At 45.2% G+C, this 60,948-nt stretch overlaps 2 protein-coding genes across 5 annotated transcripts in view; one reads left to right on the top strand and one right to left on the bottom strand.

Moving 5' to 3' along the window:
• Positions 1-675: 675 nt before the first annotated feature.
• LOC111858670 (neural proliferation differentiation and control protein 1) lies at positions 676-41,761 on the top strand. Its single transcript, XM_023840624.2, has 9 exons — positions 676-1,040; positions 18,348-18,494; positions 34,964-35,053; positions 36,142-36,291; positions 37,590-37,656; positions 38,113-38,197; positions 38,285-38,364; positions 38,666-38,765; positions 39,032-41,761. The coding sequence occupies exons 1-9, from the start codon at positions 938-940 to the stop codon at positions 39,101-39,103; spliced, it is 894 nt and encodes a 297-aa protein (XP_023696392.1). The 5' UTR covers positions 676-937; the 3' UTR covers positions 39,104-41,761.
• Positions 41,762-60,636: 18,875 nt separating this feature from the next.
• The window catches only part of LOC140583232 (alpha-(1,3)-fucosyltransferase 7-like), a 2,805-nt gene continuing 2,493 nt past the window's right edge, over positions 60,637-60,948 (bottom strand). For all 4 annotated transcript variants that reach the window (XM_072707824.1, XM_072707826.1, XM_072707825.1 and 1 more), the window contains exon 2: positions 60,637-60,948. This exon is cut by the window's right edge. In XM_072707824.1, coding sequence (XP_072563925.1) covers positions 60,870-60,948 — 79 coding nt within the window. In that variant the 3' untranslated portion in view covers positions 60,637-60,869.

Genomic DNA, 60,948 nt, shown 5'->3' with positions numbered 1-60,948 from the left:
GGTGACTCAGCAGTCAAAAAGACGTCACGTGAATAGAAATTTTAATTCTGGAAACATTTCATAACTGATATATACAGGTCGGGTCTGGCAAAGGGGTGACTAGTTTACACATATGACCTCACATTAACCTGAGTTTGGCTTCTGAAAAAGCAGAAAATATTCAGTTTTTTCAATTTCAATCTTTGACAATCACATCTTCCGGGAAAATCGGTGTAGATTAGACAAATACAATTTTACGAGTGTTTTTTTTTAAGACGTGGATTGCCAAAGTGAATACTACTACTAGGCTACTACTACTACTAGCCTACTACTACTACTACTACTAGGCTACTACTAGTAATAATAATACATTTTAGAATGCACAGTTGGAAAATGGATGGATGGATAATTGTCACTGTGTAAACGACATCCAACCTTGTGACAGCAATGTCATAGCCTAGGATCCAGACCGTAGTTGATGAGTATCCACGTTGTGCATATCTGGCTGTGAGTATAATATGTCAGTTCTCTTTGGGGCCTGAACATACAGACATGCGGTTTGGCATAGACCTACTTTAAAATAATATATCAGTACTGTGTTCATTGTTCTGTTAGTGGTTGATCGTTTCCCTGACGCCTCATTAAGTTCCGCCTCCCAGCAGTAGCTGCGTTGCGTCAGCAGCGCACCGCCCGACGAGCGGCCGATGAATGGGGGCTGTGACGACACGGCCTGACGCTCGTCCTTCAGTCCAGCGGACAGCTCTGCGCACCGCGCTTCCCTTTCCAAATCCGGGAAGAAAGGCTGCCGTGCACCAAAACAAGGGCATCCCAAGCGCATCATTTCGACTCTCCTTCTTTGGTGACAGCTAAAGATTTTCTACGTTTGGGGAGTGAGGTGGGGGGGAGGCAGGGGAATGATCAGCCCCTACTCCCCGCATCCGAGTCCTAAGCCGTAAGGATGCTGTCCCCGAATAGCGCTGCCGAGAGCCGGCCCCGACGCTCCTTCCTCCCGGGGCTTCTTCTCTGCGCCGCCCTGGTCGTCATTAGCGGTAGTATGCCAAGTAAGAACTATCCCTCTGTTTATTTATTATGTTTATTAGTTTTGAAAATACATCTTAGTGCATGGCAATGCTTTGGGTTTCGCAAAGTGCCATGCTGTTATGGCAGAAGACATTTTTAATTAAACTGTTTAAAACATAACATTTTACGTGTGAATAAACTGATGCGTTACTTGTAAATAAATCAAGATAGGGAGCATGGATGGCAACTAGATTATTTTAAGTGTTCATTAAATGTTTCTACAGAGTCCTGGCGCGTAGAGTCGGAAGATTTGATTTTAAAATATTGCTAGAACTGAAGTGACACATGCTGATCGAGGAACTGTGCAGTGGGCCTTTAAAGCTTTTATTCTATCTGAATAAGTAAATTTTATGAATTATCCCTAAGTCGTGTTTACAGGGAGGGTTATTGTGTACCGTGGGCTAAATTCATATTACACAAGCAGCACATTCAACACATTATCACATTATGAGGCTGCATCCCATTTAATGCTTTTTTAGTGATTTTGCAAATATTCCTTTTTAATTGATTTGTAATGTTCAGTATACGGGATCGCCACGATTTTGTTGTCTCGAAAAAAACCTTTAATATGTTTGAAATACACCAATTTACTGCTTTTATAGGCGACATTCAGGATGGAAACTGTATATTGTGTAAATCTGCACGTCTTTCAATTAATATGATCCAGGCTTCGTCTCGCCTCTCCGGGTCACTTTAAAAAGCGTTATATTGACCCCCAGGAGGCTCTCGTTGTTAATGCAAAGACGGCAATTATCGTAACTCATCTAAAGTCGTCGGCTGTTCTTTCATGGGGTTAAGCGTTAAGCGAACGGGCTGTCGGTGAAAAAGGGTCCCTGATCTGCGAACAAAACCTCCAGCTTGTGACAGCGGCGTCCAGCTCGGAATACTCTGATACCAGTATGTGAGCCAGTACAGCACATGCATAACACCAGCACGCGCTGTTTGACGTCAGTACAGGTTCACTTTGTCCACCTCTAGACTGAGACTGAATTCGCGTACTTTCAACTTTTCATCCTTGTATGATATCCTTGTTCCATTTTGGATGTTGTGAACTGCAGTCCATTTCTGTGCTGCCTTTTTAAACAATTCCAATTCATTTAAATGTTAAGGTTTAGTTAAAATAGGAAGGATTTTATTGGTTTTGCTCTGTATACAGTACGTAAGTACTGTTTCGTTTTTAGTCTATGCAGGGCTCCAGGTGTATATGCAGGGTGCTGATGGTGAAGATCCAGGTGTATATGCAGTGTTCTGATGGTGAAGATCCAGGTGTATATGCAGTGTGCTGATGGTAAAGATCCAGGTGTATATGCAGCGTGCTCAGGGTAAAGATCCAGGTGTATATGCAGCGTGCTGATGGTGAAGATCCAGGTGTATATGCAGTGTGCTGATGGTGAAGATCCAGGTGTATATGCAGTGTGCTGATGGTGAAGATCCAGGTGTATATGCAGTGTGCTGATGGTGAAGATCCAGGTGTATATGCAGTGTGCTGATGGTGAAGATCCAGGTGTATATGCAGTGTGCTGATGGTGAAGATCCAGGTGTATATGCAGTGTGCTGATGGTGAAGATCCAGGTGTATATGCAGTGTGCTGATGGTGAAGATCCAGGTGTATATGCAGTGTGCTGATGGTAAAGATCCAGGTGTATATGCAGCATGCTCAGGGTAAAGATCCAGGTGTATATGCAGGGTGCTGATGGTGAAGATCCAGTTGTATATGCAGTGTGCTGATGGTGAAGATCCAGGTGTATATGCAGGGTGCTGATGGTAAAGATCCAGGTGTATATGCAGCGTGCTCAGGGTAAAGATCCAGGTGTATATGCAGTGTGCTGATGGTAAAGATCCAGGTGTATATGCAGGGTGCTGATGGTGAAGATCCAGTTGTATATGCAGTGTGCTGATGGTAAAGATCCAGGTGTATATGCAGTGTGCTGATGGTGAAGATCCAGGTGTATATGCATTGTGCTGATGGTAAAGTCTAGCTGATGTGCACCTTGTTCCTGACCTTATTGGTTCTCAGCTTGCTGGTGGATTTGCAGTGAGCCGTTCTGGAGATATCGTTGATCTATCTGCTGTGTCACTTACTGGCTACAGAACATTGGACCTTCAATGGAGCTCTGCGATCCCAGGGTAGGAGGCCCTGAGTTGCTCCCCACGTGACACAATGTATGGGGCACGACTTTAACGTGGGGATGCACAGAATTGCCTGCTAATCTGTCACAGGTTGTATTTGTGTGCCAGCATCTCTGCAGCAGTGACAGAATTATGAATTATGTTAATCACTTTCCCGCAACAGTCACAATCGTAGCTGAGTGGCAGCGGGGGGGGGGGGGGGGGTGGGGGTGCTGTGGTAAATGAATATGTATTTGAGATGCACGTTAGCCCTGGGTAGAGCTGGAATGTGGCCCAGTGCCTTATCTGAGTATCCTGACGGCACTGGCGTGATGGAAACAGGGAGACTTGTGGGGGGGGGGTTACTTTTTTTAGTTCCACTTTGACTCCTTCAACAGGCATGCAGCTGATTTCCAGGGTGACCTGACTCCTAGTAACAAATCCGTGTCCCTTTCCACGAAGCAGGCTGCCCCCTGCGATGGTTAATGATTGTGGGGAGGGTGGGGGCATACACAGAAATGTTGGGGGGGGGGGGGGGGGGGGTTTGGTTTGGGGACCTGCCCATGTAACACAAAACAAGTTCCAAGAGGTGGCCTGTTAATGTGCCCGTGAGAGAGATACTGAACCTGAATCGAATATGTTAAAAAAGAAATACAAAACTAGCTCTCATTAGGTGTACAGCTGTAAGGTGCATATGTCAAGCTGGATAGAATTGTTTACGGGGCATTAAAATTCATTTACACAAAGTACATTAGTAGAATCCTTGCAAAACCAACTAAGATAAGTGGTTAGAAAACAGATGGATGGATGTAAACAGCCAGCTGTCATTAGTGTAAGTAGCTGCAGAGCTTACGCCTACATATCGATATTCAGGGACAGCGGACACCTGTGTCGTCTCGGTAAGACTCGCTCCAGTTGGGAGAGAGGAGAGAGGAAGGACTTTATGCAGGTAAAGGGAGAATGAGATGGACTGTTGTCCTCAGATAATGAAGTCTTGCAGCCAGGAGCGTGAACATGGTGAGTGAGTGCAGGAGATGGTTACTGGGCGCCACCCCAGGAGACCCATGCCCTCTACACACCTCACAGCCCTAAAATGGGGCTTCTTAACACGGCTGTCGCTAAGCCTTCACCTGCTTGTGCCTGGGAGAGGTAGCCATGTAAGCACAGTGAATTCCATCTACATGGAAGGTGCTTGGCATTGCCGTGCAGCCGGGACAACCTTCTGCGTGTGTGTGTGTGTGGGGGGGGGGGGGTGTTCTGCGTGCAGGTAATTAGATCACGACCCAGGAACGAGGCGCGTTTCCAGCCCTCTGACTCATTCCGCCTCTCCCGCTCGAAGGTGCCGGCAGTGATGTGTTGCAGAGGGAGTCACGTGGTGTCAGAGTTCTTCACAGCACTATTAAATGGGATTTCAGCATTAATGGGTCCTGGGGAGGGTCTTGCGTCGAGGTGCCGTTGTTGTTGTTCAAAGTGGAATGTTTTGTCGTGAATTCATGTGACAAAAGCCGCTTTATTGGTATGTCGGGGAATCTGTCTCGATGTCCACACATATGAGGTTTAGCAGAGGGCAAAACAAGATATATTCCAGAGGCGTGGATCTTACTGTGAGGCTAGTCTGGAGGGTCTTTTCCTCCTACTGTCGGACTCTTTCAGTCGACGTTGACTTTGGGATCTCAAAGCCCTGATATTGGCTGGGATTTTCCAGATGCATTAGGAGCTACATGTTTTCTCCCTGTAACAAAAATCTAGAAAACATACAGGTGGCACTTCGGCTCAGGGAGCAGCGACAAGTGGGCAGTCGCCGTGTGTGGCAAGGCCCAGCTTGCTGCATGGACGCGTCTGAAGGCTCTCGGCATTGACAGGGGCTTTCCAGAACATCGCCTGGTTGCATGGGGCGAGCCAAGTTGTTAGAGCGTGTTTACATGTCCCCAGATGCTTTGTCACAGCCCAGAGCGTGAACATGGCGCTGTGGCCATCCAGGAAGTGAGAGGGGCTGAACATTTACTCGCGAAGGACGACAGAGTACCTACCAAACCTGGGTCGCGGCCCAGTGTAGAGGAAACCAAAACTCAAGTCTGTCTTACACATCAACTGCTTATATCTGAAGTCATGTAAGCAAGCAGTGAAATGAACTGAATTCAATGTAACTCAAACTTTATTTGCCATTTGCACAGATCCAATCAAGTGCGAGTTCTCTGGAATTCTTGCAGGTTCCCTTGGTCAAGAGAAAAACAACAAATAAGCCTATGGTAGCCTATGATGTATAAAAATAGGGTTTTTATTTTTTGTGGTGGCAAGCTTATTGAGGTGTCTCATTTTGGGTGTGTTATCTCTGAGGTAACTGCAGGATATGAGGCCAGGACAGCAGTACCACTTATCAGTGTGTATGAGTAGGCTGGGGTTATCTGTGTGTCAGGCCGGTGTTTTTTCCTACAGGCTGCAAGGGGGGTGGTGGGGGGGCTGTGTCATGTGCTATTTGCGTTAGTGCTGACAGTGGTGTTCCTCGTACCTTGGCCTTCCTGGGGTGGGGGTGGAACACAAACCCAGGCTTCCAGACCCGGAGCTGGAGCACTGCAAGGCCCTGAAATGGCCAGTAGCATGAGAACTGGGTGAATACGGTTTAAAAGTACAGAAGCATGGCTCTTGTAAACTGAAATTTTGACTGTTAATTGGGACTTTGCCATCCTGTTCATTTGATGTCCTCTGGTACCCCCTGGAGGATGGGCTCCCCCTTTGGGTCTGGTTAGGGTTAGGGCTTCCTCTGGCGCCCCCTGGAGGATGGGCTTCCCCTTTGGCTCTGGTTAGGGTTAGGGCTTCCTCTGGCGCCCCCCTGGAGGATGGGCTTCCCCTTTGGCTCTGGTTAGGGTTAGGGCTTCCTCTGCTGCCCCCTGGAGGATGGGCTCCCCCTTTGAGTCTGGTCCCTCCCAAGGTTTCTTCCTTCTAGGGAGTTTTTCCTTGCCACTGGATTGCTCCCTGGGGGCTTTGGGTGAGGATAATGTAAAGTGCTTTGAGACAATGTAATGTTGTGAAAATGCACTATACAAATAAAATTGATTTGAAATTTAATTGAATTGAAAATATAATTGCTTGTTGTTGGCCAGGTGCTGTTAGAAAACAGCAAATCTACACAGTGTCCTTTAAAGCATATGAGTTCTTTACATGGTCCAAACCCTCAAAGGGTAGTTTTATAGTGAATTTTGGCTTGGCCATATGAGCCTTACTCAGAGGCCTCTGTGCTGACATCCAGATGCATCCCGGCAGCTTCTGGGGAGCCTTTAAGCAGCCAGAGGGAGCAGAGAGAGCATGATGATTCTCCTCTCCTGTGGATTACAGCTCTCTGCCAGGCATGTGCTGTAAGATAACGTGCAGTGTGTGGTCGAGCTTAGCTGCCAGGGCTGCCAGATTGCTAATTCATTGCCAGGGACTGGAACCCAATATTAAATGGGCCCCGGGGCTAAATTGTTTAAGAATGTCGTATCGATAAGTTCTGATACTATCGGTTCCGTTTTCGGTACTGGAGAAATTAAGAAAATAGATTAAAAAATTATTTTTTATTGCTACATAAATGATCTCTCACAGAGTCTGTATGTGTCTGGCTCTTGCTGTCTTTCTCGCTCTTTCACATGCAGCAACATGCAGCACACACACACACACACACACACACACACACACACAGACACACACACACACAGACACACACACAGACACACACACACACACACACACAGACACATGCATGCACAGGTCGGATATACCTATCCTTATGGGGCCCGCTCATTCACTTCTATGGGAAAAATGCTAACGCTAACTATGACAACCTTGATAACCCTAACCCTAACCCTAACCCTAACCCTGCCCTAACCATAACCATAAGTAACCAAGCCAAATACAACAGTTTTTGCATTTCTAGTTTTTTCATAGCAGTCACTGATTTTTATAAAATAGAGTTTTATGGGGAAACCGGTCCCCATAAGGGAAAAAAATATGGATATTTATCACATTATGGGGACATTGTGTCCCCATAAGCATACAGTAGGTATACCCGCTTGTGCACACACACACACACACACACAGACCATGCTTTTAGTGAAGATGGCTGAGAGAACTAAATGTTCAAAAGTGTAATTACATTTTGCTAGAGTCTGCTGACAATGCTCCCTGCCACAAGTGCAACAAGTGTTTTGATGTAGGGGCAGAAACACAAGCAATCTGTCGAAAAGTCCATCACACACAGAGTGAAGTAAATTTTATGAATATGGATTAATGATTAAAAGTAACCATTAGCTAGCTGATCATTACGGCTGCGTTCATACATTCAGTCTGAAAGGGTCAGACCATCATCTGTTGTTTGAATTTCACAGTTGCAGTTTCAGATCACAGATTTGGACAAACTAAGGTCACCACACAGTAAAATTACTATCAAAGAAAAAGTACTGCATTCAGTTTTTCACTTAAAAGTGAACATTGTTTATTACATTTGTTTTACATTTCAATCACCACAGAATCAGTCTGTAATGGTGAATTGTTCAAAACATTGCAGTTTCTTTAGCTATGAAAAATGTTACATTTCAATAATCACATCATAATCTATAATGCTAAGTTGTCACGTACGGGTGAGGAAGGAGGCAAGGGCAAGCGCAGGAAGGAATGAAAAGGGCTTCTGTTGAGGGGAAGCTGAAACAGAAACGGGGGAGGAGGGTGGTGAAACAGGAGGGTGAGGATCGGACAGTGCTGAAGCATGAGATCAACATCAATGACTGGACTGGGGAGCACAAGACTGGGAGGCACTTAATACACCACTGATGAAGGAGCAGATGAGAGTCAGCTGGAGTGAGTCACATGAGGGCTGAAACGAGAGGGGTACCGTGTCTTTCTGTGTTTTTACTAAGCAGTATTTTACCGGCTGTGACTCCTTTACTGACCACGCCTCTTCACTATCTCCCCATCACTCCTTATTTTCTGTAAATCTGACAGAATCTTCCACAGCAAAATGGTGGCTGTGGCTCCCAATGTTGGGGGGGGGGGGTCGTTTCCCATTTGATCACTCAGCATTGCGCCTGCACGCTCTGGCCCCGAGAGGCAGTCGTTAGGCTCGTTAGCTGGTTTTCCTGATTAGCGCTGCAGTGATGTGTATTTTTATAAACACACATTGCGGTCTGTCCACAGGAGTCCTCTAACTAAGCCTGCCCCTGTGCTTAGGTTAGCTTTCCGTCCTCTTCCATTTTTGTGGTTAATGGCTACCAAAAAAAGGACCCCTTCCAGCCAGTTAGCTTCCCCCGGTAGTCACTCCCTTCCTGAGGTTTGTCTGATTCCTGTCTCTCCTTTTGATGCTTGTTGGCCACCAAGAGCTCGAGCAGAAAATGACCAAGCGTGAAGATAGATCACTGGTAGCTCAGCTGTGGCCCCCACCCCCTGCATTCCTTGAAACTGGTCTGCTGCATCTGGGTTTGGGGGGGGGGGGGGACCATTACAAACCACCTTGTCTAATATGGAATGACATACAGCTAAATTGTGTTAGAAAATGGGTTATGAGGTTAGACAACTTCCTGTTCTGCTTCCTCCTGTGATATGAGCACTGTCCATCAAGTAAAATAACTGCTTGCATAACTCACACTGTGACTGGTACGGACTGCAGCAGGCCGGACTGGAAAATCAGCCCGGGTCCTTGGAACAGAACCATAAAGCATTTGGAGTGGGACTTCAGGCAGACGTACTGCTGAGAGCAGAGCCTGCAGTGGAGGCTAGGCCTCAGGATGAAAGGGACAAAATTTTCTGCAAAGCACTCTGGGTAAAAGTGCCTGACATGTAAATTATGGCCTGGTGCTTTTCTCTTAATGAGTCAACTAACAGGATAGCTGGCAGCGGCTGACCTTCCAAAAAGCACAAGCACGCTGCAGAAGTAACAGCAAAGCAAAACATTTTGCTATGGAATTTTATTCTCTAGTCATTTAGCTGCCATGCATTTGAAAGAAAAAGGCAGAGCTGAAAGAACAGAGAGTCACAGGGAGGTGAAGAGAGGAGCTCAGTGATGAAGTCGCTGAAGGGCAGAGTTTCCTTAAATGTCGCTCAGACAGGCACAGGCTGCGGCTCATTTTCAGCTCGGGAGTTTGAAGCCCAAGACCAGCCCTTTTTGTCTTTGCTCTGGGGGAACTTTGATAAATGATGCCACAGTTCAAGTCTTATTATCCTGATAAATTTATTACTGACATTTCAAGAAGAAACTAAATAATAAACAGCATACTGAACAGTTTCAGCCTTGCCTGGTCTCTGTCTAACATCGTTCGTTTGAGAAACTTCCAGTGATTAGCAATAGCAAGCGATTAGCTGTGGCACCTCCGCAACTGTGCACTGCGCTCACTCAGCTCTAAATGACAAGCGATCACATTGACGTGTGTCTTGCATATTGGTGTTTTTCTCATCTCAATCATGGTCTTTTGTGTGTGCTTGAGAAAACTTGCTTTTGAAATGTTGTTGTGGAATTTTACACTTGCCAAATAATTTTCCTTCTGACCGGCCCACAGCTAAGCGGCCCACCGGGAATTCTCCCGAGTCTCCTGATTGGTCATTGTGGGCTGGGCCTCAGCCGTACCAGAAGTATGGTTTATGCCAGACTAGAGCTGGGCCATATGGCAAAAAAAATTATCACGATATTTTTTCCTGTATTTACCAATATTGATAATTATCAATAATATAGTTTCACAATGCTGTTCCATGTAATAATGTAATAATCAAAATAATAATAAAAATAACTCTATTCTGACAAATAGAATGAATACATTGAAATAAACAATATTAGTAAACAAATACTTATTTTCCAACAAATTTTACTGTTTACTTACAAAATTCCTTTAAAATTATAAAAGGTTATTGATATTCAAGTATTCAAAGAAACATAGCTCAAATGAACAAAACCATATAATAATGTAACAATGTGCAAAACTGTATAATATTGCAAATATGTTAAAGGCCAAACATAAAATAAAGCAGGACAGAACTGACTGCAACAAGTATCTTCCTCTATTCTTGGTCTCTTAAAAACCTTTTAAGATTCTGAAGTAGAAAAGTATCTAAAACAAACAAAAAACACTTATTCATAAAAATGCCAAATCATGGTTAGACTTTTTTGTCCGGCGCTGCAGAACGTCACCACGCGTCACCATGTCACATGGTACAAAATCCTCGCGAGAGCAAAACGACTTGAGACAGACCGTGCAGCACAAACTAGAACCGCCTCCGTGACGACACAACTTTGCCCTTATTGGCTGAAGATTTTAGTCACACGCATGACGTTAGTATCGCAGAAGTTCCAATGCGTTATCTGCTATTTCTCCCGAAAAGCACGTAAAGCAGTGAGAACTGGTTTTCAGTTCATTTACCTGGTAAAATAAAGTTTAAATAAATGACATAAATGCTCTAATAGTACACGTAAGTTAGTGGTTTATTTATTGTTAGTTACTGTAATGTTGCGCTGCTTTATTTGTTTAATCGTCCAGTCTGTGAAGAAGGCATTCAAGTAAGAATTACATTGTACTCTTTACATGACAATAATAACTTTGAATCCTTGAAATACGTGTCTTTGATCTTTTTCCTGGCAGCTATATCTTTTTACACAGAGCCACTATACACAATAGTTTTATTCTCTGCTAACAGTTTGTATCAGGAGTTGGTTATTGTAAAAGAAGTAATGTGCATGCAGGTGATATTTGTATAGATTTATCTACGCCCTTCTGGCAGTGCTGCCATTGCAGTCAGGTCTCGCAGACTACGAGGAGTAGAAGTTGTCCGACTTGGCTGCAGTCAGTTTATACTCCACCCCTGCAGCCGCTGGCAGATAGCGTCCCACGTCGCGTCAGCTGCAGACAGACCTAAGCTCAAGTCGAACGCACCCATTGCTTCTTTGATGGAGGGTGGGCAAAATGACAACGTCGTCGGTGATTGGCTGTTGTGCTGGCGTTCAGTGAACCTCTGCTCGATAGGCCATCGAGTTGTCTGTCTCAGCGCATTCTCTAAAACGGAGCAAACTTGGTTGATCGAGTTTTATAGTCTGTGTGTATCATCGTGATCGTCCTCATTTTTTATCGATAAAAAATCGAGATCGTTTTATCGCCCAGCACTATGCCAGACGGTTGGTCTTCTTTCTGAGGTACCGAGGTTATGATTTTTTTTAAATAAAAGGTAAACTGCTGTAAAGGTGCCCAGAAGGAAGCAATGTGTCCTTCACCAGGAAGAGAACTTCACACTTACAGCCACACTCAGAGAGACCAGGCTGAAACACAAGTACCCCAATGACGCAGAAAAAAAAACACTCACTCACAGGCCCTGAAAGACAACCAAGCAGCTTAAAAGCAAATCTCTCAAAGACTTAAACTACATCTTCTTCTTTCTGGTGTAAAAGATGCATGTCCTGTGCCTATGAATATTGCAGGGCAGAATCCGCAGGCTTCTTGCTCCTTGAACCTCCATGCATTGCTACTCATCTGAGCACCTGTCACTCCATCCATCACGGCAGACAGCAGTGAACAGCTCTGGCTGTTCAAAAACATAATTACATATTATCAAATTACATAAACATAATTACCTATCATTTTTCTTAAGGCAGAACTTGTTTGCGGTCAATTTGTGCCTCATGACCTGCCGGAGAGTGGGGTGTAAGGCCGCTGCATGTGAGTTCGTGCTGGAGTCAGATGGATATCTAACTAACAGTCTGGGGGGCTGTTACCAGTGATAGCCCCCAGCATCCCCCCCAGATTCACCTCAACCACTATGGACCTTCCTTCCCAATCTAGCTGATGTGCTTGTTTTTCCATTCTGTGTATAGTTTAGTTAGTGCACCTGGAGGGTGTTCCACGAAGCAGGATTTCTCAGTTAGCTAGGTTAACTTAAGCTAGAAGTCATGACTGTCCAATAAGAGTTTAAGTAAGGAGCATTCCTATTGGGCAATCATGACTTCTAGCTTAAGTTAACCTAGCTACCTGAGAAAACCTGCTTTGTGGAACTCCCCCCTGGTCTAGTTAAAGCCTGACAGAATAACATCGTTAGGTAAATATAGTGCCTGTAAGCATGCGAGTCACAGACCCCAGCTGGAGAGCATGCCCACCCCCCCACCACAGCCGATGGGGGCCGTTCACTTGCTTTGCTTTTTCTGTCAGTGCCGATGTAGTGTGCGCATTATGTAAGATAAGCACACAGTCTGAATCTCATTGTTTAAAAAGAACACTGTCACTTCACTACAGTTAAACATAAACTATTACATTATCCTAACAACATCCAGCCTCTTTCCAATCTCCTATCTTGTGCTGCGTTTCCCAAAAGCTCCTGTTTGCTGCTTACATGGTTGGACTCATTCAGTTATATGGTTCCAGTCATGTAATTTGCTAAAGTAGTTAACAGTTATGCTTCAGGAAAACACACCCCAAGATGACCGAGGCAATCCCAGAGCCATTCTCAAGCAGCACAGGACAGAAAGCAGAGGGCAGCCAGGATGGGATGCCAGTCCATCGCCAGGCACACACGCAACCTGGAGCTGAATCTCCAACCCAACACGATCATCACAGTGTCACTCCACCTCCTCAAATGAGTAATAACCCTCCCCCCCACCACATATCTGCAGATTATAATAGCTGTCGTCCTTTGTGAACTTCCCCGATTCACTCCAGTCATCGTTGCCATGCAGTCCGCCTCTCCTTGTTCAATGGTTGCCTGGCAACCACTCTCCTCAGCATCCAAACAAAGGTGGCAGAATGACGTCCCATGGGACTCGGGTTTCTCGGCCGTTCCTCCGCCCGCTCTTCTTCATCCACGTTCTGACCGACTTGTTCAGTTCGATGCCTGTTGCTGTAGCGCTTGGCTAATGTTGGCTAATCTCTTCGCTGCCCACCTCTGCATACTGAAGTACAGTCCTCCCCAGTTACCAGGTGATACTCATTCCTCTGTGGCCTTTTTCCTGAGACGTTGAATTCTGGTGCTGTGCAAGAACCTGGCTAGATCAGAGCCCAAGCTTGCTGCTGGTGATCTGTGGTCCCCAGAAGCGGTCTGCATGCCCCCCGGTACGGGGGTGAGTTGTGAGTGAGAGCTCCTGCTGAGTGGCACATCTACCCCCTGGAGGCTTGGAGGGGGGGGGGGGGGCAAAGCTGTTATTCCCCTTTCAGTATTCATTCCGGCCATGACTCGGTAAATCATTTTAAATGGATAATGGTAAAGAGCACATGTTACACTTGCACTCAACTAGGCGGGTGTAGCATGGAAACCTGTGCATAGAGCTGCCCTGTTTGAATTTAAAAGTGCTATTAATCAATACTCAAGGGGCCGCTGCAGATCTGATCAGAACTCTTAAAGAAGGGATGCTTCATTGGTGAGTGAAGCTAATTAATGGTATTGATTTGACAGGGAATGAATATTATTTATTACACACCGTTAGGTGGGAAATTCCTCGTCTCACTGCCAGAAACGTGACTTTTGGTGCTTAAATTTGTCTACTTTTGGATTTACCAGTTTAACTAACTTGGTACATCAATTTTCGTTTTCATTGGAAATAATTTCTGTGTTTAACTGAAGCTGAGAATGGAGGAGGGCTGGTCCATATTGTGATGAACGTGATAGATAAATTGCTGTACATATTTTCCTAAATCAATGAACCTCCATAATTAAGGGCATGTCAAAAATAGATAATTTTATGGCCATTTTCCAGATTAGCTTGTCCTAAGGCATGGTTAAGCCTGCAGACTGTCCCAGGACACACAGTGCACACGGCACACAGTTAAATGGGAGGCCAGTCCATGAAACTATAATTTCGAGACAAAATTCACATGTCTCTGGGTGTGAGGCTCAGCATTTTAGGAGCTGAAGGTCCCCAGTGCAGATCCCCGGGCCAGCAGACTGATGCTGCCATTAGCTCCTGGGCAAGATCCTGCCCCCCCAATAGCCTCACTCTCATCTGTGTGTGTGTGTGCACTAGTACAGGGGAGAGCAAGATGGAATTTGTGAAAAGAAGCATTACAATGGTCCTGTACTAGTGCAAATGGCAAAAAAAAATGTTCATTTCACAGTACTTGCTTTTATTAGAAGATGGTGCAGTAGTTCACCACCAGCATGCAGGTGCAGTGGTTGTCACTGTCGCCTCACATCTCTGGGATCTGCGTTTCGGGTCTCTGCCATGGCTCCATGTGTGGAATTTGCATGTTCTCCCCGTGTCATCATGGGGTTTCCTTCAGGTACTCCCCCTCAGGTTTTCTTGCAGTCCAAAAACATGCAGAGGTTAATTGCGCATGGTGCGTGCATGGTGTGTGAGTGCATGGTGTGTGAGTGCATGGTGTGTGCATGGTGTGTGAGTGCATGGTGTGTGCATAGTGTGTGAGTGCATGGTGTGTGCGTGCATGGTGTGTGAGTGCATGGTGTGTGCATGGTGTGTGAGTGCATGGTGTGTGAGTGCATGGTGTGTGAGTGCATGGTGTGTGCATGGTGTGTGAGTGCATGGTGTGTGAGTGCATGGTGAGTGCATGGTGTGTGAGTGCATGGTGTGTGAGTGCATGGTGAGTGCATGGTGTGTGAGTGCATGGTGAGTGAGTGCATGGTGTGTGAGTGCATGGTGTGTGAGTGCATGGTGAGTGCATGGTGTGTGCATGGTGTGTGAGTGCATGGTGTGTGAGTGCATGGTGTGTGAGTGCATGGTGAGTGCATGGTGTGTGAGTGCATGGTGTGTGCATGGTGTGTGAGTGCATGGTGTGTGAGTGCATGGTGTGTGAGTGCATGGTGAGTGCATGGTGTGTGAGTGCATGGTGAGTGCATGGTGTGTGAGTGCATGGTGTGTGCATGGTGTGTGCATGGTGTGTGCATGGTGAGTGCATGGTGTGTGCATGGTGTGTGCATGGTGTGTGCTTGTGCCCTGTGATTGGTTGGCACCCCATCCTGGGTTGTTCCCTGTCTTGTGCCCATAGGCTACTGACCCCCCTGCCTCCCTGACTAGGAAAAGCAGCTACAGAAAATGGATGGAAGGATGGATGTTGTGTAGCCCCGGTCCCAGTAATGCATACACTTCTACCTGGGCATTCAGTGAAAGCTACAGTACCTGTAATTATGACCCCTTGACAATATGTATGTTTATAAAGTGCTATTTGCTTCACTTGCTCATTGCTTTGGACAAAAGCATCTGCCAAATAATGTTAATGTAAATGAATATTATGCATATAGGACAAGGACATGTCTTGAGTCTATTGACTTTGAATCTAAATTGACACTCTCCATAGTGTCCTGGCTGCAATACAGAATGTTTACTGATATCTGCATCCTCCATCTGACTGTGAGGAGGTTGCATTTCTTCTCTGTGTCATGTAAGTTTCAGCAGATACTGCCATGCCAAAGACAGGCAGTCAGCCTAATCACCATCTCTAAAGTGTGAGAATGTATGTGAGAGCGTGTCCCTGGGGATGGACGGCCACCGGCTCCGGAAGAGCAGCTGGAAGATAGATGGGGCAGAGTCATGCTTACGGGCATGGCTGTGGGATCGCTTTCTTCAGCAGCTTTAGTGTGAGCATAAGCAGGGCTGGATGATCAGGCCCGTTCTCCATCGCACGCCTCCTTAGGAGAGCTTGCAGGAGCCAGTCTCGCTCCCTGCCGAAAAGGGGGTGAAAACAGGCTCCTCCTCTGAGTCCATTGCGGCCACAGAGCCCAAAGCACCTCCTGGTCCTTTTCTGTGGGTTCCGGGTCTGGAGCAGCCCTGCTGTCAAGGGTATGTAATTAAAAGCAATCAGACGGTGATTAGTCAAAGCCAGGAACAAGAGTCAGAATTCTCCTCGGTCTTTGTGTCATTATGAGCCAAGTGAGGAAAAAAAGGCTGATTTGCCATCTGTCAACACCATCCCTTTATTAGCTGGACCACAGTGACAGCAGATCCAGCTCCCCTCTAGCCCGCAGTGTTTAGAGCACATCACCGTCCCCCTAATCCTTGCTGTTACAGCACATTGGCTGCATTTTGTGTATTATGTGACAAACGCAGGACGATGAAAGGTTCAGCGTTCTGTGTTAATATTTGGCTTGGTATTATGATGGTCTGTCTCTCGAGATATTTGCGGTGACACTGCATCCTGACTCTCCGTGCTTGTGTGTGACAGTGGGTTGTGACTGTTTGGTCTGTCCCCATTTGGCCTCTGGGTTTTTATTAAGGTGCATAAGCTGAGTCAGCAGAGGAATCCCGCTTGCTGAGTAACAGTGATGTCAGTAAAATCTTATCCCCACAGCGCAGAAATGCGGGTAGGCGATGTCTGTGTTGGCGACAAGAGGTTGTTGACCACGTGAGGTTCTCACACAAAAAAGAACAGACACCAGTTCCTTTGCCAGGGCAGTTGTCATGGCAATGGGACCTGTGACATCTGCAGCTGATCAGCGCAAATGCAAATGAGAAGAGACAGGAGGAGATCAGTGTTTTCGATGAGGCTATGCAGGAGTTTTTCATGATGTTTTGAGTGAACATTGAAAACAGAAACATGCTTTCAGCTTGTGAAGAGTTTCAGCAGTTTTCAGCCAATGAATAACTGTAAGTAGCTGTGTTTTCAGATTGTCCTCAGTTGAGCTTTTAGTCTAAAACCCAGATCCTAATCTTCAGGACTTCCCCTCAGCTGCACGTCCCCCCCCCCCCCCCCCCAGTGACAAGGCAGTGTAGGAGGGAGGTGATGGTACACAAAGGAAGTCATTACACCAATAAGGCTGAATTCATGAACCAGATTTAGTCTGAATGACTCGCTGCCAGCGTGCATGTGTTTATCCACTTGTAAAAAAACAGTTAATGTCAAGCCTTTTAAATCTGCTGCTGGTTACCATTTATGTAACCTTTCTTTTATAAGGGATGACCTCCTGTATCTGTCCGTATTCTCCATCCTGTCAGTGCGGATTACTGCAGCTGTCATTAGACAACAATTAGACAACAATATGCAAAAATATGCAAGGCAAGTTATATCTGAAGTGACATACACATACATGAAGGGCCTCACTCACTCAGGGGCCTAGCAGTGACATCACTCTGCTGACCCTGGGATTTGAACCAGTGACCACCTGGTGACAGCCATACTGTACAGCAGCTAACTGGCGGAGCCAGCCTGATGAAGTCCCAGTGAATTCAGGTGGAAATAAAAAGCGTACTTGGTTATTTAATAACTGTTTCAATGAAATGCTTAAACACATTGAAATGCTGTTTATGAGAGAAGAGCGCAGACAGTGCTGATCCCAGGCAAGGCTGACAGGCTCTACCTGACCCACTGTCGCTGCCTTACTGTCCTTATTAACCATGTATGGACTTAGATAAACTGCCGTTGTGCGAGGTGGGTGCCGTCGGTATTTTCCTGGCAATTCCCTCAGGGGTGAGCAGAGCCATGTGACATGTGGATGGAATGAGGGAATAATAATCGATACTTTATTGATCCCCGTGGGGAAATTGTCTTTATGCCTCCCTCAACTTGCTCTATTTTGTAGAGTAAGTTGCCCGCGAAGGGCAGCCACCTGTAGCGGCGCCCAGGGAACTGGTCGTTAAGGGCCTTGCTCAAGGACCGGCAGACGTGCCGAGGCTGGGTTTTAACCGGCGACCTTGAACCGGCAATTCTTATCGCAGATGCATTTACTTATTTATTTAGTAATAATTTTTATCCAAAGCAATGTACAATTCAGGATAACCTACAGGATTAGAGAAACGTGGTCATTCCTGACAGCAAATTGAAAGCTGATGATTGGTGGGAACTGGAAAGTAAACATGGAGGGCAGACTTGAAGCTGAATAGGATTAGGATCACTAAGCGGAATAAATTAAATAATAAATGACTTATAAGAGAGAGCCTGCTCACCTTCTGAGATACCACCCTGTAATCTCTGCTCATTACACCTCCAGCAAAGCTGTGCCGAATGCTGCTATCCAGTGTGGCGGTAAATCAGATTCTCTATTTTTGAAACAGGTCAGTTGTTTGTCTAAAACTGCCGCTATTAACTCTTATTGATGTTGTGGCTTCGTCTGGGAGAGGGGACATAATCATTGGGTAATAACTGGAGTGTAGCCACAGAACGGAAGGACAGCGTGTGTTATTACTGCTCTGGAGAGGCCCGAAGCTCCGGGGATCTGTGCTGGGCGGATTTACTGTGTGTCAAGCCTGGCGACGTGGCAACAGGGTCTCATAATGCTTTGCTTCTCTTCATTGTCTGCAGTGAACAAATGTCCTCGCAGCCTGGACTGTGCCAGAGAGGGCCGCCATTTCTGCCAACCTGGCTCCTCCCACTGTGGCCCATGCCTCGCCCCATTGGTGGAGAATGAGGAGAGACGGTGTGTGGTTAAGAAGAAGCACACCAATTTTGGTATGTACCCCCACTCTTCTGCTGTTAACTCTCCCCCCCAGTACAATTGCTTGGCACTGTGTTGTGTTTGGAAGGTTTGGGTTAGCAGCCTCTGTTGTGCTGCAAGGGACACTGGAAGACTATAGTCAGACATGTAGTTTGCCAGACAAGAATAGAATAGAATATAATAGCTACTTTTATTGTCATTCAGAACATACACTGGTTAGTGCACATCAGAGTGAAGTTATGTTGCATTGGCTCACCATCGGCCTAGCAGAGTGTAGTAATACTAATACTAAATGGGGGAGAAGAGATTCACACTGGGGAAAACCAGAAAAGAATGGCGCTTTTCCACTGCCAAAGAGAACCAAGCTAGACACGAGACATACTGTGAACTGGTGGTTTTCTATTGTCAAGTATGCAGGCTTTACCCAAGCCCTTCCCAAGCCATAACCATGCCGACATATCCCTGCTTACGTCACTGTCTCCAAACCCGGCAACGCCTTTACCGAATCAACCCTTCTGTAGTGGAAAACTGAAGCGAGCTGGAACCGCGCTGGGACTGCGCTGTAACTAGTGTCTCTTTGCAGAATGAGTCAGGTATGGCTCGGTTCCTGTATGCCAGTGGAAAATCACCAGAATATGTTTGTACTAGGGCATAATTGGAGGGTGGGTGGGATTCAGGCTGGGGTACCTCAGTTCTTGAACTCATTAGAACTCCAATTTCTTAAAAGTCGAACCAACCAGTTCGAAAAAAAAATTACCTAGAGCTCGAGCTGAATCTCAGAAGTCAAACCGTGAACGCCGACCTATGACAACTTGTATGCGCGGGGAAATGAGTCACGCGGCTCGTCTCTCAGCGGAAACAAGGGTAAAGCTTCAGTCTCAGCCTCGCATTCACTGTAATAGCATCGTGCATGTTTACACTAGCTGAATACATATATTTAGACAGTAAAAATACATTTAGACAATGATAGACAGTAACAGTAATTATTATTATATAATAAAATACATTTAAAAATAAAGATTTCTTATTCATTATTTTAATATTAATAATAAACCATTAATACATTTAATTATAATAATATTGTCGTGCGGAGTGGGGACGGAACGGAGACAAAGGCGCAGACGTCAGGGTATCGGGGAATACGGGGTTTAATTACAGGTAAGGCAGGCAAAACGCAGACGGACAATACAATGACCAGACTGGGGAAACAAACTGAAACGTGGACTAAATACAGAGGACTAATGACAACAACCAGAAACACCTGATCACACGGGGATTCCACATGGGGTTAACGAGGGGGCGTGGCACACGGAAGGAGCGGACGATCGGATTAAATTCGAGTTCTGAGGTACCACTGTATATGGGTTTTCCCAGGAACCTCCTCTTTTTAGGCCCCTGTCTGGGCGTCCGGGCGGTTTTGTCCGGGTTTAGTGCTTCGGTCCATATAATCCAGAGTTGTAAATTGAAGTAAAAGGCACGAATTTTCAATGTACAGCAGCCACTCAATGTCATCACACAGCATTTGCAAGGTTTGTGTATATGTTTACTTTAAAAATTAAATGATATACACATCCCTACATGTCACGCTGCTCAGGAGTGACGTCACCTTCCGGAAACCATTGGCATTTTGACACTTTTGTTTTTGTGTGAACAGTGAATTACGTCATTTGCTTGAAGTCCAACAAATTTTAACTTAGTGTTTTGAAGCTTTTGCTGAAAAAAACTTGTATATACATATCATGTCAATTGTGTGAAGATTTTAAAATGAGAGTTAACTGTCAGGTTGCCGTACATCCGGGTTTCCCCGGATGCAAATTTTCTTTTTACAGGGCAATTAGAGAAAATGTATTAATATTCAGGAGAGAAGCACCTGATTGGTCAGAGAACGTGAAAGTCATTAATATTCTGATCCCCAGACATGTCCTCTTTCTCATCTCACCTAATATGGTAACCCCAGGGGTGTATGCCACCATAAGAAAAGTGGGGCTTGTCTTCTCACTATCCACGACACAAATCCGATCAGGCTCATCATGTTGCGGAGGTGCCCTGAACAGCAGCTCCCTGCGTGCACCAGCAGGCGTTCGTGCTAACAGAGGTGTGAATGCTGCGGGCACTGTGCTGATCAGTGATTACTGAGGCACAACATCGCAGAGGAGAGGAAGCCCTACCTTTCTTAAATGTTAAAGGAGATCGACTTGATGAAAGAATATATTTTTAATGAGCCCAAGCTGACATTTAATAAAGATGCAAGATTACAACAGGATTGCTGTATCAGTGTGAGATGTAACATAAATGCATCTCTATCAGTCGGCGACCTGTCACTGCCTTTTTTGACATGCAAGCAGAACGAGTGACATACCGACTCGCTAAATAATGGGCTTAGCTATAGTAGCATGACATAGCTATTAGTGTAGTAGCAGCTAGGTATTACCCCATAGCTTTGACAGCAGTGTGACTTCAAGCTAACTGCATACCTCAGGCAGGGGCAGAGCCAATGGGGTGGCAGCAGTGGCAATTGCCACCCCCAACAGAGCCCTTGCCACCCCCAGTGCCACCCCTCTGGTAATGGTAAACATTAAAATATACCAATGAGGAGATCGGGCAAAGATTTGAGCGGAAAACTGTAATTTCCGAGAGCCCCTGAATGTATCCCGACGCAGCAGTACCCTGTGCGCGCTGCTTACTGACATGTCACTGGCTAAAAGCTCTGGCAGTGGCCCTGAAGGCATCCCGACGCAGCAGTACCCTGTGCGCACTGCTTACTGACATGTCACTGGCTAAAAGCTCTGGCAGTGGCACGCGTTCCTACATGATCCAAAACACACCCGAGGTATTGATAACAGCAGGAGTTAAGCAGGTATTTATAACATATTACACTGTATTACCTTCCTAATGAGAGGTGGCCACACACTTGCAGTACATAAGAAATAGCAGCATGAAAGCACTGTGCACTGTCTGCTCCATGTCTCGTTTAAATTAGCCACTAGCCCTGCTCATGTTGATATATATCGTCTTTTAGACAGCGTCTTTGTACGTATGTATGTTTTAGTGCACATGCTGAATTATAGTGTTGTTTTATTATTTTAGCAAAGCTAGCCCTTGCTTGAAGTCTGTGTGGTAATTGTATATATGGAGAACCAGTCATTAGTTTTCTAGTGTATGTAAGCACGCTATGCATGTCATATTAAAGCTTTGAATCAACTTCACTATACTGTGAGGGTTTAATTAGCTGCCTAGATTCATTAATTTAATTAATTAGATTAGGCTTGGTCTTTATGATTGGTGCTTATGATTTTGTAAATGTTTGTTGTGTTTATTCAACAAACATTTACAAACTCATTGTTTATTGAGTGTGTACGAGAAAAATATTTTTTCCCTTCATTTATCATATTTATACGGACCCCTCTGAGACACACTTGCTCACCCTTTGGCCCCCCCCTAAAATAAAAGTCTAGCTCCGCATCTGACCTCAGGCAGCAGAGGGTCCACCCACATTGCTCACAACGTGGCACACGGCGCTTTAAAAGGCCCGGACTCCTGCCGGCCAAAGGAGCCGGGTGTCATACCAGGCATGTGACCGCATTAGCACCTGCTTGCAGAGGGATGGGACAGAGGGTGAGTAATGCCCAGGCCCCGCGGAGGTGGCAGCACCAGGTGGCATGTGGCCCAGAATCATCCTCCACGTGCCCGTCGGCTGCCAGTGAAACGTGAGGCTCCCTGGACACCCCTCTGTTAGAGCCATGTGCTGCTTCGCTAAGATGACATTTACCGTTGCCCATGCTTCCCAGACGGAGAACCTTACGCTTGTTTTGGATTTTTGTTTTTTGTCTTACTGCCTTTATCTCAAATGACCTATGTAGCATAACATTATCAGCTTTCAGTCGAATGATTCATTTGTACACTTTAGACATCTTAGCAAAGACTCAAGAAAAGGTCTCAAGTCCGTTTCTACTCCATGGTGGTTCATTCCTCCTGGTAGTGACAGCCAGTGACATTTATCAAGGGCTATGATGATGCTCACAGCTAACACTGAACCAAGTCTGCTGGGTCTCTGCATTCTAATTGCAAACGCATTTACTTATTTATTTAGTAATCATTTTTATCCAAAGTAATGTACAATTTAGAGAACAGGGTCAGCCCGTTCCTGGAGAGACTGCAGTGAAGGGCCTCGCTCAGGAACACACAGTAATATGATCACTCTGCTGGCCCCAGGATTTGAACTGACACCCTTCTGATTACAGGCTGCACCCTACACACTGCATCATATATATACAGGAGGAGTCAAAAGTCTGGACACACCTGCTTTTAATGCATTTGTCTCTGTTTTAGCGGCTATTCGCCTTATAGTAAAATAAAAGGCTGAAGTAACGACCTAGAGAACTGTTCAACATCTCAAAATATTCTCAAATTTTAGACTCTTCAAAAAGCCCCTTTTACTTTGATGACAGGGTTGCAGACTCTTGGCATTCTTTCGGGCAGCTTCCAGATGTAGCCACCTGGAATGCCTCTCCAAGACTCCTGAAGGAGTTTCCACAAGTTCTGGGCACAATTTAGGTACTTTGCTCTTACTCTGCAATCCAAATCACCCCAAACCAGCCCTATATGGTTCAGGTTAGGAGATCGTGGGGCCAGGTCTTCAGTCACAGCACTCCCACTCTTTTCTTCTTCACAACATAATACTTGTTTTATAACCTTGAGGTGTTCTTACTTTTTGGAGTCCTTGTTGAAAGGAAATGATTTTCAGTAGGTGTGTCCAGACGTTTTACTGGTACTGTACTGCGCTTAATGATTCTCCTGGGAGCTTCTTTTGCATTGGATGATTGAAGGGTTAGCTATTTATCAAATAAAATCGTGAGGGGGCCACCATGCCAGAGCAGCAGATACAACTTATGTCTTCAGATCTCCTTTTTATAGTTCCTCGCTGCCTTGGCGTCTCCCTGGAGCCTCAGACCTCATGCCCTCAGAGTAGAGGCCCCAGGGGGTTTGCATCTTGGAGTAGTGCACCTTGTCTTTCTGCAGATTTCAGGTAAAATGAGTGATAGCTCTTTCTCAGGAGTTGCGTGTGTGAGAGACCGAGCAGCAGGGGCGTAGCACCAGATTCTGGGCCCTATGCACAAACAGTGCCCATGCCCCCCTCCACCCCAAAAAAAACAGCCTAATCACACGACTTCACTGGAATTTGGTTATATTTGTAGAATGATTAATAGCTATGATAGGAAATGTCACCAAAGGTAGCCTAACATCATAGGCCTGCATGAGAATTTAACACTTTTGCATTTGGCTATAGAGAACAGCTTTTTATCAAATAGCCTATTTTTTATTATTACATAAAAGAAAAATGCCATTTCAGATTTCCACATTGACAAACTACTTTATTTATAATGAAAGATAAATGACTAGTGAGTCAAGTTTTGTTTTTCATTAAAAAAGGGCAATGGGCAAAAAGCTAAACACAAACTTATATCCCAGTTAGTGCCCACTGGGATACGCCGAAGTGCGTTTGTTTAGAATGTGAATAGCGATCTTCAAGCGAAGGCGGTACTACACGCCCCCCATGCAGGTAAAACAAAGAAAGGTGACATGGTTTACTTTTTGCCGATTTAATCTAATTTTAAAAACTTTAAATACCTTCGACAATGGACGTTTTGAAAAGAAGACAGATTACAGATTTAGCCCGCGTTTTTTCCATGATTCTACACAAACATTTCAGCGAGATATAAACTGAAATAGACGAGAAAGATACGCGGCATCGCCTACAATGCCGTGGAACCCAGGGGGTTAAGCAAACAAAAAAAATATTTAGATTTATCTAGAGTACATCATGTTAAGCTATGTGTAATTTCGCGGTAGAATTGAAGTTTTTAATAATCACAGTTCAATTAATGTAGGCTATTTGCTTTCACATTTGGGCTCACCTTTCTTGGGAAAAAAGTTTGTAAGCAGTTGCTTTCCCTCATTTTTTTTTTGTTTCTTTCCTGCCTCTCTTTTCTTTTTTGAAAACCGGATTTAGCTTTCTTTTGGCATAATCTTCCAGCACGGATTTAGCTGTTTCATCAGAATGACCGCTAAATTAAATGCGCCTAGTTAAAAAGCCCGGTGAAGACTAAACCATCGCAAGGGGTGAGGGTGCTTGTCCTCAGGCACAGTAAGCTAGGACACAATTCAATCCGTCAACCGATTTATTTTCCCACAAAAATTACATTTACATTAGTTAGCAACATTTATTGTGATCTTTGAATAATATTAATATTTAAAGGAAAATTAAATTCCAGATTCCTTAGCCCCCCCCACATGGGGCCCTGGTAACTCAGTCCCCTTTTTCTCCCCACTACAACGCCCCTGCCGAGCAGGCCAGGCTTGAGAGCGCAGGGAGGTTTTTGACAAAAAAAGATTCTTTTGTTACAAAATATTTACGAAAATAATACAAAAAAAATAAAGTTCCAACAAACCCAAACTATCAAAAATAAACACAAAGAACACAAACACCTAACAAACTACTAAAAATTAACTACGTGGCTATAAAAAAAACAACAAAAAAAAATGTGGCCAATGGACTTGTTAGAAAGATACAGTAGCATCCAAAGATAGTGCCAAGTGAAAAGTAACTTCTGTACAACCGCTCATTCAGCTATGAATGTTTGTTGCAGGATATTGTGTTTGTTTGGTTAATTAAACACCTGTGTCAGCAATTGGTTACTCTAATTAAAAGGGTGTCTATATACTTTTGGCCATATAGTGTAATTATGAGGGGAAGGGGAAGTAACGTCACATTCCTGCTGACTGTTCAAACCCCACCCTGAGCGCTAAATATATTATAGCCCACCTATAGCTTCTACATCTCACAGGCGTGGGAGAGCAGATCCAAGCTTAATAATGAGTGACACCTTCAATGGCCAGTCAGCAGCATTATTAATGTTCAGCTTGTCCTCTTGACAGATCACTGCCATCTCTGTTGTGTAGGCCGAACTGAATCCAGCTCAAATCTGGATCAGCACCAGCAGGAAAGGTTGGCACAGCGGATGGTTTTGTGGTCATGGTTTAAGTAAGACTGAAGCTGTTCTTAAGGGGCACCGGTGATATGATCACTCAGCCAACCACGGGATTCAAACTGGCAGAGATTCATAACGGGCCTTGGGTGTTGTCGTCCCAGCTGTTTGCACTCTGGCTTTGGGTCGCTGCTTATGGTCGCTTGTAGACTCTCTGGCTCCCCTCCTCCCAGTTGCCTTGGTTACTGGCAGCTCTGAAGGAGTGCTGCCTCTGGCTGGCCAGCCGAGTTCCCTCTTGCCCCCGCACTCCGCATCACGGGCACGCTGACCGGCCCGCCCACTCCAATTACAGTCATGCTGCTGCTGCTTACTCGCTCACGCATGCAGGCGGGGGGCAGGCACTCTGCAGCAAGCTCTATGGCACTGCAGCAAATACACTGACATGTACACTGACCATGTAACACGTGCCCATCGTGTCTTCGAAAACACACACACACACACACATACACACATACACACACACACAGGCTTGTATATCTTTGTGGGGACTCTCCATTAATTTCTATGGGGAAAATTCTAATCCCATCTTGACAACCTTAGCCCCTACCCAGCCTACCTAACCTTAACCATAGGCAACCAAACAAAATACGAGACTTTTGGCATTTTTAGTTTTTTGATTGTAGTCACAGATCTTTGTGGGGACCTGAAAAATGGTTCCCACAATGTCAAGATAACAGGTTTTTATTACATTGTGGGGGACATTTGGTCCCCAAAATGTAATATAAACATAATCCACACACAGAAACACACACACACACACACACACACACACAGCAGCTTCATCCACACCTCTAAACATTCATGGCCAAATTTAGCAGTGATGTCTGCACATTAATGCGCCAACAGCAGGCGGCGTTGAGGTTCCTCATGCAGAGAAGCACCCTTCGTAGACGGCGTTCTTTGAAGGTCAAACAGAAAGCATCGTCAGATCGGATGATCTGGCTGTCTCCAGCTGATCCCGCCCTTACCCTTGAGTCACGAAGCACTGCTCCTCTCACCAAGCTGGGACACGCCCACTTTACCTCTACACAGTGAATCTTGGGATATGTTGGCCTGCAAAGGATCCATCAGGTGGATCCTCTGCATTTGTAGAAGCCCTCGAAGTGGGACAGCCTTGTCGCGCCACTGTGATGCATGCGGTCTTTGAATACAGCTTTAGAAAGGTCCAGCCCTGGAATTCAGACACAGCCTTATGCTACGTTCACACTGCGAGCGGCGAGAGCGTCAAAGCGACCGGAAGTCATTCATTCTCTATGGGAGGGAGCGTCGGGAGGCGTCGAGGAGCGGCGCGGCGCGGCGCGTCGCGATCTTAGCGGCGGGAGCGTCAGACAGAAGTTGAATCCAGTCAACTTTATGGTAATGAGCTGTGACGCGGTTGGGCGGCAACCAATGGGAATGTAGAGGTGCTCCGTTAAAGAGAGCGCCGCAGAACATAAGCGTGTAAACTTTTGTTCCGACCCAACCGTTCCTAGGCACAATGGAGGAGAGACTTATTATTGCTGTGGCCGGGTACCCAGTTATATATGATGTGTCTCTGTTTGCATACAGGGACATAAATAAAAAAAAATGAGGCATGGACCAGAGTGTCCGAAACAATCGGTGTTCCAGGTGAGATGGTGAAGTGCATAATATATTTTTTTGTGAAAAAGGAAAGAGATCAGTAGTAATTTTGGCGCCATAGCAGAGAAAACAGTGCAAATTGTCGGTAATGTTAAACCTATTTATAGCATTAGTGTTTGTCAAAACATAATTATGTGTTTTAGTAGAACTGTCGTGAAACATTTTAAGTACTATTTATGTTAAGAAACATAAAGCACAAGCAACTACTTGGCGATCATCCATTGTGATCCAAGGTAAATTTGAAAAGAAGCGCTACACTATTTATAGGTAACATTTTCCCTCCAGAACGCTTGATTTTAAGTGGGAATGCAAATAACTGGCTCACAACAATATTTATTTGACAAATTATGTCCTATCAGGAGTCGGTGCAAAGATATAAGCTACACGTTTCTCACAAGTTCAAGTTCTCACAAGTTCTCAGAGCCTGGCATTCAGAGCGGCCTTGTCCCCGCCCACTCTATGACGTCAGAGAGCGTCTCCGGCGTTGGGTAGCGTCGCGTTCAGGGCGGCGGGAGCGACGGCTGGCGTCTTTGACGCTCGCGGTGTGAACGTAGCATTAGTCTCGCAGTTAGTCATGGTGTGTTTGGGGAGTAACATGCTATTAACCAATCAGTGTCATCTTGCATTCCCTGTCAAAGCCAGGTGTGCTTGCACCTTGGCGCATTGCTAGTATCATGATCTTATCTCAAGTGGTTTGAATGACAATAAAGCTGATTCTGATTCTGATTATGAACAGCAGTTTTGCCAGGTAGTAGGAAAGAATATATTTATATTGATATATATTTATCTCGATAAGTTGTCTATTTCACAGACATGCTTTATTAGTTTAATAATGTATATTTTGTACAGGTTTCTAATTTATTAAATTTATTTCCAAAGGGAGACTTTTTACACATACTTCTATTTAAAAAAGTGTTTCATGATTCAAATATAATGAAGCATTTATTCAACCAAATAGTTCCTTTCAGGCTCATTGTAACTGATATTATTATTATTATTATTATTATTATTATTATTATTATTATTATTATTATTAATAATAATAATAATAATAATAATAATAGTATTTCACAATTGTACGGTGATACTGTGATATTTTTGGGATAACTTTAAGGTTCTTTGATCAAACCCAGGTGTGAGGACTCTTCAGCCAATCAGTCCTTTAATTCGTAATTTGATTAGGGAATTGCAGTGGAAACCTGCACACACAGCGGCCCTTTTTGAACAAGACTGCCGCCCCGTGTAAGGCAGTATCAGGTGTCTTAACTGTCATTGTGAGGATTCATTCCACATTTGCCTCTCATCCATCCATCCATCCATCCATCTCCTACCGCTTTTCTGGATCGGGTTGATGTGGCAGCAGTCTAAGCAGGGAAACCCAGACTTCCCTCTCCCCAGCCACTTCGTCCAGCACATCCGGGGGAATCACGAGGCGTTCCCAGGCCAGCCAAGAGAGATAGTCTCTCCAGCTTGTCCTGGGTCTTCCCCGGGGCCTCCTCCCAGTGGGACATGCCCGAAACACCTCACCAGGGAGGCGTCCAGGAGGCATTCTGACCAGATCTGGCTCCTCTCGATGTAGAGGAGCAATGGCTCTACTCTGAGTCTCTCCCGAATGACCGAGCTCCTCACCCTATCTCTAGAGAGACCTCAGCCACCCTCAGGAGGAAACCCATTCCGGCCGCTTGTATTCGCAACCTTGTTCTTTCAGTCACTACCCACAGCTCATGACCATAGGTGACCGTAGGAACATAGATTGACTGGTAAATCGAGAGCTTTGCCTTTTGGCTCAGCTCCTTCTTCACCATGACAGACCGATGCAGCGCCCGCATCACTGCTGACATCACACCGATCCGCCTGTTGATCTCCCGCTCCATCCTTCCCTCACTCATGAACAAAACCCTGAGATACTTAAACTCCTCCACTTGGGGAAGGACTCCCTCCCCGACCCAGAGAAAGCACTCCACTCTTTTCCGGCTGAGGACCATGGTCTCGGATTTGGAGGTGCTGATTTTCATCCCAACCGCTTCACACTTGGCTGCGAACTGCTCCAGTGAGAGCCGAAGGTCACGGCCCAATGAAGCCAACAGAACCACATCATCTGCAAAAAGCAGAGACCTAATCCTGAGGTCACCAAACCGGACACCCTCAACGCCCTGGCTGCGCCTAGAAAAGCTCTGTCCATAAAAGTTATGAACAGAATCGGTGACAAAGGGCAGCCCTGGCGGAGTCCAACCCTCACCGGAAACGAGTCCGACTTACTGCCGGCAATACGGAACTAAGCTCTGACACCGGTTATACAGGGACCGAACAGCCCTTATAAGGAAGCCCGGCACCCCATACTCCCGGAGCACTCCCCACAGGACTCCCCGAGGGACACGGTCGAATGCCTTCTCCAAGTCCACAAAACACATGTATACCTTACCAGGGAGGCTGAAGAGTGTGATCCCCCTATATTTGGAACACACTCTCCGGTCCCCCTTCTTGAAGAGGGGGACCACCACCCCAGTCTGCCAGTCCAGAAGCACTGCCCCAATGTCCATGCGATGCAGCAGATGTGTGTCAACCAGGACAGCCCTGCAACATCCAGAGCCTTGAGGAACTCCGGGCGGATCTCATCCATCCCTGGGGCCCAGCCACTGAGGAGCTTTTTAACCACCTCAGTGACCTCCACCCCAGAGATAGGGGAGTCCACCCCCAATTCCCCAGACTCTGCTTCTTCATTGGAAGGCATGTCGGTGGGATTGAGGAGGTCTTCGAAATATTCCTTCCACCAACCCACAACATCCCGAGCTGAGGTCAGCAGCGCCCCATCCCCACCATAAACAGTGTTGACACTGCTTTCCCACCCTAAGCTGCTGGATAGTGGACCAGAATCTCCTGGAAGCCGTCCAGAAGTTGTTTTCCATGGCCTCGCCAAACTCCTCCCATACTCGTATTTTTGCCTCAGCGACCACCGAATCCGCATTCCGATTGGCCCGCCGGTACTCATCAGCTGCCTCTGGAGTTCCACAGGCCAAAAAGGCCTGATAGGACTCCTTTTTCAGTTTGACGGCATCCCTCACCGGCGGTGTCCACCAGCGGGTTCGGGGATTGCAGCCGCGACAGGCATCAGCCTCCTTACGGCCTCAGCTCTGGTCAGCCGCCTCCACAATGGAGGCGCGGAACATGGGCCATTCAAACTCAATGTCCCCCGCCTCCCCCGGGACATGGGTGAAGTTCTGCCGGAGGTAGGAGTTGAAGCTCCTTCTGACAGGGGATCCCGCCAGATGTTCCCAGCAGACCCTCACTATATGCCTGGGCTCCCAGCAGAACAAGAGAGTCCCCAGGAGGAGTGGTCTCCAACACCCCTTCCAAGGACTCCAAAAAGGGTGGGTATTCTGAACTGCCATTTGGCGCATAAGCGCAAACAACAGTCAGGACCCATCCCCCCACCCGAAGGCGAAGGGAGGCTACCCTCTCATCCACTGCGGTAAACCCCAATGTACAGGTGCCCAGCCAGGGGGCAATAAGTATGCCCACCCCCGCTCGGTGCCTCTCCCCGTGAGCAACTCCAGAGTGGAAGAGGATCCAACCCCCCTTGAGCACACTGGTTCCAGAGCCCAAGCCGTGCTTCGAGGTGAGCCCGACTATATCTAGTCGGAATCTTTCAACCTCGCACACCAACTCAGGCTCCATCCCTGCCAGAAAGGTGACATTGCCTCTCATCAGTGTTTTCAAAGTGCAGCCTACCTTTCATCTGTGTCAGATATAATCACAGGGAAGGGTCACAGGAGTGTTTTTTTCTCTTTACCCAAAGCTTTTCTATTGCCTGTGGCCTCGGTCACCTGTATGGACAAGCTCTCGACTTTTTTAAGAAAGTGTCTTTAAAAATATATGGTGCTTCAGCATGAGTTTAACCACAACTTCCGGTCATGTAGGAAGTCGTGTTCCATCTGGGCTTCGTTGTGTTACAGGGCTATAAAGCTATGCTGTGTTGTTCGGCATCACTTTGCTGTGCCAGTGAGCTGCAGGGCATGATGTCGCCGTATAACGGTGCAATGCTGTAGGGCTGTGATGTAATTGATGTAGGGCTGTGATCTTTGAGCATCCCAGTCTGAAGTTACACCATGAATTCATGGCAGATGTGCTGGGGGAGGAAGGATCTTGCGGTACATCTCACGTTCTGTTTGTGTACAAACAATCACTGCGTGCGTGGTGCAGGGGATGATGGGTAATTGCAAGTTTCAGCAGCCGTCCTGTAATCAGCCAGATGGTTGGTTGCTTCGACACTCTCGCACGCTCACTGGCACGTAAGCGTACCCCCTGCCTCCCATAGTGTGTTCAGCACTGTGTCTAGCTTTTGGTTTCACTTTCGTGGGTCTGGGCGTTTCAAGAAACTGAATTCAATTAGCTGCTTCTTCAGTTTATGCCACAGAAATGCCTTGGCATGAAAGGAGCTTCTGGGCACGGAGCAGGCCGCCATCTTCTGCTTAAGGCTCGAGCTTAAGGGGGGGTAACAGCAATGTGGTGATTTTAAGGAGGCTGCCATTACGAGTTTATCCTGGTATGGCTTACAGATAACAAGGAAACTTTACAGAATTAGTACAAATGGTACTTGAAGCAAAAGGACCATGTGAAGTCAGAACAAAGGCAGGAAGACAGAATCATAATTAACAATGATTGATTGGACATAGGGAAATATCTCACTGAGGAACAGAATAAGAGCTGTCACTTAAATGCACAGATAACAAGGGTCAGATGAAAGACAGGTGTGGGTTGTTACAAATTACACACGAACACTAGAGACTAGGGGCAACAAGGAACAGGTGAGGGTAATTAACAAATACTAAGGATTCAAACTAAGAGATACTAGAAACATGGGTACGGAACATCACTACAAGACAAGAGACATATAATCAGGGTTAACTAAAGCTAAAAAACATGGATCAAAACAGAGATACATGAACAGATAATTAAGAACACCTTGGACCACATTTACAGCAACATACATGGCACATACAGGGCTGCACCCCACCCCCACTTCGGACAGTCAGACCACACTCTGTTCATGTACCCGGCCTATAGGCAGAGACTGAAACAGTCAAACCTTGTCACCAAACTTGTGAAACGATAGACCCCAGAGATCTGAGAGCGTCCTGCAGGACGGTACAAAAGGTGATGTTCTCACCTCAATCTTCAACCTTTCCCTCAGCCAGAGCACTGTTCCCACCAGCTTCAAGACCACAACCATTGTCCCCCTCCCAAAGAAAAGCACAGTCACCTGCATGAATGACTACAGACCAGTAGTACTCACTCCAATCATCGCAAAGTGTTTTGAGAGAGTGGTGCTGACCCACATCCAGAGCAACATCCTAGATACTGTGGACCCCCTGCAGTATGCCTACCAGCCCAACAGGTCCACATCAGATGCCATCGCTGCTGCCCTTCACTATTCCCTCTCCCACCTGGAAAACAAAGACTACTACATCAGGATGCTCTTTGTTGACTACAGCTCTGCCTTCAACATGGTCATCCTCCACAAACTCATCCACAAACTGACCACACTCGGCCTGCACCCGACCATCACCACAAACTGGCATCCCACAGGGTTGTGTTGTCAGCGGCTTTAAGTACCTGGGCGTCCACATCAGTGAGGACCTCACCTGGTCACTGAACACCACACAGCTGGTGAAGAAGGCTCAACGGTGACTGTACTTCCTGAGGAAGTTTGGTATGTCAACCAAGATCCTCAGCAACTAATACAGCTGCATTGTGGAGAGCACACTGACCAGCTGCATCACCGCGTGGTATGGCAGCACTACAGCTATGGACTGCAAACACCTGCAGAGTGGTGAAGACTGCGGAGAAGATCTTCAGGACTCTGCTGCCCTCTTTGCAGAGCAGCTACCACCGCAGAGTCCAAAGGAGAATTGCCTCCATCCACAAAGACCCCACACACCCCCAACACGAACTGTTCACACTTCTGCCCTCAGGACGGAAGACAGAAGTGTGAAATCTAGAACCTCCCGACTTAACAATTCCTTCTTCCCCACTGCCATCAGACTCCTTAACAGCCGACAGGAGTATGAATAATGGACATCATACTACCATACTACCATACCATACTACCTCATACTGTAATTTTTTGCGCATTAAGCTCTTTTGCACATTACACTCAAAGTATTTATTTTTCTATTTTTTTCTATTATATTGTACCTCTGCATTTTGTGTAGACAGCAAAGTAAGAATTTCATTGCACGGAGAAATGCACTTTTCTACTGTACATACTGTATGACAATAAATGCTTTGAATCTTATCTTGAATCTTAACCTTCTGGGGTCTAGGGGTAGGGAACATACTTTGACTGGGGCATGGTCACACATTTCTTTAAATATCATAAACTTAATTCATGGCAAATAAATTATTTCTTATATGTTTGGTTTGGCATTACACTCATCTTAATTTTAATGTATATTGTAAATATGTCAGATTTATGTTAAGTTTGTAATTTGACATCAAAGTATAGAAATTGCAAAATGCAGCTTGGAACACTTGCAGAAACATTATAAAAGTACATAGTACACAGTGGTGCCAGTTTGTTTTGATCCCAGATATCTGATCACCAAAGTCTACATGAAGATGACTAAATGGTGTAGTTGCAACATTCAGTTGGATAAATAAATAAGAAAAACCGAACTCATGTCACTATTTCTGGCTCCTTTCATTGAATATGTAGGAGCTCTCATGTGTATGCATGAGCCATTCACACCTGGCCACATCCCCCCCCACTTTTATGGCGCTGATGGGGAGGTATCTGGATCACGTTTCATCGTTGCGTTGTTCATCAAATTACCATGCGAATGCGATTTGAATACGCGCTAATGCGGCTATTTAGAATGTGAATAGCGATCTTCGGGTGACAGCGGTACTACACGCCCCCGATGCAGGTAAAACTAAGAAAGGTGACACGGTTTACCTTTTTCGCTGATTTAACTTAATTTTAAAAACTTTAATACTTCTAACAATGGACGTTTTGAAAAGAATACAGATTACGGATTTAGTCAGCATTTTTTTTCATGATTCTACATAAATATTTCAGTGAGATATAAACTGAAATAGACATGAAAAATACGCTGCATCGCCGACGAGGTTAACAATACATTCACAACAGAATTCAGAGCACAAGAACACAAAATGTCCAACAAGGTGAGGCTGGCCTCTAGCCAACCGAGAACCCATGACAGAGGAGTTGCTTGGGCCAGAACCACCTGCTTAGCCTATTTAGCCACACAGTGACCCAAGGGGGAGGGGAAAACAACAGGGGCACCAAATAAACAGGATGGCCAGTGAGACCTGCTGGTCGAATCGAGAAATGAGATACAGAACAGGCAAGACAGGGACCAATCCTGACATGTCTACCAGTGGTGACTTTCCAGCCCTGCTCCGTATCTGACACTGAGAATTCACTACGTGAGTCTGAAGATGCCACCCCGTATGTTTGCATTCTCATGTCTGACTGTCATTCTGAGGACGTGGAGAGGGATGTGGGGGAGAAGGTTTCTCCATAGATCCTCCCCTGGCCACACACACACCATGAGGCCCCAGTTGCCATGGAGAAGCTAGTCCTAGTCCAGAAACTGCCTGTGTCGTCAACAGCGGTGTCTTTTTTTCATTTCCTGGGGGGGGGGGGGGGGCGCACTGTCTGTTTCAACTGTTTTAACTTAAAAGTCATCTGCGCTGTCAAACTACATAAACTGCAAGTGTATTTCATCTATTATGAAATGCTGTACAATTTGCTTATCAATCAATGTCAGTTGATTTCATCTCTCATTTTTCAGCTAAGGTGACCAGTCACCCCGAACTTGATGAGGAGATTGATTTCCTGTCCTCCATCATCGCCAAACAGAGGTCACAGGTCAGACAGTCAGGTAAGACTGCCCACAGTCATTATGTTGTGAGTAGTCATAGTGACATAACTGTCAACTTCTTTTGTTCTTTGCTAAAGCATTTATATATTTTATAGCGAGCGCTTCAATTAAACAGGGTGTACAATGGAGAAAGCAAAGCCAGCCAGTCCCTGGGGAAATTGAGGGTTAGGAGCCTAGCTCAGAGGCTCAACAATGACCATGCCATCGACCCTGGGAGCCACACCAAAAAAGAAGACCTCTTCTTTAGTTAAACATAGCTCACTATGCTAAATATCATGAAAATTTGCCACACCCAGAAATCACATGCCAAGATGCATTTTATGAGTCATGTTGTTGTTGAAATACATCCAGGGTCCTCTTTGCAGAGAGTAATAACTATTTAATGACAAAAATGAAAGCAAGCATACAAAGGTAGAATGATTTTCAACGGTCCAGCATCTCCTGTTAGCGAATCGTTTAACGCTGCTAAAGTTGCATAAATACTTAAATGAGGGTGACTGGTGTGTTTGTAGCAGTTAATGATGGTTCAGAGAGGATAACACCATATTGTATGGATAGGGGACAGAATTGTAAAAATCGAACCTTAATTAAGGAATACTGACATGGGAAGCTGGGTACTCTTCAAGCCTCAGTCACACTCCATGCAAGGTCTTCTGCCTATCAGACCTTTGCTCTGTGCTAGACTTATCTCAATATTCTGCCACTGATGTTAGATATATATGTTAGAAATGTGAGATGGTTGAGTTGATTCAACCAAGGATGAAGGTCCAAATAGGGTCAGACTTTCAGTAGACAGATTGCAGGACACTGAGGTAGTGAATGAAAGAACAGTCCAGTCAAGCTTGAACAAGCAAAACTAACTCAAATCCCTAAGCTAAGCAGAACCAGGGAACCTTGCATTGGCTTCCTGTTGAATCCCACAATGGGTGCAAACTGTTGCTCATTTAAAGTTCTACATAGTCTTATCCCAAAATACCTGTGTGATCTTTTAGTCCAGGGCTTCTTAAATAACATGGGCAGAGTGATACAGATCTAATCATTGATTTATTTTTGTTCCTTCCTCATCTGCTTCTCTCCTCTGACACCAGAACCAGAGAAACGTAAGCAGAGTAACACCACCCCTGTGCCTTCCGCCCATCCCGGGGTGGATCCCCAGCCAACCTCCCCCAGCCAGACCCCCCCAATTTGGAGGGAGCCTGTGGCTGCTACATACCCTTCAAAGAACAAAGTTCTGACTGGTAGGTTTGCAGCCTTTGTGAAATTCAACAGAAGTACACAGTTGGTATGTTCTGTGTGACCAGCAGAGTAGCGTCTAACATCACATTTTCGTAATCTGCAGGTTACATGTTCAAGTGCCAAGTGTGGTCCTTCTGTAGCTGCCTCAAACTAGGTTCTTCATCAGAAATACTCTATTCTCACTCAATAAATGGATAAAATTGAAAGTCTCTTTGGATAAACAAAATAAGCGACTCATGACAGAGATCTTGCAGAGATTTTAGAAGCCATTCTGCCCTGAGTCTGGTTATCAGCCAAACAGCGCGACACTAATTCCTGTCCTGAGTTTTGACAGGCTGCACTTAAACTGGTGCACGCTGCAACCAGTTTAAGCCCCTGTTTGGAATGCATGGCGCTCAAGTCCACAAGCAAAGCCGTGCACCTAGCTCAGCTTTGAGGAGCCCAAATTATATCTGCAGCTTGGCGACACAAAGAAATATCACAATGCTGTAGGGATGGCGGGAGCTCAGCATCACCACCTGCAGGGGGCTTCAGGCCACTAGAAGGCCCCGATAATTTCATTATGTCCTGGTCGGGTTCAAACAGGCATCTGCTAGGCGACTGGTTTAGCGTAGCCATTCTTAATATCAGCCCAATGAAATTAGCCTCCCCCTTTCTACTGGCATGATGGTGTTAGCACTTGTTAGCTCACGCAGGAGTGATACTCTGAGATACATCAGGCCCCGCAGCCCTGCTAGCACCAGAACCCCTGCTCTCTGGCAGGACCCCCGGTTATCCCCCAGCAGTGCTAATGCAGGCCGAGGCCAACTAGGGGCAGCAAAGGGCCAGTGCCATCAGACTCACAAGGATGTTCTTTGTTGGACTTTCTTGCATCAGTAAGAGGAGACGTTTGAATCGATAAGTTCTGGAGGTTTCAAACCAAAGGTTAGGCAGCCATAGAGATGTCTTAGCCTAACTGCTAACAAAAAGCATCATTGGCTCCGGGAAGGATGTGAGAGTCATTTACTCTCTGATACACCTCCCCACTTTCACTTACCTCCATTAAGTATGTTTGTATTTAACAAGACTAAAAAAATTCAAGTAGTATAGGCACTACCTTTAGAAGGGAAAATGCTCGGTTACCACGCATAAGGGGTCACTCTGTGCCTGGGGACACTTGCGTTTGTCACATACCTGTCACCAGACTGCCCCCTGTGTCTGAGAACCTGCACAGCTGCTCTTCCCTCCCTTGTGGGATTTTCTTCTCTTATAGCACTGCTCACTATGCCCCCTTTCTCCATTCTCCTCTCTCCATTCACAGTCATGACAGCTGCCTTCTCCATCCTGGGCACCTTGGCCTTGACTGTGGCGGTGGCTTGTTGGATCAGGTGATTTTTATTTTTCTTCTCTGCTGTTTGTTTTTAACTGCTTCAAAAAGTCTCTTAGAATTTGGATTATCTGGAGTCCTGGCAGATCAATACAATAGAAGATTAAATAAAAGTTTCTTCCCAGTTCCCGTTTCACCTCAGTATGGATGTTTTTAATCTAACAACAACCCCTGGTAGATTCCTTTCTTGTTGTTATTGATAAAAACTGTATTTACAGCCCTTCTTATAAAGACCTCTCTTTAAACACAGTTAAAGCTTCAGTCCCCTTCCGGGAATTCACTGGCAGGACAAACCACTGACAGAACACGTACTGCAATGGATTTAAAGACACCTTAGGACTCCACTTCACATTCACTTTAATATTTATGTATAGTTATGCTAAAACACACTGAATGGCTTCCAAAATGTGTCGAAGCTTTCAGCTCCCCTCACTCCCGCATCTCTCGCCCCCGGCAGGCTCCGGAAGGGCGCCCGCCTTGCTCAGAAGGTGGATTACCCGGCTTTCGGCCTGTTGGGTTCCCATACCTTTGACAGCACGCAAGTGAGTAACGCTCAGATGCAGTGCAATGTGGGGCAGTCAGTGGGCTGGCTGCGAACTGAACAGCCTCCTTGTGTCGTTCTGCTCCAGACAGGAGATAAGAAGCTGGCCCACAGCGCCCAGATGTATCACTATCAGCAGCAGAAGCAGCAGATGCTATCCCTAGAGAGGTGAGTTTCCATTATGTCTGCACTCTGCTTGGCCGTCCCAAAGAAACCAGGAAATGCTTCCGTTTTCCTCACAGTGCTGTGCTAGACTCACCGTTAATGTTGTGTACAAGGCACCGTGTCATCAGCAGGAGGTGAACTTGGAAGATTCGCAGGAGAGTCTGACCATGTAATGATCTTTAACCTGAAGCGCTGTAGCAAAATATCAGGCTGCTGGGTCTTGCTGAACAGACACATGGACTAAATGCCAAAGTAACAGCCACCTTCATCTCTCTGACCAGTTCTGTCTCCTGATGTTTCTCAGACACAGAGGTGAGCATAAGGTTCCGGACTCTGGAACCACCTCGGACGAGGAGAATGAGGATGGAGACTTTACTGTGTATGAATGTCCCGGCCTGGCTCCGGTAAGTCCGCCGTAGTGCTGCCCAGCCAGACTTGTCTCATCATGGATCCTCCTCTAGAACCTGCAGAGCTCTCAGAAATGGGGCAGAGCTGTATCAACATAGCGAAAACATGCAATATTCAAATGCATTTGAACCTGCAACCCTGAAACTTTGATACCATGTGCCAGTATTCCACAGCATGTGCCCATATGTGTGTGTGCAAGCAGCTGTTGTTTTTAGACGTTCTTCAGATGTGATCGTCTGTTTTTCTTTTCTTCTCCCATTAGACTGGAGAAATGGAAGTGAGGAATCCTCTGTTTGATGACTCTACTCTAACGCTGCGGAGGAATGAGGAGTAAAATGCTGGACTGTCTCTCTCTCTCACACACACATACACACACACACACACACACACAGTCCATGTATTCATATCTTTGTGGGGACTCTATTTATTTCTATGGGCATCTCGATTCCCAAAAATGATGACCGAAACCCCTACCCAGCTCCAACCATAACCATAAGTAACCAAACAAAATACAGACTTTTGGAATTTGTACTGTTTTGGTTGCAGTCACCGATTTTTATATGATTGAATTTCCCCTTGTGAGGACCAAAAAAATGCTCCCCACCATGTCAAAGTAACAGCTTTTAGTCACACTGTACGGACATTTGGTCCCCTCAATGTAATGTATATATGGACCACACACACACACACACACACACACACACACACTGAGGACACTGGAAGATGCCCGCCTGCCTGCCAGGTGCCCCAGCAGTATCTCTGAATCAAGCAGTAAGGATGACCATTGTTTAAGGAAGAACTCCAGGGAGAATGTGAGCAGTGAGCAGCAGCACCCCCTGGTGGCATCGCTGTGGTACTGCCTCTCTATCTTGCCCTCGGTCCCCACGCCAGCAGCTCCCTCTGATCACTTCCCACACTGTCCGCACCCCTCCCACACATGATTTCCCTTGCATCGTGTAGCTTGCCTGTTTTCTCCTCTGTCGAGCTGATCTGCCAGTGTTTCATTTTCAGAGATCCACTTCCTCCAATTTGCCTGTAAGAGTTAGCAGTGAGTGTCTTACTCATCACCACGTTGCACGGTGCTGTAATGAGCAGCTGCTGCTGGTGCAGACCCCCTTGCCCTGTATGCACTGAGCCGTATCACTGACCGTGCAGCAGCAGGCACCCTATAACAGGCTGCTACCGCTGCTATAGAGACCTGCGTGTCCTCTTCATTAACCTGTCCCACAAACACACACAAGCACAAAACACATGCAACACACTATGTATGCTATGTATTTTTTATTTTTATTCATGTGAAATTCTCAGTTTAAATTCTGAAGTTCCTTGTTTGCAATGAAGATGAAATCAAAGGTTAAAGGATGAAATTTTTTCTTATTAATTTTTCTAGGGTATCCATGTGGTGGCTTCTGTAAGCCTGGAGCTGTCTGTCAGCGAAAGCTCCTCACTTTTAATAGTTGGGCTGCCATGCATTGCTGAAAGACAGATCACATGACCCAATTGGTTGTCCTACATAGGCCGTTTATTGTTTTTGTCATGTAGTGCTTCTATGTTCTTGTTTCAGTTGGAGGGAATATCAAAATGAATTAAAATACACTGATACATCCTAACCATGCAGCAAGGGGGGGTTGATTTTAACAGGCATTTCACTGTGGTTAGAAATTACTAGTCCATTTTGTCCAGCTTCCAAAAGACAGATTGTCTATGAGGAAAAAAAGCAGGACTGATGCCCAGATGGAGTTTGCTGGGTTTGAGCATGTAGTTTGTGTGCTTGCTGCAGTTGGTCTACCTTGAACCATGGAAAGCTGCTGAGTGCTGGACCTCGTTATCAGGGGGATGCTTATTCTCACCTCCCATCATGCATCACTCCCTGGGCCTCGTTACCAGGGAGACGCTTATTCTCACCTTCCATCATGCATCACTCCCTGGGCCTCGTTACCAGGGGGATGCTTATTCTCACCTCCCATCATGCATCACTCCCTGGGCCTCGTTACCAGGGGTACGCTTATTCTCACCTCCCATTATGCATCACTCCCTGGGCCATGTTACCAAGGGAACGCTTATTCTCACCTCCCATCATGCATCACTCCCTGGGCCACGTTACCAGGGGTACGCTTATTCTCACCTCCCATCATGCATCACTCCCTGGGCCTCGTTACCAGGGGGATGCTTATTCTCACCTCCCATCATGCATCACTCCCTGGACCTTAAATGTATATACATAAATGTTGCACATAGAAAATAAAGGAACTGTCACAAAATCAGCTAAACTTGTGCTTAGGTTAGTTTTGTTTCTTGTTGCTGTTGCTGTATACATTGAGTTCATTTCTCAAACAGAGTCACCGTCTAGCACAGTTGCCTACCACCACAGTCTCAGGAATGCCACTTTGCTAGCACCTTGCGATTGTGTGCTGAACTACACTTCCCAACAACCACTGCTCAGCAAGAGACACTGGTCCTCTGCTTTGGTGGCTGCCTAGAAGAGGAGGAGCATCAGCTTTGGTGCAGTGTGGCATTCCTCCTTCCCCCAAAACAACAGGACAAACAAACCATGCTCCTTTTGAGATCCTACAGAGTCAGATCTGTTATGAATTAAATCAGCCATAATCAGACTGAATGGCGTCTCATTCACAAATGGAGATGTTTGACTTCTGAAAAAAGGAAGACATTCCTTGAAGAAATGGACATTTCGGGAAGCTGGGAGTTATATCCAAGAACAGTAATATTATCTAAATGAAATGTAAATGCCCTGTGGTCTGTAGCATCTCCAATGGGGCACAGCAATGTGTCTGGCTGTTGCTTCGCCCTGCGCTCCTGGCTGAATGTTATTGGCCATGTAGATATAATCATCAAGAAAGGCAGGACCCTTGCATGTGTGTTGATGTAAAAATCTGCTGTCCCCTTTGCTTCTCCAATCAGCCGATGCTATTCTTTTTCTTCTTCTAAAAAGAAATTTTTAACGACCCTTGTGTCAATAAAGTGTTTTGATTAATGACATGTTTAATAAATTTAATTCCTAAGTATGTATGCATTGCCCAGCCAGATGATACTGGAGGTACTCCTTCATGCAAACAGATTTTTCATTATTATTATTATTATTATTTTGTCTAGGTACCTAAGTTGGCCTACGCTGTTTAAATTCTCAATATTTTCAGACATTATTGTTTTGGATTCTTGCTGAAGAGGAACATCTGTGCTGCTTTCCATCATGTCTTCACCCTGGAGGTGTTTCTCCACTGCAATCACAGCCATGCTGACATGGGAGGTGTCCCACCAACATCAGCCAGGCCAGGCCGTATTAACTGTGATACCTTATTTTTGGGGCACCGGGAGGCGTCTGGCTTGGGGCCCACAGAGCCTGCAGTGTTTCATTTGTGCTTGAGCTGAGCTAAAGGCCGGCTCATACTTTGCTTCCCGAGGTCCGCACACAGTGTGAGTGACGTAAATTTCATCATCAGCAGTGTCTGGCGGACTGTGCACATGCAGCCGTGATTTTTTTGTCCAGCAGACATCATCGAGTGCACATGCACAAGGATATTGACTTGGTATTTCCAGTAGGTGGCAGCACTGGATACCCGCATATCTAATTTTTCATACACTGCAGTATAATGTATTTTCAAAAGCAATGCTATTCTGGAATTTTTAAATCTTGGTGATACAGTTTGCCAAGCAGGTGTGTGTGTGTGCGCGGGGGGGGGGGGGGGGGGGTGGACGGACTAATTTTGTAACTAATATTTCTAAAAACTGCGGTATGCCGTGTTAGCATAGTGCCACCTATTCCAAGTAACAAGGAAAGTACCCATTCACTACTATGCTTATTTTGTGTTTTTGGCAGTACTGCCCTCTGCTGGTCTGGTGGAATACCATGGCTGTTTGCATGCTCTGACAGAAAAGTGAAGTATGAACTGGGTGTAAGCACTGACATTCACTGTTTTTGGGAGGATAAGGGACGGCACTAAGGGCGGTAAATTACAAATGAAACCCAGAGGAAGTCAGCTGTGCGTGGGGGCAGACGGACCACGTCCTCATCCAAGAGCGCAACGCTGAGGTGTCTAAGCCAGTACTTCTGTAAGTGTGAAGTTCTGTAAATGTGCAAATGTTTTATTAATTAATGGGGCTGTCTGATCGCATGTTAGCACTGGAAAGTTGTAGAAATCAAGCATAAAATTCAATAAACATTTATATTATATGAAAAGATTGAAGCAGTACTGTTTATGGGCAATATCATTAGTCAGTGCTTCAGTGCTCACAGTGAATAATCTCTGCTCTTCTAGACATGATGCAGCATGTATAACAATCAGGAATAACTTCCAAGGTGCCCATGGGCACAATACAGGATTCCTACAGGTGTATGTGGCTATAAAATAGGGCCTCACTGCTATTCACTGAAGTTCAAAGTGTTCAACACCAGAGCTTCAGCTGGAAACATGAGGGTGCTGCTGAAATCCATGGACACAATATTTAAAGGGGTAGTTTGTTGCTGTTTCTGAGCATCATAGCTTTTTTTTTTTTTTTTTACACTAAAAGCTTATGACAAATATCGATCTTTGGAACCTTCTGGAGATACGAATGTCAACATCCTGTTCGCAGGAGCTTTAACTCGTGCCTCCGGCAGAATTCCAACTGCATGCCGGGGGAGGTTGGGGACATTGAGTCTGAATGGACACTGTTCCGGACCTCCATTGTGGAAGCGGCCGTATGGAGCTGTGGCTGCAGGGTGGTCGGTGCCTGTCGTGGCGGTAACCCCCGTACCTGATGGTGGACACCAGAGGTGAGGGGGGCTGTCAGGCTGAAGATGGAGGCTTACCGGGAATTATTAGCCTGGGGGTCTCCGGAGGCAGCTGACGGGTACCGGCGGGCCAGGCGGAACGCAGCTCGGGCGGTCGCAGAAGCAAAAACCCGGGCGTGGGAGGAGTTCGGTGAGGCCATGGAAAGTGACTTTTGGTCGGCCTCAAAAAGGTTCTGGCAAACCATCCGGAGTATCAGGAGGGGGAAGCAGCTCTTGGTTCCTACTATTTATAGTGGGGAGGGGGTGCTGTAGACCTCACCTGGGGACATCACCCGGAGGTGGAAGGAATATTTTGAGGACCTCCTCAACCCTGCCTCAGATACATCTACACACACTGCCTTTGAAACATCTGAGGGCACAGAGCCCGAGGGTGCTGGGGGGGGCTTGCACATCACTGGGGCTGAGGTGGCCAGGGTGGTTAAAGAGCTCCGTGGTGGCCGGGCCCCGGGGGTGTGCGAGATCCGCCCGGAGTACCTGAAGGCTCTGGATGTTGTGGGGCTGTCGTGGCTGACACGCCTTCTCAACAGTGCGTGGAGGTCAGGGACGGTGCCACTGGATTGGCAGACCGGGGTGGTGGTCCCCTTATTTAAGAAAGGGGACCGGAGGGTGTGTTCCAACTACAGGGGGATCACACTTCTCAGCCTCCCTGGGAAAGTCTATTCCGGGGTACTGGAGAGGAGGGTGAGATCGATAGTCGAATCTCGGATTCAGGAGGAACAATGCGGTTTTCGTCCTGGCCGTGGAACACTGGACCAGCTTTATACCCTTGCAAGGGTACTGGAGGGGGCCTGGGAGTTTGCCTATCCAGTCTACATGTGCTTTGTGGATTTGGAAAAGGCTTACGACCGGGTTCCCCGAGGTGCTCTGTGGGGGGTGCTTCGGGAGTATGGGGTCCGGGGTCCGCTGTTGTGGGCGATTCGGTCCCTGTACGAACGGAGCAGAAGCTTGGTCCGCATTGCCGGTAATAAGTCGGACGTGTTCCCAGTGCGGGTTGGGCTCCGCCAGGGCTGCCCTTTGTCATCGATCCTGTTTATAATATTTATGGACAGGATTTCTAGGCGCAGCCAGGGTGTTGAGGGTGTCCAGTTTGGTGGCCTCAGGATTGCATCACTGCTTTTTGCAGACGATGTCGTCCTGTTGGCTTCATCTGCTGGGGATCTCCAGCAGGCACTGGGGCGGTTCGCAGCCGAGTGCGAAGCGGCAGGGATGAGGATTAGCACCTCCAAATCCGAGACCATGGTTCTCAGTCGGAAACGGGTGGTTTGCCCTCTTCGGGTCGGGGGAGACGTACTGCCTCAAGTGGAGGAGTTTAAGAATCTCGGGGTCTTGTTCACGAGTGAGGGTAGGCGAGATCTGGAGCTGGATAGACGAATCGGAGCGGCGTCTACAGTTTTGCAGGCGCTTAACCGGTCCGTCGTGGCTAAGAAAGAACTGAGCCAAAAGGCAAAGCTCTCGATCTATTGGTCCATCTTCGTCCCTACCCTCACCTATGGTCATGAGCTATGGGTAATGACCGAAAGAATGAGATTGCGAATACAGGCGGCCGAAATGAGGTTTCTCCGCAGGGTGTCTGGGCTCTCCCTTAGGGATAGGGTGAGAAGTTCGGATATCCGGGAGGGCCTCGGAGTAGAACCGCTGCTTCTTCACGTCGAAAGGAGCCAGTTGAGGTGATTTGGACATCTGGTGCGGATGCCTCCTGGGCAGCTACCCGGAGAGGTTTTCCGTGCCTGTCCTACAGGGAGGAGGCCCCGGGGCAGGCCCAGGACTCGCTGGAGGGATTATATCTCTCGGCTGACCTGGGAACACCTCGGCATCCTCCCCGAGGAGCTGGTAGAGGTGGCTGGGGAGAGGGAGGTCTGGGTGCCTCTACTGAAGCTGCTACCCCCGCGACCCGAACCCCGGAAAAGCGGTAGATGATGGATGGATGGATGGATGGAATTTAATAACTGAAGGCTGAATTTTAACAATTTTTTTTTTTTGACATTTTAGGTATATTTTATGTAACATTAATATTAAGACTTGTTACACTGAGGGAATCTGGGTTTTCACTGAGTATGAAGCGAGGATCTATTCTTACCCATTGTTTAAAATCATTATTAGGCCTATATGGTATGTATGGTATGTTTTGTATCTTTATTAAACTGATCAATTATAATCATGTTAATTCATGTATTGAAAGGAGTTTGACAGTAGTCAGTGTTCAGTACTGCTGTAAGGTAAACACTACCAGGTTACAAAATTTCAAAATGGTTAACGGTTGAGAATATTCATTCATAATTTAGAAAAGTAATCAAAACGTAATCAAATGTAATTAGTTACTTTACTTTCATATAGTAATTGAAATAGTTACACTACTATTACATTTTAAATAGAGTAACTTCTAATTGTAACGAATTACATTTCCAAAGTAATCTTCCCAACACTGCCTGCAACACACTCAACAAAAGTTGGGACAGAGTTAACATAAGATAGAAAAGCTTACAGAATACTCAAGTAACACTGGTTTGGAAGACTGCACAATAAGCGGGGTAATTTGGAGCAGGTGAGGTATCATGATTGGATGTAAAAGTAGCATCCATCAAAGGCTCAGTCTCTACAAGTTGTTTTGGAAGCTTGAATAGAACAAGCAGTTACAGAACATGGACGGATGGATGTTGCTAGACATTCTGAAATGTTTAAAGCACTGTACTGAAATTAATGATGAATGGTCTCCACATAGATTAATTTATACATTGTGCATTTACCTAGACAAAGTTACCTAGATCATATCCTTGGTTTTTCAAAATTGTCATATAATGATATAGTCACTGGGCCTGTAATGCTGAAATTTCTAATCATGCCAGAGACATTCAACAGGCTGGTCTTGTTTGACAATCTTATGTTCATATTTGTACACTGTGGGTGACGTCAAGAGCCTAACTGCATTTCTTTGAGGGGGAAATCAGAAGTACCTGGTGGGAAGCCGTCCAATACGGGGAGAGCTTTCAAACTCCACACAAAGTTATCATTATCATCAATCTTTGCTGTTAGTTTGTTTCACATATTCATTGTTAATACGTGATACTATGAAGTTTTGTCTTTTGTAAGTTTTCTTTCCAACCCAGTCTGACGTCCTGGCACCAGCTTTAGTCCCTAGATCCTGCACATAGACTCTTATCTCGCTCTTACCAAATAGGACATTTAAATTCCGCGTATCTCTGTTTGTGTTGTATTTGTTTATTTTTTTTGTGGGATGATGGGAAAATTTCTTCTTCCTTGTCTCATGCCATGCAACATGGTTTTATGTGAATCTACACTGGTGTCATTTTCACATTTCTGGCACATGTATATATCAGAAACAGAATTTTTTTTTTTGTTACCATGTACCTTAATGTGACGGAAAGCCAAAGAAATGAGGACTCAGATGCAGAAATCGGAGAATTTAGAGGCTTTAACTGATGTAGTATATTGGGTATTATGGGCTGGTGAAGCCACTGTATAAGTTGCTTAAATGCTATATCACACTCTTCAGTCCACTTCCATCTCTTTCCATCACAGAGTAGCTCATGCAAGGGTTCCAGCAGTGTTGCCAGCCATGGGATAAACTTACCATAGTAATTTATCAACCCTAAAAAGGAGCAAAGCTAAGCAACGTTTTGCTGGGCTGGGGCTTTAGTGATGTTCTTTACCTCATCGTCTGCCAAAGTTTTGTGTCAAATTAAAGGGGAGACTTCCAGAAACTCCTGAGCATCATGCCATCATTTTTCAAAACTGCAATCTGAATGGAATCTCCGGAAGTACCAGGTGGAGTGTGCTGTGTGACATTCCTAAGGTCGTTAATGCTGAAACATGACCGCCACTCAATAAGGCATGCAAGGTATAACATTAGGAATGGGCACAGACACATCTCAAGACTGATGGTACAAAGGTTTTGGGGACAGATGAGATGAAAGTGACTCTTGATGGAGCAGATGGATGGGCCAGTGGATGGAGATCCTCTTAAAGCACCAACAAGGTAGTGGAGGATCGATGACGTGGGCTGCAATTATCAGTGATGGACCTGTCAGACCTTTCTGACTTACAGATCGTGTAAAACTTTACCACAAAGTCTACTGCAAATTTCTAGAAGATACTTTCTTCAAACACTGGCACAAGAAGAAGTCAGCAGATTTCTAAAAGGTTATGATATTCCTCCAGGACAATGCCCCTCTCTATGCATCAAAATATTTCATAGATTTGCCTAGAAAGGCTTGAAACATAATTGAATTATGACCTGCTCCCCTTCATTGCCTGACTCAACCTCAACTACTAGGCCTTACCAAAGTGTGAGATTTACCAAGGTAGCAAGCTGTATCTTTCTCAGAGCAGTGTCTGGGAGGGGGTCCTAGCTGGCTCAGCTAATATAGGACAGGATCAAATCAAAAACCTGAAATGTTTGTCATACGTTAAATTGTTGATGATTTGACAAGATCCTAGATTACTTGGTTCTGCAAAGCTGTTATTGGATTGGTTGTCACAGCAACGTGTCTGTAGGCAAAACCTGCCCAGAGCAGGTTTATTCAGTGTAAATAAGTTTAGATCACAGATATAAACAGAGTTCTGTACACTTGGGAAACCCATCCAAATATGGCCACGCCTTTCTCATGCAAGCAACCAATTAGAAGTGCCTCGGTCCTTCCGTGATTTTGGTACTGGCCAGTCAGTGCCTTCACCTTGGCGTCCATTTGAAGTGCACCCTCAGAAAGGACGAATCCCAAGAAGGGGATTGTGCCCTGGTGAAACTCACACTTCTCTGCCTTAACATACAGCTTGTTTAGAAGGAGCCTCTGGAGAACCTTGTGAACATGTTGTACACCCTGTTCATTTCATGAGAAAATCAAGATGCCATTCAAGGTAAACAAAAACAAAGCAGGTCTTGTAGAACATTGTTAACCAAGTTCTGGAATGCCACAGGGACGTTTATAAGGCCAGAGGGCATCACAAAATACTCTAAGTGTCCTGTAGGGGTGCTGAAGGTGGTCTTCCATTCGTCACCTTCCATTAGGCATTTTGAAGATCCAGCATGGTAACTGGTCAAACACCAATGACAAAAATAACCAAAGATAGGGGATAACGGATCTTGATTGTGATCTCATTTAGACCACTATAATCGATACAAGGTCAGAGTGACCAATCCTTCATTTTAACAAAGAAAAATCCTGCACCCGCTGGAGAAGAAGAAGGTCGGATAATACCCGGATGTTATCCTGTTTCTTAGCTTCTTATTTTTTATGTTAACTTGGCATCAGTACATTACCCATGCCCCATTTTGCCCTCCCTGGTGTGGTTGGCACATGCTATGCCTGTCATGTCTGCCCTGTCTCCTTGTTTCCCTCCCTGGTGCGGTTGGCACATGTGTAGGATCACATTTGCACATATGACAGAGCTTAAATTCCAGGTGGCCTGAGACAAGGCCTACTGTGGTACGAGAGGTACTCGCTGGCTTAGGGACAAAAGGGCACAAACACACTTAAACACACACACACAGATAACAAGCGAGGCCAGTATTCCAATTTTTATGGCCCAAAGATTTAGGGACCTACAGACAGCAGAGTGGACTTCAAGGACAGAGGTCCCTCGACTTGGTACACAACCCCCTCCCCAGACATCCTGCCTTACATACCACTCACCCAACACCCTAAAGAAAGTTTCTTTTAAGTTCAGCTTTTGTATACCCTGTATTTTTCTTTGCTTATGATTGCTAGTCTCAATATACAGATAAATATACAGACAATCTTAGTGTTTTATGTGCCACCCTTATAACCATGTTCACGGAGTATCACCTATTTTACCCCTCACACTTAAACACTTACATAAATTTGAATAAATAAATATGTATAGCTACCACTGCATATATATTCTCATGGTTATACCAGAAGAATCTTGAAAATGAAATAGTGTAAACAGGTATCTTAGTGTGTCCTAACTTTCAGAGATTCTTCTTTCTTTGTTTAACAACTCCCCCCCCCCCCTTTCACATTCCTCTGTGGCCCCTATCTGATCTTTGTGGCCCGTTAGCAAGCTCTTTGTGCTCTACCATGCTGCATTAAAAGAACTGAATTAAGGTGTACATTCTATTGTTTCTATTCCGTTATTTTGTTTGTTGTTTGTGTTAAGTGTAATGTCTGTCTTATGTTAGTTGTAGTGTTAGTTAGGAATAAATGCATGTCTTTTACACAACTTCAGCCTCCGTTTATTGAGTGCTCACAATAGTCCCTGCCTCTGCATGTGTGATCTGGCTACTAAGCTTTGAAACCTCAAACTCGCCTGAAATATCGCAAGACTCTCTCTCAACGGCCGTGAGGGGAGCTTTGCTACCAATCGTTTACATTTCCTGGTGATGCAGCTCGTTGGACGAGCCTTCTAACCCAGGTTACTAAGCGATACTCGTAATTAGTGAATCCCATGTAAGTCTCACATTAACAGACTCACGGAGATACCGCAATTGAGTTTGGAGGAACCAACCATTCGGTATGACAATTAGTTAATAATCATCATTAAATAACAATTAATTATATTTAATTAATTTCACAACATTGGTGGAGATATTAAATTTTTTCCTGAGCTAATAATTCCCTCACATGCTATGCCTGTCATGTCTGCCCCGTTGAATATTAAATATCAGTGACTCTGATGTTTAAAGTTGCATGCTTCGCCACTTGGCATGGCTTCTTGTACACAAACATTGTACATTTCACTGGAAGTGGCACAAATAATATACCATTATGCTATTAATTAATCATGAACCAACGCTTACTTAAAGTATTAATTAACCGCACACTATGTCATAGTTACAATGAAATAAGTTATGTCCGAATTATTACTGTTTATTCAGCATTTGCTGTAAGCTAGTTATTATGTTAATGCGATGTACTCCTATATATAAAGAGTGTATGCTAACTGATAAGAGTTCTCATTTAGTACATGGACACTGAAGAAAGCAACTTGTTCTGTGTGTTTTGTTGTTGGTGCAACCTACAGGGGCTCAGCCTGCTAAGCCAGCCCCTAAGCGTGACCTACAGGGGCTTGGCCTGCTGAGCCTGCCTCTAAGTGCAACCTACAGGGGCTTGGCCTGCTGAGCCGGCCTCTAAGCGTGACCTACAGGGGCTTGGCCTGCTGAGCCGGCCTCTAAGCGCGACCTACAGGGGCTTGGCCTGCTGAGCCGATCTCTAAGCGTGACCTACAGGGGCTTGGCCTGCTGAGCCGGCCTCTAAGCGCGACCTACAGGGGCTTGGCCTGCTAAGCCAGCCTCTAAGCGCGACCTACAAGGGCTGAGCCTGCCTCTAATTGTGACCTACAGGGGCTTGGCCTTCTGAGCTGGCCTCTAAGCGCGACCTACAGGGGCTTCACCTGCTGAGCCGGCCTCTAAGCGCGACCTACAGGGGCTTGGCCTGCTAAGCCAGCCTCTAAGCGCGACCTACAAGGGCTGAGCCTGCCTCTAATCGTGACCTACAGGGGCCTGGCCTGTTGAGCCGGCCTCTAAGCGCGACCTACAAGGGCTGAGCCTGCCTCTAATTGTGACCTACAGGGGCTTGGCCTTCTGAGCTGGCCTCTAAGCGCGACCTACAGGGGCTTGACCTGCTGAGCCGGCCTCTAAGCGCGACCTACAGGGGCTCGGCCTGCTGAGCCGGCCTCTAAGCGCGACCTACAGGGGCTCGGCCTGCTGAGCCGGCCTCTAAGCGCGACCTACAGGGGCTCGGCCTGCTGAGCCGGCCTCTAAGCGCGACCTACAGGGGCTCGGCCTGCTGAGCCGGCCTCTAAGCGCGACCTACAGGGGCTCGGCCTGCTGAGCCGGCCTCTAAGCGCGACCTACAGGGGCTCGGCCTGCTACAAGGGCTGAGCCTGCCTCTAATCGTGACCTACAGGGGCTTGGCCTGCTGAGCCGGCCTCTAAGTGCGACCTACAGGGGCTAGGCCTGCTGAGGCGGCCTCTAAGTGCGACCTACAGGGGCTTGACCTGCTGAGCCGGCCTCTATGCGCGACCTACAGGGGCTTGGCCTGCTGAGCCGGCCTCTCAGCGTGACCTACAGGGGCTTGGCCTGCTACAAGGGCTGAGCCTGCCTCTAATCGTGACCTACAGGGGCTTGGCCTGCTGAGCCGGCCTCTAAACTTCATCATCACTGTCATTAATCCGCCTTCGCCCAGATGTCCCCAGCCTCTGGTTTGTAACACTGAATGTGTTTGATTGTGTAAATGTAATGCACCCTTTGGCAATGTTTTGAAGGGTACTTTATAACATATGTAATTGTAGAAACCTCCTAGTCACACCCTTGGCCTGCTTCCCGGTCACACTAGCCACACCCTCTCCTTGATATAATGCGTCTCCATCATCCCCACATAAAGCAGGTATAAAAACATTTGCCTGTTTATGGGTTATAGGCAAAATGTTTGCATTTTGTTCCATTCTCCCAATCCGTTGCATTACAAGTTTTAATAAATCTCCATTTTATCCTCCAAGCCCTGTGTTGCAAACAGGGATCTGTTTGCTGGTCCAGAGGAAGCAGATCTGATACCATTATGTATCTATTTCTACTGTCAAAAGAAATAAATCACTAAAGCAGAAAACTCAGAAAATAAACAAGTCAGAACCACAAAAAGACAAAAACTGTGTGTTTGTCAGGTAGGAGCATTTCACAGAAAACTGTGTGAGTGTGTGTGTCAGAGAGACAGAGAGGGATAGACAGAGAGAGCTGTTATTGGTCACTTTTCTGACTGAAGGAGGGTTTACCTGGTCACATGATACACAAGCCCTGGGTGCATAGAGAGGGTAGGATCCCAGGCAGCATCCACTTAATGACAGCGACCCTTATGGGACTGGCTGTTGTTCCTGTGAGAGGCACACGCCCAATGTCCAAAGTCAAAATGAGAGGCTGAACAATGCAGAACAGAAGCAGGACAGGTGAATAAGCACCATCTGCCACCTGGATGTTTAGGCACTCAAAATGTCGAAACCACAGAGTGTTTATCATAATAACACTTTACTTGAGGGGCACAAATAATGTAGTATTATGCTATTACTTATGTACTATTCAACTACAAACAAGGTCTTAGTTACATACTGATCACTCATGTCGGTTCATCACTAATGAATTGTGACATTATTTTTTTTCAAGCAGTTACTTTATTTGTTACTATATCTGTTAACTATGTAAACCTTTGTGAACTACTGAAGGAACTACTGAAGGTACAAAAAATTAATAAGAAGTTAAATACTGATGTCATATTTGTTCATCATTAATGGACTGTGACCCATTCTTTATTTTAAGCAGTTACTATATGTGTTACTACTGTATATTTGTTAATTCTGTAAACTGTTGTGAACTACCAGGGAATTCCTGAAGGGACAAGTGATGAATAATTCAAGTGAAATGCTGATCTCATGTTCGTTCATGAATAATGAAATATAATGCATCTTTTATTTCAAGTCGCTACTATATTTCTTCAAGAACTCAGTTACTACTAAGCATTTGTACCTCCTCAAGTAAAGTGTTACCGTAATGCCTTTACTCTGCAAGCTAAAAGACCATATCAGACAGGAAAATAAATGTCTTATATTTATGCAATGGCAGAAGTTCTTAAGTAATTGAAGTGTATTTTGAAATGGGGCAAAAAGTGTGAATTATTGATGGATGATCCCTTTAGTGGACTGTCAGACTGGTTCTATGAGTGAATCTTTATATGGGGAGGGGTGCAGGAAAGAAACAGAGGGAAATAACGTGACACCTGAGGTGTCATGAATTATTGTGGCTTTTACGTGAGATATATAAGAGTAATACTTTGAGAGACATGGGAGAGACAGACCAAGGAAGCACAGGATAGGATGTTAATTGTCCTCTGAAGTTAACCTGTGATGAGATGCCCGTCTCCTGTTGGGAAGCATGTGACCCCAGGCCTGCCAATAAAGAGCCACGGACTATGGCCAGGTGAACAAAAAAAAAAACGGGTGGATTTCAGGTGAACATGCTGAGAGGCACAGATGGAATTACAGTTGTGCAAATAGTAATAGTGAAGCAAGTGCAGTATATTTGTAATGTGTGTGTGTGTGGGTCAGATACACCATACATTGTGGGGACCAAATGTCCCCCAACTTGATAAAAACCTGTTATTTTGATGTTGTGGGGACCATTTTTCCAGTCCCCATAAGGATAACCTCAATTTTATAAAGATCTGTGACTGCAATCAAAAAACTAAAAATGCCAAAAGTCTTGTATTTTGTTTGGTTACTTATGATTAAGGTTACGGCTGGGTAGGGGTAAAGGTCATCATTTTTGGATTTTGGTTTTTTCTATAGAAATGAATGGAGATATGAGTATAGGTGTGTGTGTGTGTGCATGAATGAGCGGTCCTCATAAGGATATGTTTACCCTACATGTGCATGCGTGTGTGTGTGTGTGTGTGTATAGCATATAATGTAGTATGAAAACAATAAAAACTGTAGCAGTTGTTCCACTGCCTTGGTATTATAGTTCAGTGAAAAACTAAACCAAATTTCCTGTTAATAAACATTCAACTGTCATACGTGACTTTATACCAGCTTTTTGCCCAGGTCACTTTGACAATAATACAAAAATAAGAAACAGATTCCGCCCATGGTTTACAAAGCAATACAAAGCTGTGTCTATCCTGCTTACCTGCTGTAAGTTATCTGCAATGGTTTCCATTGGATGTTTGCTTTACCTGCGTAAACCTTCATCACAAGTCTTCACCAAGTCATCCACCTTAATGCAAATAACCTTAATACCTTAAATAAACTCGCTCATCCATGTCCTCATAGACCTTGCTTTGTGCACTGGTACACAGTCATGTTAGAACAGGAAGGGGCCATCCCCAAACTATTCCCACAAAGTTGGGAGCATGCAATTGTCCAAAATGGCTTTGCATTCTGGAGTATTAAAAATTCCTTTCACTGGAACTAAGGGGCCAAGGCCAACCCCTGAAAAACAACCCCACACCATAATCCCCCCTCCACCAAACTGTACAGTTGGCACAATGCAGTCAGGCAAGTACCATTCTCCTGGCAACCGAAAAACTCAGACTCGTCCATTGGATTGCCAGACAGAGAAGTATGATTCGTCACTCCAGAGAACATGTCTCCTCTGCTCTAGAGTCCAGCGGTGGCGTGCTTTACACCACTGCATCCAACACTTTACATTGTAATGTAAGGCTTGGATGCAGTGTACCAGGGTAATATGATTACACTAGATTATATTATTTGTTTAATGGTTGAATGTCTTAGTCATTCGTTTTTCTTTAATTGTGTTTTATTTATTAATTTAATTTAATTTATTTTTCACAGACCATACGTCACTGGAGGGGTTTGGGGTTTGTAATCTGGAGGGATAGATCTGTTTATTTTTTTAATTTATATTCTTTCATATGTTGCTGTTTTGTTGTGTGATACCCTTGTAATTATGAAAGTTAATCCACATTTGTGTTGTTGAAGTGCTGCTGTAACGGTGCCGCAATGGGCACAACCCTCCAACCCTTGTAGTGCACAAGGAAGAAAGGCACACAGCTCCAAAGATGAAGTTTATTGGTCAAGGATCACACACACAAAACTACAGAAAATAACTCACGTCCCCACTCGTCCAGGTTACGCCACTCAGCCTCCACTTCAACTAGCTAACCGAGCCCTAATGAACACCCCCTTCCCAGCCCAGCCTGTGCCAGGGTACCGGGTGATTACCACACCCCCTAAAGCCGTCCAGGTGGGTTAGACGCACCTTAACATGCACCACACTCCTGCTAATTAGCACCAATCTATTGTACTTCAAAGCTTCACCACAATAAAAGCATAAAAATCTCCATCCGGTTAATGCACTCAAGTGTACAGAACATGCAATAAAACCACCCCGAGTAAGGTTCACCATAAGAACATAAGAACATAAGAACATAAGAAATTTACAAACGAGAGGAGGCCATTCGGCCCATCAAGCTCGTTTGGGGAGAACTTAGCTAATATCTCAGAGTTGTTAAAATCTTATCTAGCTCTGATTTAAAGGAACCCATGGTTTTAGCTTCCACTACAATAGCAGGAAGACTATTCCATACTCTGACTACACGCTGTGTAAAGAAGTGCTTCCTCAAATTTGTTTTAAAATGTTCTCCCGCTAATTTCCACTTATGGCCACGAGTTCTAGTATTTAGACTAATATTGAAATAGTCATTTGGCTGAACAGCATCCAGACCCGTTAGAATCTTATAGACCTGAATCATATCCCCCCTTAGTCTCCTTTGCTCAAGGCTGAACAGATTCAGTTCCGCTAACCTCTCCTCGTAAGACATTCCTCTAAGACCTGGAATCATTCTTGTAGCTCTTCGTTGCACCTTTTCTAAGGCAGCAATGTCCTTCTTGAGGTATGGTGACCAAACCTGCACACAGTATTCTAGGTGGGGTCTTACCAAGGAATTATATAAGTGTAACATCACCTCCCTTGACTTAAACTCCACACATCTAGAGATATAACCCAACATTCTGTTCGCCTTTTTTATTGCTTCCCCACATTGGCGAGAGTGGGACATGGAAGCATCAACATACATACCGAGATCTTTCTCGTAATCAGCTACCTTTATTTCAGTGGAACCCATGAAATATCTGTACTGTATATTTCTGCTCCCTGCATGGATTACCTTACATTTATCTGTGTTAAATTTCATCTGCCAAGTATCAGCCCATTCGCTAATTAAATCCAGATCCCGTTGAAGCCTCTCTGCTGCTAGATTAGTATCTGCTACCCCGCCCACCTTAGTGTCGTCTGCAAATTTAACCAGTTTACTATATGTATTCGTGTCAATATCATTAATGTAAATTAGGAACAATAGTGGTCCTAAAATTGAACCCTGCGGTACCCCACTATAAACGGAGGCCCACTGTGACATAGTGCCTCTAATAACTACTCTCTGCTTCCTATCAGTTAGCCAGTTTTTGATCCAAGCTGCCACAGTTCCTAAAATTCCTGCAGCTTTAAGCTTTAACAAGAGCCGTTTGTGGGGGACAACATCAAAGGCTTTCTGGAAATCTAAGTAAATCACATCGTAGGCCTTTTTGTGATCAATTTCACTTGTAGCTTCCTCAAAGAACTCAAGCAGATTCGTTAAGCAGGATCTACCTCTCCTAAATCCATGTTGGCTATCCTTTATAATGTTATTTGCATCTAGGTACTCTACCATTTTCACTTGAATTATAGCTTCCATTATTTTTCCAGTAATGCTAGTTAAACTGATTGGCCTATAGTTTGCTGGATTACTTCTATCCCCTTTTTTGAATATGGGTGTTATATTAGCATGCTTCCAATCTGATGGTACCACACCCGCAGATAACGATTTCTGGAATATTAAAGTCAAAGGTTGGCTAATAATATCCCTCATCTCTTTCAAGACTAAAGGTAAGATGCCATCAGGCCCCTGCGATTTATTTATTTTGAGTTTAGCTAGGCTTAGTGTCACATCAACCTCAGTTATACATATATTGGTTAAAGACGATGCTGTATTCGTATTAATTGGTGGTAAGTTACTTGTGTTCTCTATTGTGAACACCCTTGAAAAATAATCATTAAACTCGTTTACCATATCAATTTCATTATCAATTATAAGGCCCTTACTATCCTGCAAATTAGTGATTTCAGCTTTTAGTGCTCTCTTAGAGTTAAAATATTGGAAGAAACCTTTACTGTCATGCTTAGCCTCCAATGCAATTTTTCTTTCTACATCCCTCTTTGATAGCCTAATGTCATTTTTTAACTCTGCCTGTAGACTTAGATACTCCTGCTTGATTTTGAAATCATTAGTTATTTTCCAGTTGTGGAACAGAGCCCTTTTCCTCCTGACTTTATTCTTAATTTCCTTAGTAAACCACCTTGGTTGTCGTTTCCTAGTTTTAGTTTTGCTGGAAACAGGTATGAAGTCCTCTTGCACTTGCAACAATGTGCTTTTGAAAAATTCCCATGCCTCTTCAACTGTTTTGCTATTTAACTCTGTCCAGTTTACAGTTTCTAATTTCCGTCTCATACCATTAAAGTTAGCCTTCCTAACATTGTATACTTTTAATTTAGACTTTGCTCTTCGGACACTAAAATTAACCTCAAATTTAACCATGTTATGATCACTACCGTACAATGGGTCTAAAACCTCTAATTTTCCAATCCTATCCTGGTTATTACAAAAAACGAGATCAAGAAGGGCTTCTCCCCTGGTAGGAGTATTAACAAACTGAGTAAAAAAACAATCCTGTACTAATTCCACCATCTCAAGTTCATTTACAGAAGAGCCAGAGACTGTGTCCCACTGTATCCCAGGTAAATTAAAATCACCCATAACCACCACATCATTTTTATTACTCATAATCCTGATATCATCATATAATATACTGCTTTCCTCTACAGCTACATTAGGTGCCCTATAACAAACCACCCACTTTACGGGACGCCAGACCCCGACTACGTTACGACAGCAGTATTCACTCCCAGCATAATGCCCCTTCAATTAGCGCTACTCGGGGAGATTTAATACGGAGAGCCGTGGAATAACCTGCCGATCCTACAGAGACCCACAGGGATAAGGGAATATTAAATAATCAGCACCGATCGGAGATCGGAACCTCCACCCGCAACACAGCCCCCCCCCCTCCAGTCCTGCTGAAATAGGGAGGCAGCCCCCAGCACAGCGTATATGACAGCAGTGCAGGCTTCAGCGCACCGCCCCTGTCGAGCGTGGATTCTCTTCCAGTGGCTCCACAGATGCACCAAGACCATCCACGCTGATCTGCGAAGCAGGGCGGGGGGGGAATGTTAGTTCCCGCACACACACGCACCCAGTTCGCGTCCGTACATTCACCCACAGTAAAACTTATTCACTTCCCTTATCGGAAAGAACTAGAGCATGTTGATCAATCTCACGATCCTCCACCGTTGGCCTCGTCCGCTGGGAACTGCGCCTGAAGATCAGCACCGCAAGCCGCTCGTCGCCTCAACATCCAATCCGTTCCAATCGTTTCTGCTGACTTCTGCCGCTGGGGCGTCTTTTATCTCCCGTCCTGCCCGCCCCATGGCTCATCAATGCATTAGGCACACCTGTCACAGGGACTCACACACCCATGCATGCGCACCTACAGTATATGGTACCACCCCCACGTTAAAACACATTACCATTTGCTAATTCTGTTTGCAGCCCCCTCCCGCCGAACACCTACCTCGTACAGTCACCCCCCGTGTACAACTCCCTAGTAGTACCGCTACACTGTCACGAGTGTTTATTATTTTCTTATATAATTATACCCTCTGTAATATGGATTAATCCATACCTCTGGTTCAAGTGGAAAGAAACCCCGTTTTTCTTTTCTTTCAACACATGGCGCACAGGTGAAAGTAGGTGCAGAGAGAGAGAAGATGTGTCTTGTTAACTTAATCCTGTAATCTTTCTGCTCAGGAATAAACCTATATCTCTTGACTTGGTCGTGTCCTTCATACTTGGGAAAGAAAATTATTCACAATGCAGATTGAAATCTGCTACACAGCTGCTCGGCCTTGGAAACCCACTCCATGAAGTTCTCTACACACTGTTCCTGAGCTAATCTGAAGGCCACATGAAGTTTGGAGGTCTGTATTGACTCTGCAGACAGGTGGCGACTTCTGCACATTGTGCATGTGTTGTCCCCGCGCTGTGATTTTACGTGGCCTCCCACTTTGTTATAATATAACTAACAGTTCACTATGAAATGTGTAGTAGTGAGGAAATATCACAAATGGATTTATTGCACAGGTGGCATCCTATCACGGTACCACGCTTGAATTCACTGAGCTCCTGAGAGAGACCCATTCTTTCAAATGTCTGTAGAAGCAGTCTGCATGCTGATGTGCTTGATTTTATACACCTGTGGCTATGGAAGTGATTGGAACACCTGAGTTCAATGATTTGGAGGGGTGTCCCAATACTTTTGGCAATATAGTGTATATAATGTATAGCACCTAATTCAGTTATTCAAGCAAGGTGGTCATAGACCCTATATTTTTTCACACCCCCTGAAAAATATTTTTTGCTTTTGGTTTCAGCTGTTAAAAACAGGCATATTAAGCATAACCGAGTATTTTTTGTTATGTTGCGTTCATCTCTTTTGGCTGGCCGTGGTGTTTCTCAGACACAGCTTTTACTTGATGAGCAGATTGTTTACAGGCTGAAGTATGGGTGCTTGAAGTACGTGACTTAACTGCAGGAAGTCCACCTCAGTAAAAACACAGAAAATTGATACCTATAAAATAAGGAAACCAAATATAGTACAACCTGGGCAAGAGACAGCAAAATTCTGGGAAACAGCCCAGCTGTATGAGTGGATGAATGGGTGAGCAACCCCTCCCATCTGTCTTACAGTACAATACCAGCAAAAGGCTGCCACAACTACTGATAGCCTGCAGGAACACTTACCATTCTCTAGGAGCTTCATGAAAGACTGCATAGCAAATAAGCTGGATTCTCAAAGGACTTTGTTGAAGTAGCAGGCTTTGGTTAACATTTAAGAGATAATAAAACAGAATCTCAGACAAACCTTGCGGTATGTCTTTCTGAGGGAAAGCTATCAGTGCCTGAATATGTATGAAAGAGAGCAGTTCAACAAAAACATATTTGATAAAATGTTCACGTGATTCATTAGTGAATGTAGGGAATCAGTGAAGGAGGGGAATGAACAATCTATCCTTCATTTTCTTTACTCACGTGACAGTTTCTGATCGAGGAAAAGGATGAAGATCCAACACAAGACAGGGGGCATCCGGGGCGGAATGAGGGTTTAGAACATTTCAAGTGACCAACAGATAGGAAAAGAATGAGAGCTGTTCTGCAAAGAGCACATACAGTATGGCCCCCTGCCAAGGGAACGCTCACTCCCTCTCACTCCATCTCTCTGCAGGATGAAAGGCGCCTTTCATGCCATCCCCTCCCAATAAGATATTTTTGAAAAGTTAATCATTTGTATAAAGCTCACAGATATCAACTATGCACGACACTCCTAATAGACGTTTCTGTCATGAATTAAAATATTTTTAAATAATGTTGTTAGGTTTTCAATATAAAAGAGTTGTTTATGGAAATCATATGTTCTTTGTGGATAATTTCAGAGTATTCTGCTTAATTATATTATTATTTTTCATCTTTTCTGAAAAAAACTGGCCTGATACATGTTTCATGGTTATTAAAGCTTATGAACAATACAATTCAGAGAGGAAATAAGACCAGTAAAATATAATTAGTTACAATATTTTCTATTAGGAGTAAATCTTTAAATTTTCACATGGTAAAGCCTTTTATCATGGCTCTCCGTTGGCCCAGGCCTCCAGGTTGTGGTAGACCTTGGTGGAAGGCAGATGCTCATAGAGACCACAAATT

This window comes from Paramormyrops kingsleyae, chromosome 2 (assembly GCF_048594095.1).
Source record: "Paramormyrops kingsleyae isolate MSU_618 chromosome 2, PKINGS_0.4, whole genome shotgun sequence".
Taxonomy (NCBI): domain Eukaryota; kingdom Metazoa; phylum Chordata; class Actinopteri; order Osteoglossiformes; family Mormyridae; genus Paramormyrops; species Paramormyrops kingsleyae.
This window is presented reverse-complemented; position numbering and strand designations above follow the sequence as displayed.

What these genes read in the sequence shown, in the direction of transcription:
- LOC111858670 (XM_023840624.2), top strand. Translation starts at nt 938, where the DNA reads ATGCTGTCCCCGAATAGCGCTGCCGAGAGCCGGCCCCGACGCTCCTTC. An exon ending in CATTAGCGGTAGTATGCCAA is followed by an intron (nt 1,041 to 18,347) that starts GTAAGAACTATC and finishes CATTGTCTGCAG; the next exon opens with TGAACAAATGTCCTCGCAGC. An exon ending in AATGTCCCGGCCTGGCTCCG is followed by an intron (nt 38,766 to 39,031) that starts GTAAGTCCGCCG and finishes TTCTCCCATTAG; the next exon opens with ACTGGAGAAATGGAAGTGAG.